Here is a 69,538-nt window from a genome sequence, read left to right on the forward strand (position 1 = left end):
AAAGGAAACTAATTTTGGACAGAGCATGCATGCACGGTCTGACAAAGAATTCGTTGTATCCTCAGGTACTAATCAACGGTCTAAATCGGCAAGCTCATATGCTGATTTATTCATGGGAGGTTGTGGCCCAGGAGCGTCCAGAAATTTCAAGTCTAGCACTGATTTGGATTTAAGCAATGTATGTGGCCAGAAATTTAAAGCTAGTAATGCACATGATCACCAGAGAGGTGTTTCGGGCGGAGATAAAATATTTGCCATAAAAGCAGAAGTACGCCAGTACATGCCGAGAGACTCAGGGGGCAACGGAATTAAGTCAGCTGCACCAGAGACTAAACCAAGACCTCGGTGGTGTCCAATGGGACTCACACACACACACTCAGAAATGGCGTGTCCAGCGACTACGAGCATTTGAAATGAAGGAAGAGATAGCCGGGAAGAAGCGATTATTCGATCCAGAAAAATCAATGATGCCGAAGGCGACATGCAGAGGAGAAGTTGCCAAAGGCTCGCAATGGAAAATATTTAAAAAAACTACTATTCTAGCATGACCAAGCAGGCTTGAGGTAATGTGGCCGGTATATTATTCCAAGTATCGTCCTAAGCAAATTTGGCTGACATATTATTTCAAATATCGCCCTAAAGAAAAACAATTTCCCAATGTGCTCTTTGGACATTGAGCAATTATATAGCCGGTAAAGTTAACGACATCATTCTCAGGTATTATCATAGTGTTTTTGGTCAATGCAATTGTACCAAAAACAGGGGGGCATGTGTTGATGATATAATTTGGCTGCTAGGTATTTTATGGGCCAAATTAATTTAAATGACTATGGTTAGATTAATGGCTGACACAAATATTTTGCACTTGCTATTTACTTTTAAATGCAGGCTTGGATCATAGTACAATACATATGCTGAAGAGGCAAATCAGGCTAGCAAAGCTATTTACTCCGGACAAATATATGAAGTTTTGCCTGGATTAGGGGCTAGCCAGGAGAAGTATTGGGCATGAGGAAAAGTCATGGACGTGAAGGTGCAACAACACAAGGGAGAATTATTAATCATAATTATCTGGTGTGATAGCGACATGGCCGGAATATTTTATTATTGATAAGGCAAGGAGCGCATATGGCCACGAGAGGTCGCCATGCAGGTTAGATGGCTGATTCAACACGTCAAGTACTATACATGGTAGCCCAAAGGATGACCTGATTAGATTCTAATCGGTTTAGATTTTGCAATCCTATTCATATACGCCAAGTACTGCCTTGTATACGTCGAAGTCCAGCGTGCCTTATATATAAGGTCACGGCCGATTGAAAAAGCCCCCAACAATCGATCTATCGATACAAACACTACTTTTTTATGTATGTTTTATCTATCGTTCTTTTCCTGCTGAGCCCTAGCGGCCCTAGGGTTTGGTTCAACTTTGTCGTTTTGCGCTGAAAAGCGGTCGTCTCTCCTCTACGAAAGCGAGGGGATCTTTGTTGCTTTGCTCGGAAAGCAATCGTTCGTCGTCATGAAAGTACGACGGTTATCTTGGTGTTGCGCGGCGATTTCGCGTGCCAACACCTAGTTCATATCTTGTATTCAATCTTGTTACCGGAACTATAGATTGGTGCTAGGGGGTGACTAGTAGTATTGATTACATCTTGTGTTGATTACTATATGGTTTATTTGGTGGAAGATTATATGTTCAGATCCATGATGCTATTTAATACTCCTCTGATCATGAGCATGTTTATTATTTGTGAGTAGTTAACTTTGTTCTTGAGGTCACGGGATAAATCAAGTTGCAAGTAATCATGTGAATTTGATATGTGTTCGATATTTTGATAGTATGTATGTTGTGATTCCCTTTGGTGTCATGTGAACGTCGACTACATGACACTTCACCATATTTGGGCCTAAGGGAATGCATTGTGGAGTAGCAATTAGATGATGGGTTGCGAGAGTGACAGAAGCTTAAACCCTAGTTTATGCGCTATTCCGTAAGGGACCGATTGGATCCTAGAGTTTAATGTTATGGTTAGAATTTATTCTTAATACTTATCTCGTAGTTGCGGATGCTTGCGGGAGGGTTAATCATAAGTAGGAGGTTTGTTCATGTAAGAACAGCACCTAAGCACCGGTCCACCCACATATCAAATTATCAAAGTAGCGAACACGAATCAAACCAACATGATGAAAGTGACTAGATGAAATTCCCGTGTACCCTCAAGAACGCTTTGCTTATCATAAGAGACCATTTTGGCCTGTCCTTTGCCTCAAAAGGATTGGGCTACCTTGCTGCATACTTGTTACTACTATCGTTACTTGCTCGTTACAAATTATCTTGCTATCAAACTACTCTGCTACTTACAATTTCAGCACTTGCGGACATTACCTTACTGAAAACTACTTGTCATTTCCTTCTGCTCCTCGTTGGGTTCTACACTCTTACTTATCGAAAAGAGCTACAATTTATCCCCTATACTTGTGGGTCATCATTGGCCGGAGATGTGTCTCGGTCATGTCTACATAGTTCTCGAGCCCGTAGGGTCCGCACGCTTAACGTTCGATGACGATTTGTATTATGAGTTATGTCTTTTGTTGACCGAAGTTTTTTCGGAGTCCCGGATGAGATCACGGACATGACGAGGAGTCTCAAAATGGTCGAGAGGTAAAGATTCATATATTGTAAGGTTATATTCGGAGATCGGAATGATTCCGAGTGATTCGGGTATTTTTCCGGAGTACCGAGGGGTTACCGGAACCCCCCGGGGAAGTGTTGGGCCAACATGGGCCTAAGGGAGAGAGAGGGACGCCCGCGGGGGGTGGCCGCGCACCCCCTCCTTGGGAGTCCGAATAGGACAAGGAGGAGGGGGTGGCGCCCCCCTTCCCTTTCCCTCTCCTTCCTATTCCCTCCGGTGGAGAAAGGAAAAAGGGGGGGCGAATCCTACATGGACTAGGAGTCCAAGTAGGACTCCCCCCATGGCGCGCCCCTCCTGGCCGCCGGCCTCTGTCCCCCCATCCTTTATATATGTGGGCAAGGGGCACCCCAAAGTACATCAATTGTTCTCTTAGTCGTGTGCGGTGCCCCCCTCCACAGTTTACTCCTCCGGTCATAGTGTCGTAGTGCTTAGGCGAAGCCCTGCGCGGATCACATCACCAACACCGTCGCCATGCCGTCGTGCTGACGGAACTCTCCCTCGACCCTCTACTGGATCAAGAGTTCGAGGGAGGTCATCGAGCTGAACGTGTGCTGAACACGGAGGTGCCGTACGTTCGGTACTTGGATCGGTTGGATCGTGAATACGTTCGACTACATCAACTGTGTTAATCTAACGCTTCCGCTTTCAGTCTACGAGGCTACGTGGACACACTCTCCCCCTCTCGTTGCTATGCATCTCCTAGATAGATCTTGTGTGAGCATAGGAATTTTTTTGAAATTGCATGCTACGTTCCCCAACAACATCGTCAGTAGCCCCCGAGCGTGTCGAAGGTCCAAGTAGCTAATCCTTCAAGATCTCTAACGGGCTCGTGTTCACAACGCTTGGCCTTCAAGAGTTACTTTGGGGAGTTCAGTTTTTTGAAGACTTAATTATGTCCTGGCCCTAGCGAGGGCTCATGAGGTCAAACCCACGCGGGTCGAGCCTTGTTATCGAGCCTTCTAGAGATTGAAACATCACAAGATCTCCTTACTCAATTAAATTAGGTTTTGGGAAACCCTTTGAGGGTGTCCGCCAGCTGCACTCTGTCATGATGATAATGACTCAATACACGCGTGCATGCCTCACAAAGTGGGAAACCACAGGAGACCTGGGGCATGTGTTGCATCGTGAGGACTGCTTCTTGCAGTTTTACGGCGGTTATAAAAAGGGGAGAACAAGGGGCATCCTCCTTTAACTGTTTCCCCATTTCTTCCTCTACGCATCTTGCTCTTCTACCTACTCTGCCATTTCTTAGCTACTCGCCGCTCGCCTTCACAGTCCTTGGCCTCATGCACTCCTGTCGACATGGCCAAGACTAGGGCGAGCGAGGAAGTTGAATTGTGTTGCGGGTCGCGAACAGCCCACTACCGCATTGGAGAAGAAATGAAAAATGGTTGCCATTGCCAATGGAAAAAAAGGAGTCGAGGGTGGCCAACGAGACCACGAGGAAGTGGTTCCCGTCAATGGTCTCCGCCAACGAGCCTGATCAGCTCATAGAGGAGAAGTCGATGACGATGGATCCGACACGCCAAACCCAGGAAGACGAGGTCTCGATGGCCCCTCATGGTGGTGAGCATGTGCTTCACCAGGAATACTCAGAGAGGGGGCCTGGCTTCGCGCTATACAGCTCTGCGTGTGGGCTATTTCATTTTTATGGTTGCTAGCTACATCATAACCCGCCCAATGGGGCCCTCCAGATTGTCAACTTCATCAACTTCTGTGAGCTTCCTCAGAATAGCTCCTTACTTGGGGATGTTCTGCTATTTCTTCCGGGCTCGGTTTCAAATGAACGGTGGTTCTGTTTACGAACTTGGCGGAGCCAGCGTGCAGCTCCGCCCATCCACCAAATTCTTCTACATGGATCTCCCGAAGTCCGTTCGCAAGTGGCATAAGTGTTAGTTTTATGCTTCCGGGCTCGGCGATAGTCTGCCCCTTTTGTCCATGAGGCCCTGAAGAAGTTGCACTCCTAGGCTCCGTTGGATTGCATGTCGCCTGATGCCCGAACTATTGCCAACTAATCCCCCAAGGGCTAACATCGACCCCTAATACGTCTCTATAGTATCTAGTTTTCGAAACACTTTTGCTCTTGTTTTCGCCTCTAATTTGCATAATATGAATGAAACTAACTCGGACTGGCGTTGTTTTCAGCAGAACTACCTTGGTGTTATTTTTGTGCAGAAACATAAGTTCTTGAAGTTGGATGAAACTTTATGAAGATTCTTTATGTAATAAATAAAAAATACTGGAGAAAAGTAGTACCACAAGGGGCCACAATGCGCAACATATTCACATGGTAGCATTCATGAACTCCTTGAAATGCTCGTTGCGAAGACAATTCAAACACACCCCTCCATCTCTGGTGCAAGCTCCTTGCGAATTGGTAGCTGGATCTCCTATTTCCGGGCATGCTGATGTTGTCGTTGTTGTTGGTCGTGACGATGATGCCACCTTGTGACATCCCAGCTTAATGGGAACGATAGAATAGTCATACCAACTAGGTGCACCTTCATTTCTAGGAGCCCATCCAAAAGGAACCTCAAAGTTAAGTGTGCTTGGCTTGGGGCAATTTGAGGATGGGTGACCAGGAAGTTGATCCCAGGTGTGCAGGAGTTAGGACAAAGTGATCAGGAAAGACTAGTGTTGGTCTGTGGACCAGTTTAGATCTTGGGCGCAATAGCCAGGAATCGGTAGGTTTGGTTTGGGCGTTGCAATTGGTATCACAGCCTACCCTCGTGGTTACAAGGGCGTGTGCGAGTTAGTGATGCATACATGGGGCACATGTGCATGCTGGCACTGACACGCACAGGAGTGTGCCAAAAGGGAATGTTCCTGCTGGGCGACGGGGCGTCCAAGTGTGTTTGGCTTGAAGCAATTTGAGGATGTGTGACCGGATGGAAAGTTGATCCCGGGTGCGCACAAGTAAGGAAAAGGTGTTCAGGAAAGACTAGTGTTGGTCTGTGGGGCCAGTCTATATCCCAGCCGCAAAAACCAATAACCAGAGGGTTTGGTTGGGGCATTACACACCTAGACTTGTCCAACAGTGGATGTTGCTCCCAGACCTCCAAGGCCTTGCTCGGCCCGCCTCCTAGCACAGGGAGGCAGGCGTCGAGGGTGCTGATTAAGCCTCGCTGACACCCGGCGACTCCAATGAGAGACCCACCTCAGAGACAATCGGTCGTCCCCTTCTATGCTCGGTGACCCCGACTAGAGCCCCAGACTAGAGACAACCGGTCGTTCCCCGCTTCGATTGAAAGCAATTGACACAGACTCAGGGCTCGTCACTTTTTATCAGCTCTACGACAGTGATGGACGAGATGCCCTTGCAATTGAAGGAAGGAGAGGGGGAAGTGTGAACGAGGAGGGGTGACTGCCGAGTCTGCGGTAACAGATAATGCAGGAAAGATGGACACAAGCACCGAGTGGTAGATGTCGGGAATGTGGGGAGAAGAGGGGAGCTTCTCACAAATGATCGATGAAGCAAAAATACAAAAAACAATTCAAGAAACAGTCATGGGAAAAAAGATATAACTTGGAGTCTGTGAGCATCTACAGCCGGATTCCTTAAATGCCCCCTACGTGTCCGGGCGGAAAGTCCAGCCAGTGACTGGTCACAAAATCGCGACCCATCCACACCCCTCATACCGGCTCTATATGTCCGGGCTGACCGACACCCCTCATATCCAGCACATATCTAGTGTGGATATGGGAGGCTCGCATGCCCCTGGGGTCTCCACCACGTCGAACACAGCCCACGTTAGCCCACCCTAACCCCACATATATTTGTCTCTATCCACATCCTAGACGAAACACTAGCCACTCCACTCCGCCCACAAGCTCTTGTTCTGCAATCTTCGGCCTTCTCCAACATGGCGGGCAGCCAATCTGATTCCGAGATCTGATCCGTCGACCTTGTACCATGCGGGGAAAAGGAGGAGATGCCCGTTCGCATGGCTCTCCACTGATCCCGGGAGAAGTGTGTCCTATCGCGGTCCGAGCCGATCCGGCTGGAATCCATTGTGTCATCCACCGACGTTGATGGCTCAAGGCACATGACCATGGCCTCGCTCGATGCTGCAACCATTGGCTGGTGGCACAACCTCTTCAGTGGCGCCTCATCCTGCTGCGCTGGGCTGCGAGTTGGAGGTCAACGCTGGCATGGTTTACGTCCCAAGCGGGCAGGAGGAACGGTGTACCCACCATGCGAGGAGCAAGGCATGGGAAGCAGCGACAACCCTCAAGGCCGAGGCCCCAGAGGCAGAGTCACACGCTGGCTTGGACAGCAATGAGGAAGCCATCTGTGCCAGCATCCTCGAAAAGTGGCAGATGAGGATGGAAGGTCTCCTCGCAAGGGAGCAAATTCGAGTGGTCCGTGCCATGGTCGGGTTGTCCCCCCCCCCAAAGAGGAGGAAGCCAGTGAGGGGTCGGACAGCTCCGACAGTGAGCAGATCCATTTTTTGTCTATTCTGGCTTAGATCTATTCTGCTTCTTCGATCGATACTTTCGTAACAAACACAACACAACAGGGCTGCCATGAGTGAACTTTCTCCATATTCTCTAGTATTTTGACTACTACTTCCATGACAAAGACAGCAAGGGCAAGGTCAGTCGTGTGTGAACTTTCTCCGTACCTCTAGTATTTAGAGCATGCCAATTTTTGGTAGTCTAATGGCATATAGGATGAAGTAGGAGCATGCCAATATTTGGTAGTCAGGTGACATGTATGATGAAGTATAACAATATGCTATGTATGTATGTGATCAAGATGCAGTACGTGAGTTTTAGGATGCGTTTGGTAGCCCGCATAGAGGCCAACCAGGCTCGCGGGGTGAAAATGGGGTGTTTGATAGCATGCTTTCGTTGCTTGGCCCGCATAGCACGAACCTAAAAGCACCTCTTAGCCAAGCCCACTAGGAACGGCCGAATCGGTCACTTCCAGCTAGCCAGGCTGAGAAGAGCCAGATCAAGCGCAAGTAGTGGGCCCTGTTGCACAAGAGGATACATGAGGGATGCGAACTACTGTACATCATGTACGTGTTATCTTCTCCTACCTCCATTAAACTCCAATCTAAACCCCTTCTTCCTCGTCCCTTTCGATCTACACAACGATGCTTTGATTCGACATAAGCTCTATATAAAAAATATGCACATCGATGTTACGGTTCCATTCAGACGACCAGTTCATAGTTTCGTTGAAAGCACAAGTGCTCCCTGGTGATTTTGGTAATTAATGTAAACATATTTCTTGTTGGACTAATAGTTTTATCTAGTGCATTTCAGATAAGTTCAACAATGGCGTGGTTAAAACAATAGGATGTGGAACCCCTTCAAAATGCTAAGGACAAAGATTGGCAAAAGCTCAAGACTATTCATTTCTATTTTAGTGATCCAAGTCACATTGAGTCCATAGGAAAGCCAATACTATTAAAAGGGGATGATGTGTTGCTTAATGGCTTACTTGCTCAAGTGCTTAGTGATATTGCTCCAAAACCCTCAGCCACTTTCTCCATCCAAATATGTCCAAACCCTAAACTCCAACTCGGCCCCACCGATTCTTTCTATCTGGAACCACCGAGTTCATATGGCATAGCCACTGCCAGAAACCCTAACAGTTCGGTCTAACCGATACGTATCTTGGTCTCACCGAGATGGTCTTGCCAGCGCTCTGTGATCTATTGCATTCGCTTCGGTCTCACCGAGTTTATGCAATCGGTCTCACCGAGTTGGCTTGACAGATTCTCTGTTTCTTATTGCTTCACTTTGGTCCCACCGAGTTGATGCAATCGGAGCCACCGAGATGATGTTTGCCCTAAGCCCTAGCACATCGGTCCCACCGAGGTGTTCCAGTCGGTCCCACCAAGATTCCTAACGTTCACATTTTTGAACTAATCGATGCCACCGAGTTGAACCATTCGGTCCCACCGAGATGAGTCAAATGTGTGTAATGGTTGGATTTTGTGTGGAGGCTATATGTACCCCTCCACCCTCTTCTCCATTTGTGAGAGAGACATCAGTACGTTCCTACACTTCCACCATTCAAGTTTTGAGAGAGAAGCACCTACTCATGTGTTGAGATCAAGAGATTCCATTCCTACCATTTGAATCTTGATTTCTAGCCTTCCCCAAGTTGCTTTCCACTCAAATCTTTCTTCCGCCATAGCCAAATCTGAGAGAGAGAGTTGAGTGTTGGGGAGACTATCATTTGAATCACAATAGCAAGGAGTTCATCATCAGCACACCGTCTATTACCTTTTGGAGAGTGGTGTCTCCTAGATTGGTTAGGTGTCGCTTGGGAGCCTCTGTCATGATGTGGATTTGAACCAAGAAGTTTGTAAGGGCAAGGAGATCGCCTACTCCGTGAAGATCTACCCGAGTGAGGCAAGTTCTTCGTGGGCAGTGGCCAAGGTGGGATAGACAAGGTTGCTTCTTCGTGGACCCTTCATGGGTGGAGCCCTCCATGGACTCGCGCAACTGTTACCCTTCGTGAGTTGAAGTCTCCATCAACATGGACGTACGATAGCACCACCTGTCGAAACCACGCCAAAAATCCGACGCATCCCCATTGCGTTTGCACACTCCAATCCCATCCCTTTACTTTCTTGCAATTTGCATGCTTTACTCTTTCCGCTGCATATACTCTAGTCATGCTTGCTTGAAATGTATTATGATTGCTTTAACATGTGCTAAACTCAACATTAACTTGAAGAAACTAAAAACTGCCACTTTTGCTTGTTAAGGGTCTAATCACCCCCCCCTAGACCCCTCTTCTCGTTCCTTTCAATTGGCATCAAAGCTTTGGTATCCATTGCTTTGGTTTAATCACCATTGGAGGAAAATGGATGTGTCTATGTTCGGGAGTATTAGACATAGAGTGCCTATTCTTGATGGGGAGTTTTATGGTTCATGGAAAAATGAGATGCTTGAGAGTTTCAATGAATATAATTTGAACAAGTAAATTCTTAGCCATTATGTGCCTCCTATTGATCCTTTGCATCCTACCCCCGATGAGTCTCTTGACATGGTTTGCAATCTTAGGCCTATTGATCTTATCATTAGGGGATTGCCTAGAAATTTGCTTGTGTGCTTGCCTACTTTCGAATGCGCATATATGATAACCCACAAGTATAGGGGATCGCAACAGTTTTCGAGGGTAGAGTATTCAACCCAAATTTATAGATTCGACACAAGGGGAGCCAAAGAATATTTGCAAGTATTAGCATCTGAGTTGTCAATTCAACCACACCTGGAGATTAAATATCTGCGGAAAAGTGATCAGTAGCAAAGTAGTATGATAGTTTTGATAATAGTGGTAACACTAATGGTAACGGTAACAGTGATAGCAATGATTATGTAGCAAGTGAAATAGTAACAGCAGCAGTAGTAACTTAGCAAGAGCAATATCTAGGAAATTCATAGGCATTGGATCGGTGAATTCGTTGGATGATATTCATCATATAACAGTCATAACCTAGGGCGACACAAAACTAGCTCCAGTTCATAAATATAATGTAGGCATGTATTCCATAAATAGTCATACGTGCTTATGGAAAGAACTTGCATGACATATTTTATCCTACCCTCCCGTGGCAGCAGGGTCCGTAAGGAAACTAAGGGATATTAAGGCCTCCTTTAATAGAGAACCGGAACAAAGCATTAACACATAGTGAATACATGAACTCCTCAAACTACGGTAGTCACCGGAAAGTATCCCGACTATTGTCACTCCGGGGTTTACGGATCATAACTCGTAATAGGTGAATATGACTTGCAAGATCGGATCTAGAACATAGATATAATGGTGATAACATAAACGGTTCAGATCTGAAATCATGGCACCCAGGCCCAAACTGACAAGCATTAAGCACGGCAAAGTCATAACAACATCAATCTCAGAACATAATGGATACTAGGGATCAAGCCCTAACAAAACTAACTCGATTACATGATGATCATCCAACTCCTCACCGACCAGCGAGCCTATGAAGGAATTACTCACTCCTGGTGGGAAGCATCATGGAATTGGCGATGAAGGAGGGTTGGTGATGACGAAGATCGAAGATACCCCTCTCCGGACCCCTGAACAGACTCTAGATCTGGCCTCCCGATGAAGAACAGGAGGTGGCAGCGGCTCCGTATCGTGAAACGAGATAATTTTTCCTCCCCGATTTTTTCTCCAAATATAGATATTTATGGAGTCGAAGATAGGGTCTGCGGGGCCACCACGTGGGCACAACCCACATGGGCGCGCCTGGAGGGGGGCATGCCCTGGAGGGTTGTGCTCACCCAGGGGGGCCCTCCAGTGGTTCTTGGCTCCAATATTTTTCTTTTATTCTGAAATAAATATCCAAAAAGTTTCGTTCCATTCCGAGAACTTTTTATTTCTGCACAAAAACAACACCATGGTAGTTCTGCTGAAAACAACGTCAGTCCGGGATAGTTTCATTCAAATCATGCAAATTAGAGTCCAAAACAAGAGGAAAAGCGTTAGGAAAAGTAGATACAACGGAGACGTATCAACTCCCTAAGCTTAAACCTTTGCTTGTCCTTAAGCAATTCAGTTGATAAACTGAAAGTGAAAAATAAAAACTTTTACGAACTCTTTCGCTCTTGTTTACATAAATAAGCTTAAGTAGCACCCAGGTTTTTAGCAAAGATTATGACTAACCATGTCAATAATAACTCACAAAAATTATATTAACTCATGTTAATGACATAATCAACTAGCGAACAATAATAAAATATCTCAAATGACAACACCTTGTCAAAACAATCATGATATAATATGATAACAGTGGTATCTCGCTAGCCCTTCCTGAGACCACAAAACATAAATGCAGAGCACCTCCAAACTTCAAACAGCGACTAAACATTGTAATTCATGGTAGAAAAGTTCCAGTCATGATGCATCCAACATTAACTACACACAATGCATGAGGATGACAATAGTGCTCTCAGAATCTGGCGCTTATTTGAGAAGGTGATGACTCAACATAAAATAAATAGATGGTCCCTTCGCAGAGGGAAGCAGGGATTTGCAGCGGTGCCAGAGCTCAGTTTTTAAAATAGAGGTAAATGAAATTTTGGGAAATGCACCCTTCCTGTTTACGCCACGACCGAAAGTTATCAATATCTGCTAAACACATTAGTGGCGGTTCCCAAGTGATAAAAGTAAAGGTTTACTCCCCCTCCACCAACAATCACACTCCACTACTAGCCGAATCCACAGGTACCGTCCATACCAACAACAATCCTGGGGGAGTTTTGTTTAATTATTTGCATTTTTTATTTCAAGATTGGGAATCCCTATTACCACCCCTCTCGTGCAAGGACGAGTGAATAAACACTCATCATGAGAATAACCCGCTTAGCATGGAAGATACCGACTACCCCCTGTCGCTCTATGAACAATCACGCACACAAAAACAGATATTTATTTGAAGTTTTTAGAGGTGGCACATGCCAATTTACTTGGAACGGCAGGGTAATACCGCATATAGGTAGATATGGTGGACTCATCTGGAATAACTTGGGTTTTAGGATTTTGATGCAGAAGTAGTAATCCCGCTTAGTACAGGCAAAAGCTAGCAAATAGGTTAGGAAGCAGCCAGCTAGAGAGCGAAAACGGTCATGAACATGCATTATGCATAATGAACATTGGATACTAGCATCAGTAGGATATGAACACCATGAACATAAATATCATAGAGGCTATGTTGGTTTTGATTCAACTACATGTATGAACATGTGCCAAATCAAGCCACTCGAAACATTCAGAGGAGCGTACCATATCATCATACTACATCACAATAATTTTAACGCAATGTTGACACCCAAGATGAATCATTATCCATTCCTAGCTACTTAAGCATGGCATGAGAAACTATAATCTCTAATTGTCATTGCAAACATGTTTGATCATAATATGCTGAATCATGGATACTAGATAAACATATTTACAAAAATAGAACAAGTTGAGTTCATACCCGTTTCTCTCCGCCACAGCTAGTTCATCAAATCGTCATTATTGCCTTTCCCTTGCACGACCGAATGATATGAAAGTAATAATAGTGCAAGAGTGTCGCGGGCTAAGCTGGAATCTACGAACATTTTATTCAAAAGGAGAAGACAAAGCAATTTGGGATCTTGTTAGATCAACAATAATACATATGAGAGCCACTCAACATTTTCATCGTGGTCTTCTCCTCGGTATGACTCAATAAAAAAGAAAGGAATTTCAGAGAAACACACTGAAATATTTTTGGAGTTTTTAGTTTTTCTCAGAGAAAGCAAACTAAAGAAAGAAAAACAAAAACAAGAAAAACTATTTACACAGGAAAGCTCCCAACAAGTAAAAGAAGAATTGAGAAATCTTTTTGGGTTTTCAATTAATACTACAACTAATTAAACTAGAAAGAAAACCGAAAAGAAGCAGGAAATAATTTTGGGTTTTCTCAAAGTTTTTCAAACACACAAGAAGAAAGCGAGAAAATAAATCTAGCATGGATAATACAATGAAAAAGTGTGAACACCGACAACTGGAATGAAATGTGTGAACATGAATGTAATGTCGGTGGGAATACATACTCCCCAAAGCTTAGGCTTTTGGCCTAGCTTGGTAATCACCATCCGCAGCCTGCATAGTAGTCAGAATGGTAGCTCATGGAGGCTCTTGGTGCAACCACCTCAGCCCGCCGAGCTGCCGCGACCTCCGCGTTGTGCGCACAAGCCTCACTCTCAGAAACATAATATCTTCCTTTGCTGTGAAAATCAAAGAAAGCAGATGCGGGCAAAAAGGTATACACAATGGATTCTTTATTGAACCGTAGGTTATAGGTATAATCATCAATGTTGCCCTTGAGGAACTTATGGCACTTCATGCCTCAAAGTCTAAGTACTGAGTAGGTAAGATAGGGCCATTAGGCCAAGGTGAATGATACGTCTCCAACGTATCTATAATATTTGATTGTGCCATGCTATTATATTATCTATCTTGGATGTTTTATATGCATTTATATGCTATTTTATACAATTTTTGGGACTAACCTATTAACCTAGAGCCTAGTGTCAGTTTCTGTTTTTCCTTGTTTTTGAGTTTCGCAGAAAAGGAATATCAAACGGAGTCCAAATGAACTGAAAATTTACGGTGATTTTTTATGGACCAGAAGAAGCCCCCAAAGCAAAAGAGTTGGGCTAGAAGAGCCACGAGGCCTCCACATGGGTGGAGGGCGCGCCCCTCTATCTTGTCATCGCCTCATGGACCCCCTGACTTGTTCCTGAAGCCAAAAATTCCTATAAATATAGAAACCCCCAGAAATAAACCTAGATCAGGAGTTCCGCTGCCGCAAGCCTCTGTAGCCACGAAAAACCAATCGGGAGCCCGTTCCGGCACCCTGCCGGAGGGGGAAACCATCACTAGTGGCCATCTTCATCATCCCGGCGCCCTCCATGATGAGGAGGGAGTAGTTCACCCTCGGAGTTGAGGGTATGTATCAGTAGCTATGTGTTTGATCTCTCTCTCTCTCTCTCTCTCTCTCGTGTTCTTGATTTGGCACGATCTTGATGTACCGTGAGCTTTGTTACTATGGTTGGATCATATGGTGTTTCTCCCCCTCTATCTTCTTGTGATGAATTGAGTTTCACCTTTGAGGTTTCACTATTATCGGATTGAATACTTTATGGATTTGAGAACACTTGATGTATGTCTTGCGTGGGATGCCCGTGGTGACAATGGGGTGTTCTATTGATTCACTTGATGTATGTTTTGGCACTCAACTCGCTGATTCCTAAGGTGACATTAGGGTAATCTATGCATAGGGGTTGATGCACATTTTTGTCCTTGTTTCTCCGGTAGGAATCTTGGGGCACTCTCTGAGGTTCTTTGTGTTGGATTGAATATTATGAATCTGAAGTTGTTTGATGCATCTCATATAATTGACCCATGGATACTTGTGGTGACATTGGAGTTTCTAGGTGACATTAGAGCATCTCCAGCCGTTGCCCCCCCCAGGAGGCATAAAAATCGCCCCCTGGGGGCGAGCCGGCGATACAATCGGCGCTGGGGGCGGTTGGGCATCCAGCCGTCGCCCCCAAGTCGCCCCCAGGCGCCGATATTGGCCCAGTTTTCGGCCCACTTTCGGCGAATAAAGGCCCCATATGGGCGAGAATAGGCCCATATTCGGCGTGGTTCGTCGTGGCTCGGCGTTCAGTTATCAACATAAATATTTTTTATCACATAGTTCATCACAGAAAATCAAAATAGTTCAATCAAATAGTGCAACAACAAATAGTTCAATACAAAGTATATAGTTCAACAAATAAAAACTCATATTTCATCACACGTCGCACCCAGCGTCGCCCTTGAGCCTCCATAGGTGCTCCACCAGATCCTGCTGCAGTTGATGATGCACCTGTGGGTCTCGGATCTCCTGACGCATACTGAGGTAGGAAGTCTAGGTTGCCGGTAGCTAGTGATCAACTTTGGCTAGAGGACCCTGCCTGTAGTATGGTTCAGTGTCAAACACTGCCTCTTCCTGCTCGCTCTCGATGATCATGTTGTGCAAGATGACACAGCAAGTCATGATCTCCCACATTTGATCTTTCGACCAGGTCTGAGCAGGGTACCGGACAACAGCAAATCGAGATTGGAGCACACCAAATGCCCGCTCGACATCCTTCGGGCAAGCCTCCTGCACCTTGGCAAAGTGGGACTTCTTGCCTCCTGGCACAGCGTTTGAGATAGTCTTCACAAATGTAGACCATCTCGGATAGATGCCATCAGCTAGGTAGTACCCCTTGTTGTAGTGCCGCCCATTGACATCGAAGTTCACCGGAGGAGAATGACCTTCAACAAGCTTGGCAAAGACAGGGGAGCACTGCAGCACGTTGATGTCATTGTGAGTTCCTGGCATACCAAAGAAGGAGTGCCAAATCCAGAGGTCCTGTGTGGCCACCGCCTCAAGTACCACACTGCAACCGCCTTTGCCGCCTTTGTACATCCCCTGCCAAGCAAATGGGCAGTTCTTCCATTTCCAATGCATGCAGTCGATGCTTCCAAGCATCCCAGGAAATCCTCTTGCTACATTCTGTGCTAGGATCCGAGCAGTGTCTTCCGCATTGGGTGTTCGCAAGTATTGCGGTCCAAACACTGCCACCACTGCCCGACAGAACTTGTAGAAACACTCAATGGTGGTGGACTCGGCCATGCGCCCATAGTCGTCGAGTGAATCACCGGGAGCTCCGTATGCAAGCATCCTCATCGCTGTCGTGCACTTCTGGATCGAGGTGAATCCAAGTTTGCCGATGCAATCCATCTTGCACTTGAAGTAGCTGTCGAACTCCCGGATGGAATTCACAATCCTGAGGAAGAGCTTTCGGCTCTTCCGATAATGGCACCGAAATGTTTTGTCACCGTGAAGTGGAGCATCAGCGAAGTAGTCGGAGTAGAGCATGCAGTAGCCTTCGAGACGATGCCGGTTCTTCGCTTTCATCCGGCCCGGCGCCGAGCCACCTCGCCGTGGCTTTTCATTGCTCGCCAGCAGCTGGGCGAGGGCGGCGAGCACCATGAGATGTTCATCTTCCTAGACATCAGCCTCGGCTTCCTCCTCTAGCAGCGCGGCGAGCGCTTCCTCGTCGTTCGAGTCCATCGCCAAGGCAGGCAAATCGCCGAACACCTTGCGCCCGATGGGCGCGTACCCGCCGCTAAACTGCCCCTCCACGGCCGGAAACGGCGGGAAAAACGCCCAGCTGCTGGTGGAGGAGCTGCCTCGGTAAACCTCTACTCTTTTTCCGGCGGGGATTGGCTATCTAGCGGTGAAGGGCGGTGGGCGGCGTCGGGATACAGCTGGTGGCGGCCGAGCGCGCGGGGGGTGGGAGGCGAGTCGGGGAAGAAAAACTTGACTTTTCGCTTGACGGTGTGGGCCAGCCGTGCTTTTCCCTTGTGCCGGAGCCCCCGAGCGCCCCCCCAGTGCGCCGGGTTCGTCCCGCGATCGCCGGGCCCAAAAATGGGCCGAACCAGCAGATTTCGACGTCCTGGGGGCGCGACTGGGGCGTTTTTTTGGCGCCGGCGCCAAAAAGTGGCCTGGGGGGGCCTGTTGGGGGCGCGGCTGGAGATGCTCTTAGGGTTGATTGATGTGTGTCATATGGTGTTATTTTACTACGAACTCGAGGGCTGTTTGTGACACTTATAGGAATAGCTCAATGGATTGATCGAAAAGAATAACTTTGAGGTCGTTTCGTACCCTACAACAAATTTTATCTTATATTCTCCGTGATAGGAACTTTGGAGTGACTTTTGTCGCACGTTGAGGGATTGCCATATGATCTAATTATGTTATCATTGTTGAGAGAATTTACACTAATGAAAGTATGAACCCTAGGCCTTGTTTCCAACCATTGCAATACCGTTTTTGCTCACTTTTGTTACTAGTTACCTTGCTATTTTTATATTTTCAGATTACAAAAACCTATAAGTACCATCCATATTAGACTTGTATCACCATCTCTTCGCTGAACTAGTGCACCTATACAATATACCGTGTGTTGGGGACACAAGAGACTCTTTGTTATTTGGTTGCAGGGTTGTTCGAGAGAGACCATCTTCCTTCTACGCCTCCCATGGATTAATAAACCTTAGGTCATCCACTTGAGGGAAATTTGCTACTATCCCACAAAACTCTGCGCTTGGAGGCCCAATACGAGTCTACAAGAAGAAGGTTGCGTAGTAGACATCAGTGAAACACCCAGCTCCTTTTCCACACGTGAAGCATAAATCCCACCATAAAAATATCCACTACCAGTGTTGTGTTGCAATCTGCGTGCAACAATTGCTCCGAGGTTATAACATTGGATACCGGTGAGGGAAGTGTGCATGAGGCTCAAGTCAGGAGCACATAGTGTACTACAGTCTTGTTTGCCTACGATGCATTTACCATTAAACAATGCAAAGTATTGTATTGATGGAAAGTGAATACTTTTTATTCTACCTTGTGTCACTCCTCTATCCTCTCCATAACAAAGGCTAGCGAGGAATGTCTCATACTCAGACCTTGGTGGTTCACATAGCGAACCCAAAAATAGAATTTTGCATAAATTAGAAAACGTCTCTAGAGGCAAGGTAAATGGACGGTCATACAGTTTAGACGACACTCTAGACTCACGAGGATGAAATTAAAATTCTTTAGTAAACGATTCTGTGAGGCTGAGATGCTGGTTGCACTTATCTTCAATGTAGGGACCGAGCTCGGCGTTGTGAACATATTGCTCAAATTCTTCTTTGATACCTGCACTCACCATAAAATCGTTGCACGGCCATAGGCATGATTTGATAGCAGCCTCCCGTATTGAACTTGCACTTGGTTCAACATAAGACCGACGCACTGAGCCACTACTAGATGATGCCTCCGAAGACCTCCTCCTCGAAGAACTCCTAAAGAAACTCATCTTATTCCTATCAATAAAATTCTGAAAACACAAAATGTTTGTCAACATAACTTCACAAGATTGATAGCAACTACTCATAAGCATGCATAAAGGCTATATGAAGCATTCAAACTACTTAGAACTCTAAGAATTCAACATGCAAGCTCATCTACAGCAACACCAAGAGTAGCTAATTATTCCAAATATAATCCACTAAAGCAAAAAATAATTGGAGCAATGGAGGAGTCACATACCAAGTAGCAATCCCCCAAAACAGCTTTGGAAACAAAGCTTCGAGCAAAGAGATCGAAATCCGTGGGTTTAAGAGCAAGAACACGAGAGAGAGAGAGAGAGAGAGAGAGAGAGAGCAATGGTGATTTTTTCTGGAGGTAGGAGATGACATGGGCTAAAGAGATAAGTGAGGGGGCCCACGTGGGGACCACAACCCACCAGGGCGCGCCCAGGTGGGTGTGCCCACCTGGTGCACCCCCCTCTGATGTTATTTGTACTAAAAATTCAGAAATATTCAAAAAAATCGTATTAAATTTTCAGGGCATTCTGAGAACTTTTATTTTGGGTTCATTTTTTAATTGCACGAAAAATCCAGAAAACAGGATAAACATGACATTTTATTTTATTTAACTAAGAAAATCAGAGAACAAAAGGTAAGGACAAAAGGTAGTGCCTACTAAATTCATCAACTTCATACCTCTCAAAAATGATCCATTAATAAGGTTGATCAAGTCATATTAACAACCACCTTCGATTAGCATGAAACCGAAGAACTTCCGTGAAACACTAAGTTACCTCAATGGGGATGTGCATGTCCCCAACAATAAGTATATCATATTTCTTTTGGACAGTAGGTAAAGGTAGTTGAAAACTTCCAATAGTGAGTGTCGGAGATTTTTGAATAACATTAATACCATTCACTTGGAACTGTTTCTTTGGAAAGTGCACCGTATGCTCATTACCATTGATATGAAAAGTGACCTTGCTTTTATTGCAATCAATAACAGCCCCTGCATTATTCAAAAAGGGTCTGCCAAGGATAATCGACATGTTGTCGTCCTCGGGCATCTCAAGAATAACAAAGTCAGTTAAGATAGTAACATTAGAAACAACAAGGGGCACATCCTCACAAATACTGATAGGTATTTAGTTGATTTGTCAGCCATTTGCAAATATATTTCAGTAGGTGTGAGTTTATTCAAATCAAGTCTTTTATATAAAGAGAAAGGCATAACACTAAGACCATCTCCTAAATCACATAAAGCAGTTTTCACATAGTTTCTTTTGATGGAGCAAGGTATAGTTGGTATTCCCGGATCTCCAAGTTTTTTAGGTACTCCTCCTTTAAAATTATAATTAGCAAGCATGGTGGAGATTTCAGCTTCCGGTATTTTTCTCTTATTGGTGGTGATGTCTTTCATGTATTTTGCATAAGGGGCCATCTTTAAAATATCAGTCAAGCGAGTGCGCAAAAAGACTGGCCTAATCATTTCAACAATGCATTCAAATTCTTCATCATCTTTCTTCTTAGTTGATTTAGGTGGAAAGGGCATAGGTTTTTGAACCCATGGTTCTCTTTCCCTTCCATGTTTTCGAGCAACAAAGTATCTTTTATCATATCTTTTATTTTTAGGTTGTGGGTTATCAAGATCAACAGCTGGTTCTATTTCAACATCATTATATGGTTCTTTATCTTCGTCTAGTTGAGTGTCTTCATGAACATCATCATTATCTTTTTCATTATCGCTAGGTGAATGTTCATTACCAGATTGAGTTTCAGCATCAGAAATAGAAACATCATTATTATCAGGAGGCTTTTCTACTTCAGGTTCACTAGAAGCATGCAAAGTCCTATCATTTTTCTTTTTCTTTTTAAAAGTACTAGGTGCATCAATGTTAATTCTTTGAGAGTCTTGTTCAATTCTTTTAGGGTGTCCCTCAGGATAAAGTGGTTCTTGAGTCATTTTACCTCCTCTAGTTACTACTCTAACAGCAAAGTCGTTTATATTATTGTTCATTTCATCAAGCATAGCAACTTGTTCTAACTGGGTATGAACCATAGAGGCATGTTTTACTACACCTCTAACATCATTGGTGATTCTAAATAACAAGTCGCTCAAGCGAGAAATCATATCATAGTTGTATTTCAATTGTTTCATAACATTTGCATTGAAGTGATCTTGTTTTCTAATGTGGTTATCAAACTCATAAAGGCATTGACTAGGATGCATATTATAAGGATTGTCATTTTCATCAAATTCCATTAAAGAATTTACTTCTACCACCTTTGGTGGTGGTGTGTCAAGTCCATGTATTTCTTCAATAGGAGGTAAGTTTTTAACATCCTCTGCTTTAATACCTTTTTCCTTCATAGATTTCTTTTCCTCTTGCATATCTTCAGGGCTGAGATATAAGATACCCCTCTTCTTCGGAGTGGGTTTAGGCGGTGGTTCAGGAAGAGTCCAATCATCATAATTTTTCAATATATTATTCAATAATTCCTTAGCTTGTTCAACAGTTCGTTCCCTGAAAACACAACCAACACAACTATCTAGGAAGTCCCTAGAAGCATCGGTTAGTCCATTATAGAAGATATCAAGTATTTCATTTTTCTTAAGAGGATGATCAGGAAAATCATTAAGCAATTGGAGAAGCCTCCCCCAAGCTTGTGGGACAGTCTCTTCTTCAATTTGCACAAAATTAAATATCTGTAAGGCAGCTTGTTTCTTATGAGCAGGAAAATATTTTTCAGGGAAGTAATAAATCATATCCTGGGGACTACGCACACAACCGGGAGCAAGAGTATTATACCAAGTCTTAGCATCACCCTTTAATGAGAACGTAAATAACTTGAGAATATAATAGTAGCGAATTTTCTCATCGTGAGGAAATAGGGTGGCTATATCATTCAACTTAGTAAGGTGTGCCACAACAGTTTCAGTTTCATAACCATGGAAAGGATCATATTCAACCAAAGTAATTAACTCTGGGTCAACAGAGAATTCATAATCCTTATCATCAACAAAGATAGGTGAAGTAGCAAACTTAGGATCACATTTCATTCTAGCATTCAAAGATTTTTCTTTCAGTTTGCATAGTAATTTCTTAAGATCATCTCTATCATTGCAAGCAAGAAAGTCTCTAGTTGTCTCCTCATCCATAACATAACCTTCAGGTATCTTAGGCAATTCATATCTAGGAGAGCTAGGTATAATAGGTGTTTCAAGATTTTTAGTTTCAAGTACTTCATCAGTTTCAATAATTTCATCAGTTTCAGCATTTTCAATATCTTTAGCTCTAGCAAGTTGTTCATCAAGAAATTCACCTAGTGGCACATTATCATCAAGCAAGGTACTAGCATCATAATAAGAATTATCCATAGCAGAAGTAGCATCATCAATAACTTGCGACATATCAAGATTAATAGCATGTGGTGGTGTTGCAAGTTTACTCAAAATAGAAGGTGAATCAAGTGCAGAGCTAGATGGCAGTTCCTTACCTCCCCTCGTCTTAGAGGGAAATATCTTAGTCTTGGTATCCTTCAGATTCTTCATAGTGATAAATAGATAATAATCCCAAGTGACTCAATAAATATAGCTATGCTCCCCGGTAACGGCGCCAGAAAAAGGTCTTGATAACCCACAAGTATAGGGGATCGCAACAGTTTTCGAGGGTAGAGTATTCAACCCAAATTTATAGATTCGGCACAAGGGGAGCCGAAGAATATTTGCAAGTATTAGCAGCTGAGTTGTCAATTCAACCACACCTGGAGATTAAATATCTGCAGCAAAGTGATCAGTAGCAAATTAGTATGATAGTTTTGATAATAGTGGTAACAATAATGGTAACGGTAACAGTGATAGCAATGATTATGTAGCAAGTGAAATAGTAACAGTTGTAGTAGTAACTTAGCTAGAGCAATATGTAGGAAATTTATAGGCATTGGATCGGTGAATTCGTTGGACGATATTCATCATATAACAGTCATAACCTAGGGCGATACAAAACTACCTCCAGTTCATAAATATAATGTAGGCATGTATTCTGTAAATAGTCATACGTGCTTATGGAAAGAACTTGCATTACATCTTTTGTCCTACCCTCCCGTGGCAGCGAGGTCCGTAAGGAAACTAAGGGATATTAAGGCTTCCTTTTAATAGAGAACCGGAACAAAGCATTAACACATAGTGAATACATGAACTCCTCAAACTACGGTCATCACCGGAAAGTATCCCAACTCTTGTCACTCCGGGGTTTACGGATCATAACTCGTAATAGGTGAATATGACTTCCAAGATCGGATCTAGAACATAGATATAATGGTGATAACATAAACGGTTCAGATCTGAAATCATGGCATCCGGACCCAAAGTGACAACCATTAAGCATGGCAAAGTCATAACAACATCAACCTCAGAACATAATGGATACTAGGGATCAAGCCCTAACAAAACTAACTCGATTACATGATGAATATCATCCAACTCCTCACCGACCAGCAAACCTACGAAGGAATTACTCACTCCCGGTGGGGAGCATCATGAAATTGGCGAAGAAGGAGGGTTGGTGATGACGAAGATCGAAGATCCCCCTCTCCGGAGCCCTGGACGGACTCCTGATCTGGCCTCCCTATGAAGAACAGGAGGTGGCGACGGCTCCGTATCGTGAAACGTGATAATTCTTCTCCCCAATTTTTCTCTCCAAATATAGGTATTTATGGAGTCGGAGATAGGGTCTGCGGGGCCACCAGGTGGGCACAACCCACATGGGCGCATCTGGAGGGGGGGCGCCCTGGTGGGTTGTGCTCACACAGGGAGCCCGTCCGGTGGTTCCTGGCTCTAGTATTTTTCTTTTATTCTAAAATAAATCTCCAAAAAGTTTCGTTTATTTCTGCACAAAAACAACACCATGGTAGTTCTGATGAAAACAGCGTCAGTCCGGGTTAGTTTCATTCAAATCATGCAAATTAGAGTCCAAAACAAGAGGAAAAGCATTAGGAAAAGTAGATACGACGGAGACATATCAATATACTTTATGGAATTACCTTGAGGAACGCTTTCCGAATTATTCCTTGAAAAATATAGATGAGATTCTTCAAAAGTCTATTGCTTTCCATAAAATGAAGCCTAGTGATCCCAAGTTTGATGAATATCTAGTTGAGCTCTATGATCTTATGTGTGCTAAAGGAAATGTTGGAGTCATTAGTATCATCCTTTCATAGACAATTAGAATTCATAAACTTGAACATTGTCATGGTCATAAATCTAATGAATCACTTCTCTAGGTGATGACCACATACATGATGATGACATTGAGCATGGCTATTATGATGAAGACGAAGAAAGTGATATTGAATTTGAGGAGACTATGAGAAATCCTAGTCTGATGGCCAACTTTCGTGACTACATGGCCAGAGGAAAAGAGTGGATTCTCGATAGTGTATGTACTGATCATATGACCGGAGATAAAGATATGTTCCGTGAGCTTGCTAAAAACGACGGCCCATGCAAGTATGTAACTTTTGGAGATTACTCCAAGGGTAAGGTACTTGGCCTTGGTAAGGTGGCCATATCCAACGATAGCTCCATTCAAAATGTTATGCTCGTTCAATCTCTTGGTTACAATCTCTTTTTCATATCTAGACTAGCCGACTTTGGTTTCAATGTTCTATTTACCGAAGTAGATTGCCAAGTGTTTCGTAGAGATAATCACAATATGGTCTTTACTGGTATTCATAGAGGTGATCTATACATTGTTGATTTCACTAAGAGAGCCCAATGTCGTACTTGCTTAATTGCTAAATCTTCTAAAGGATGGTTATGGCATAGAAGGTTAGGTCATGTGGGCATGCAAAATCTTGATAAGCTTATTAAAGGTGATCATATCCTTGGTGTTAAAGATGTTATATTTGACAAGCATAGACTTTGTTGTGCTTGTCAAGCAGGGAAATAAGTTGGAGTAAGTCATCCTGTGAAGAACATCATGACCATGAGAAGACCACTTGAGCTACTTCACATGGATTTCTTTGGTCCCAATGCTTATAAGAGCCTTGGTGGTAACTCTTTTGGTTTGGTCATTGTTGATGACTTTTCAAGATTTACGTGGGTCTTCTTTCTTGATGACAAATCGCAGGTCCAAAAGATCTTCAAGAACTTCGCCAAGAAGGCCCAAAACCAATTTGAAGTGAAGATCAAGAAGGTTCGAAGTAATAACGGAACGGAGTTCAAGAACGCCAATGTGGATACCTTTCTTGACGAAGAAAGCATTTCACATGAGTTCTTGGCTACGTACATGCCTCAACAAAATGGAGTTGTTGAGAGGAAGAACCGGACACTTATCGAGATGGCGAGAATGATGTTTGATGAATACAAGACGCCAAGACACTTTTGCTACGAAACGATTGTATCTTCACAAGCTTCTCGGCAAAACGACATACGAGCCACTCACCGGTAACAAACCCCAAGTTGGATACTTTCGAGTATTTGGCTCAAAGTGCTATATTCTTGATAAGCATCGTCACTCAAAATTTTCTCCTAAATCTCATGAAGATTTCCTACTCGGTTACGGCTCAAACTCTCATACCTACCATGTCTACAAAAATTTCACCCGAAAGGTTGAAGAAACGGTAGATGTGAAGTTTGATGAATCTAACGGCTCGCAAGTAGAGCAATTGCCAATTGATGTAGGAGACAAAGATCCATCGGAAGCAATCCAAGATTTGTCCATTGGCAAAATTCGCCCAACGGAGGTGAAGAGAGTACTTCGTCCATTCAAGTGGAAGCCTCAAATTCACATCAAGGTGAACCACAAGTTGACTTGGAGGCATCAACAAGTGGAACACGTCAAGACGAAGGAAATGAGGAAGTACAACAAGATGAACCACCTCGAACTCCTTGTCCACGTCCACAAGCGAACGACAATGCCACCAACAATGAAGAAGATGATGATGATGAGGATGTTCCACCCCAATCCAAGAAAAAGCTCTCATGAGTTAGAGCAAGAGTCTCAAGAGACCATCCCATCGAACAAATCTTCAATGACATTCAAACCGGGAGAATCACTCGCTCTAAAACTCGTTTGGCTAACTTTTGTGAACACTACTCATTCATTTCTAGTGATGAACCTATGAAGGTAGAAGAAGCCCTTGAGGATCCGGATTGGATAAATGTATGCACGAAGAGCTACACAACTCCGAGAGGAATAAAGTGTGGACATTGGTAGAAAATCCCAATGATGATCACAATGTCATCGGGACCAAATGGGTGTTTCGGAATAAGAAAGATGAAGATGGACAAGTTGTACGCAACCAGGCCCGTCTTTTTGCTCAAGGCTACACTCAAGACGAAGGTATGGACTATGGTGAGACATATTTCCCCATTGCTAGACTTGAGTCCGTTCACATTTTACTTGCTTATGCCAATCATCATGATATCACTTTATACCAAATGGACATTTAAAGTGCTTTTCTAAATGGTGAAATTGAGGAGGAAGTTTATGTTAAACAACCTCTCGGCTTTGTTAATCCCAAGAAACCTAATCATGTCTACAAACTTCACAAAGCTCTTTATGGTCTTAAACAAGCTCCTAGAGCTTGGTATAAATGCTTGACTAAGTTTCTCATTGAAAAAGGCTTTGAAATTGGGGAAATTGATTCTACACTTTTACTAAAAGGGTTAATGGTGAATTATTTGTGTGCCAAATTTATGTGGATGATATCATATTTGGTTCTATTAACCCCCATTTTAGTGAAAAGTTTGGAAGGCTAATGTCGGAGAAGTTTGAGATGTCTATGATGAGCGAACTCAATTTTTTCCTTGGTTTGCAAATCAAGAAAACTAAGGAAGGTACCTTTGTCTCACAAACAAAGTATACCGAGGATCTTTTCAAGAAGTTCAACATGCAAGAAAGCAAAGGTATGAAAACACCCATGCCTACTAGTGGACATCTTGACTTGACTAAGGATGGCAATCTAGTTGACCAAAAGGTTTACCGTTCTATGATTGGTTCATTGTTATATCTATGTGCATCCCGTCACGATGTTATTCTAAGTGTGTGCATGTGTGCACGGTATCAAGCGGCTCCTAAAGAATGTCATCTTAAGGCCATGAAAAGGATAGTGAGATATTTAATTCATACACCAAACTTTGGCATTTGGTGTCCCAAGAGGTCATCTTTTGATCTTGTTGGCTATCCCGATTCGGACTATACCGGTGACAAGGTTGATAGCAAGTCCACTCCGGGCACTTGCCAATTTCTTGGTAGGTCCCTTGTCTATTGGTCCTCCATGAAACAAAACTCAGTATCCTTATCCACCGCCGAAGCGGAATACATTGCCGCCGGATCATGTTGTGCTCAATTACTTTGGATGACCCAAACTCTTAAAGATTATGGGATACGTGTGAAACATGTTCCATTGCTTTGTGACAATGAGAGTGCTATTAAGATTGCTCACAATCCTATGCAACATTCTCGAACTAATCATATTGAAGTTCGTCATCATTTCATTCGTGATCATGTTGCTAAAGGAGACATCAATCTTAAGCATGTTCGTGCCGATAAGCAATTGGCGGATATATTCACTAAACGGCTTGATGAAAAGGTATTTTGCCGTTTGAGAGGTGGATTGAATATCATTGACACCTCAAACTTGGAATAGAGATTCCATTTGGATACATGCAAGGCATGAGCCTTTGTGACTAATCCTTCATATTTCTCTTATGATGATGATCATTTATCTTGGATACATATATTTGCACCCTTGCATTTTATCTAACCCATGTAGGTACTTGGATGAGCCTCAGTCTAGGAGATTGCGAGTCACTCACATCTTGAGCAATCTCTACATCACCAAGTATCTATGAATTGGTTGTTGAATTCAAGGAAGCATGGACTCACTCAACATATCCTTTGACTATTTCAGTATGTCAAATTTCATGATTGTCAATTTGGATACACAAGTGTTATTCCTTGCAAGACTAACCCATGTAGGAAGATGAAATTCAACTTCAAAGGGTGCTCCCAACTCTTGATGGTCTACATCAACCTTGAGCATCCAATAAATGTTCAACTACATGATCAAGATCAACACCACAACCTAAGGTATGTCATTCCATCTTAGAGAAGCTTTACTCCAAGTCATGAGTTAAAGCAACTCAACAAGATGTGAATACATCAAAATGCTTAAATGAAAAATGGCAACCCCATTTTGAGTTTAAACGATGAGTATGACCTACGATCAAGTGATCTCACTTGACTCCTAAGTCAATATACTCTAACATAGGTGACCTTGTCGTTGACCATCTCTAGATGAAGTTCTCTGTGCTCTTTTGTATACTGTATTTTCATTTGCATGTTTTCTTGCTATTGTGTTTCCCTTCTACTCTCAAAAAAACTTCATCTAGATCTCTTTTTCTATTTTATTGGTCTCTTTATCTAAACTTAATTTATTGCAAATCCTTATTAAAATTCCTTGAAAATCTTTGTGAGATTCCATTTGCAAAGTGAGCTGAGTTGACAAAATTTTCCTCTGCGTTGAACTCAGTCTCACCGATCCAAACCCATCGGCTAGACCGAAACACAATTCCTTGTACATAGTTCATCGGTACAACCGACACGGACTGACTCGGCCTCACTGATGAGCATCTTTTGTGGCTCTGTTATCTCGGAGTCACCGATTCAAACAGATGGCGTCACCGATTTCACTGCTGAGAAAACATTATGCCATTTTATATTGCCTATTTCTTCAGCTGCACTCAATGATTCTTTCCCTCTACCAGCATCTTATGCTACACTCTGCTTTATCGTGACTCTCAAGGACCACACCTACTTGACTCATGCTCCTGAAGTTGCCCTTCTTAGAAATTGATGTCAAAGGGGGAGATAGAGTACATCAAAGCTTATCAAATCAAAGCTTATCAGGGGAGAGAGAGCACATATAAGCTCTTCTAAATATGCATGTTAAAAAGATGAAAGAAGTCACATGTCTTTAAGAGGGGAAAGACATGTTAATATAATTGATTCTTTTTTGCTCTGTTTAGTTTGATTTATCTTTGATCTGGTTTTATCTCACCCTACCTTCTCCCATTATCCAATATTAGATTCAGGTGAAGAAAGAGTATATGCTTAAGGGAAGAAAAATTCTTAGTGCTTATTGCAAATCTTTAAATCTTTGAGGACATGTCTATATCTGAAGAAGGTACTCACTCTGTAGTACTCATCTATTACATGTCATCCCGGTCTTGGTATTCTTGTGGATCTTGGAATCCTTCTTGTTTGGAGTGTTCTTGTATTATCTAATCCTGTTTTTCTCAAGTTTACTCCTTCAAAAGTCAGCTCAAGACCACAAGGTAAGTATATGCATCACTCATGTGCATGATGATCTCTTGCTTTTGCACATATTATTTGCAAGAGGGATTCATAGACATGAAGGTACATCTTTCAACCATATTGTTTGCTCTGATGCATATAGCCACGATACATGTAACTCATTACCTACTCTGTCATGCTATGCATTCACATGTTCTTCTATGCTATCTTCACATGATTGCATACATATAGGGGGAGCTTATGCATGTTACATGTTCCTCCAAAGCTTTGCTTACCACTCTTCATATCATTTACTTAAAGCTTTGATGTATGTTCTCATCAATTACCAAAGAGGGGGACACTGAAAGCACAAGTGCTCCCTGGGTGATTTTGGTAATTAATGTCAACATATTTCTTGTTGGACTAATAGTTTTATCTAGTGCATCTCAGACAAGTTCAACAATGGCGTGGCAAAGACAAGAGGATGTGGAACGTCTTCAAAATGCTAAGGACAAAGATTGGCAAAAGTTCAAGACTCTTCATTTCTATTTTAGTGATCCAAGATCAATTGAGTCCATAGGAAAGCCAATACTATTAAAAAGGATGAGGTGTTGCTTAATGGCTTACTTGCTCAAGTGCTTAGTGATATTGCCCCAAAACCCTCAACCACTTTCTCCATCCAAATATGTCCAAACCCTAAACTCCAACTCAGCCCCACCGATTCTTTCTATCTAGATCCACCGAGTTCATATGACATAGCCACTGCCAGAAACCCTAAAAGTTCGGTCTCACCGATACGGATCTTGGTCTCACCGAGATGGCCTTGCCAGCGCTCTGTGATCTATTGCATTCACTTCGGTCTCACCGAGTTTATACAATCGGTCTCACCGAGTTGGCTTGACAGATTCTCTGTTGCTTATTGCTTCACTTCGGTCCCACCGAGTCTGAGATTCTTAACGTTCACATTTTTGAACTGTTCGGTGCCACCAAGTTCAACCATTCGGTCCCACCGAGATGAGTCAAATGTGTGTAATGGTTGGATTTTGTGTGGAGGCTATATATACCCCTCCACCCCCCACCCCCCTTCCATTTGTGAGAGAGCTATCAGAACGTGCCTACACTTTCATCATTCATTTTCTGAGAGAGAGCCACCTACTCATATGTTGAGATCGAGATATTCCATTCCTACCATTTGAGTCTTAATTTCTAACCTTCCCCAAGTTGCTTTCCACTCAAATATTTCTTCCATCATAGCCAAATCTGAGAGAGAGAGTTGAGTGTTGGTGAGACTATCATTTGAAGCACAAGAGCAAGGAGTTCATCATCAAGACATCGTCTATTACCTTTTGGAGAGTGGTGTCTCCTAGATTGGTTAGGTGTCGCTTGGGAGTCTCCGTCATGATGTGGATTTGAACCAAGAAGTTTGTAAGGGCAAGGAGATCGCCTACTTCGTGAAGATCTACCCGACTGAGGCAAGTCTTTCGTGAGTGATGGTCATGGTGGGATAGACAAGGTTGCTTCTTCGTGTACCCTTCGTGGGTGGAGCCCTCCGTGGACTCGCGCTACCGTTACTGTTCATGGGTTGAGTCTCCATTAATGTGGACGTACGATAGCACCACCTATCGAAACCACGCCAAAAAAATTTCTCGCCTCCATTGCGTTTGCACACTCTAATCTCATCCCTTTACTTTCTTGCAATTTGCAAACTTTACTCTTTCCTTGCATGTACTCTTGGCATGCTTGCTTGAAATGTACTATGAGTGCTTTAACAGGTGCTAAATTCAACCTTAACTTGAAGAAACTAAAAACTACCCCCTTTGCTTCACACAACCCCTCTTCTCATTCCTTTCATTTGTCGACCTTAAATTCTCGATTTCGTGTTCATGCAAAGTGTCTGGCCGGAGTAACCAGCGCCAGCAGGCTCCCTAGCCGCCTTCTTTCTTCCGGAACCCACCAACTCCCTCGCTGCGTCCGTCGCCGGCACAATTCACTAGTTGAGGAGCTCTGTAGAGGCGCCATGGCATGCATTGATTGCTTTGTTTGATTAGCTGCTGGTGCTTCCTTGACTTTCGGTTGATTAGGAAGATTAGGTGCTCGTTGTTGCCGTGGTTGTTTGGCTCTGTCGTTCTGTCAGCTCACGGACTGGCCGGATTAGGTGCAAGATAAGTTTCTGAGCTGACCAAGTTGTCCCCGCTCTCGCCTGTGCGGGCGGACGATAAGCGGTGGCCGCCGGCGGCGTTGGTGGTGCTGAAGGTGCAGGACAACTCAGCGGCCGAGGCGTACAAGCAGCGCCTGCGGGCTGTGGCTGTTGGAACGTACGAGCAGTACCTACGGCTGCAGGCGTTGAAGATCACCTTCTGCTTCATTTCCATCGCGCTCTCCGACCAGCGGGGCTACGCCAGCCGTCACGAGCTCGCGTGGCCGCTCGAGTCCCTCGCCGCATGGGAGGTGGAGGTGGTGGCCGTGCTCTGCGAGGGGGGACCTCGGTGCGCCGCTGACCGAGTAAGAGTGCAAGACGGCGGCGCGGCGCCGAGTCCGACGGTGGCCGCGACGTCGAGTCCGACGGCAACGAGCGAATTAGTTGTTGGCATCGTCACCACCGTCCACCGCAGTCGCCCGTGGCGCTGGAGGCCGCACCGCCCACGGCCTGGTAGAAGGTGTCGGAGGCGGAGCGCGTTCGACGATGGCCGCGGCAAACTAGTCTCAAGGCAGCGTGGCGAATTAGTCCCGGGGTAGACGTTAACTCTTAATCATATCCCGTGTATACAACCAAATATCGTGTTGCAGGCAGCCTTGATGTGGGCAACTAAACTAAGTGCATATTTTGGTTTTTTGCATGTTTTTGCTCAACTAGGCTGAAGTGGGACAAGTATGCAATGCAGACACTTTCAGAGATTTCAACCAAACACATCCTTAGCTTACGTCGCATGACATGGTATGTATTTAAGAATTTGTTAATGAGGTATCCAGTTGTGGACGCTGACATTTGAGAGATATGCGAGAATTTGCTAATGAGGTACCCATTTATTTTTTTGAAAGGAAAGCGGTAGGGGAAGCCCCCCACAGCGAGTTTTTTTTTTAAATAATAAGAACACAAATTCGCGTCCCTGAGGACTTGAATCTGGGTGACTGGGTTGTACATCCACTCCACTAGCCAAGTGAGCTAGGCTCACTTCCTATGAGGTACCCATTTATGAACCGGACATTTGGGAGATGACTGGTTTGTCCACGGACATTCAAGGGCAGATTTGTTAGCCCAACTCCAATGCGTGACCTCAAATAGTCTAGCTGCATCGGTTTGGGGGTAAACAGGCAGAATATGCTGCCAACGCACGGGAGCAAACGGATCGTTGTCCGTTTTTGGTCCGCTTTCGACCCATTCCGGGCCCAAAGTTGGGCCATGTTTGATGCCGAACGGACACGCGCGGACAGGCGGGATGCGCGCCCTAGTCCCCCCTGGCCTACCCGTCGGGGACACAGTCACTTTTCTCTTCCCCTTCTCTTCTCTCCGGCCACCGACCTCCGACCCCGCCATCGCCGCCGCCACCCCCATTCCCGGCCACGTCGCCTTCCATCAAGGCCGTCTGCCCCACAACCACGCCATGTCATTGCCGCCCCACGCCCGCGTTTTAGTAGAGCTTTTGCCGGTGTTCGTGGTTCCTTGTTGCTGGTGGGAGAGAAGCTACGGCCGCCAACCGACCGTCGACCCCAACAACTTTCGGCAGGCGCTGCATTGCCGCAGGGCACCCACCCCACCAACACCGACCTTGCTTCACTTCATCGACTTGCTCTATCCGGCCGCGTCTCCACCACGACCGCAAGGTGTTCGACGCGTTGCTCACAAGGTATCATGGATAGCGGGGATGAGTTGTTCTCTCACAACTTCATTTGTTCATCGGATGATGAAGAGCTTGTAGCGGCTGCATTGGTCGTCCACAACCACATTAATAGGAAGTGGCCTCGGTTCAGGGGATCAATCCCCGGCAATGTTACGCCTTGAACCGCAATAGGGAGAGAGGCCACACCCTTATCTATGCCGACTACTTTGAGAATAACGCACTGTTCAAACCACACAAATTTCGCCGCCGCTTCCGTATGGCGAGACATGTGTTCAATCGTATTCGGGAGGGGGTGGTAGCATATGACCCATACTTTGAGTGCAAAGAGGATGCCCTTGGCAAGCTTGGCTTGTGTTCTTATCAGAAATGCACTGCGGCTATCCGCATGCTTGCATATGAAATTCGTGGTGATCTTGTGGATGAGTATGTTCGTATGAGTGAGTCCACATGTCTCCTCTCAATGTATAGTTTCTGCAAGGCCGTGGTGGCAATGTTCGGCCCTGAGTACCTGAGAGAGCCAACTGCCGCTGATATAGAGAGGTTGTTGGCGATCAATGTCGAGAGGGGCTTTCCGGGTATGCTTGGTAGTATTGATTGTATGCACTGGAAGTGGGAGAACTGTCCATTTACTTGACAGGGACGGTACAAGGGGCATGTGAAAGGTGCTACTGTCATACTTGAAGCAGTGGCTTCACAAGATCTCTGTATATGACATTCTTTCTTCGGCATGGTTGGTTCTCACAATGATATCAGTGTTCTTCAACGTTCTCCGGTGATTGGATTGTAAAGACTATTTGATATTGTTTTTATTTGATTGGGTTGTAAGACTATTTCAGATGTGAAACTATTTGCTATGTTTGATTTGAACTATTTAAAACCATGCTTCATGTATGTTGGTTGATCTCGAAGGGACAAGATGCGGTCAAATGCGGTCGCGCGTTGGACACACGGCCGTCGCATTCACAAATTCGGACGGATACGGCCCCATTGCCACCCCAAACGGACGATGGGTTGGAGTTGGGGCTGTGGGTTGGAGTTGGCCTTAGGTCCGGATGTAAATGCACTGAGGACGCAACAGTGACAAGAGGCGAGTAGCACACGATGGGCGCAGTGCTAACAAAGTGGTGGTCCTGACTGTAGGAAGGGCAGGTCCAACGGATTTGTTGTCCAAGTCTGAATTTAGGCTTGCATCTGACGGACTGATAACTCGCGGGCGCTTGAATGAGCTTTAGCCGGATTTGCAGGCCTAACGTTAGTGGTAGGACACCTACCAACCATTCCTTTGGTTCGTCGTCTACTGGACCAGCTAACCATGAGTGGGCGGCGGCAGTTTAGCGCAATCGCAATGTTTAATGCACAGGTTAAACCTATCCGTAAGAGAGCGAAATCTACTCGTAACAGGTCCACATTCTGATGCACACGCCAGAGAAAGCCTTGTCAGATAATTAAGTTAAAGATACGGGAAGCTGCCTCCAATCCAACTCTTATTTTTATTGTTGTCACGGATCAGCGATCCACATGCATTTCTGTATCCCTTGTGTTCAAAAGATGGGGCAGTTCAAGTCTATATCACAGAAGTCGTTTCTCTAGAATTCCAGCATTCGGCCCCTCAGGATGGCCTCCGCCTTTCTGACTTCCTTCACTGGTCCAATGATGAACACCTACATTAAAGCAGGCATGAACAAGAGGATTAGTAAAGTTACGAAAATCAAGGATATCATGTTTTGACTTTAGCCTTATTGACAAGGAGAATCAAAGACTATTTTATGTTTCTGCGGGTACTTAAACCACTTTCTCACTAGGTGTTGGCGTTGGATTGCATATCCATACAACAGAAAATGACTTGCATATACTCCCTCTGTTCCGAAATGTATGTCGCTGGGGAATATGTTCCGACCAGGTGAAAATGGGCAAATGGACCTTTATGCCCCCAGTTCAAACTTTGAATCTGTCCGTCATCTTCCTCAGCGTCTTCCACCTCCGCCTCCGCCCCGGCACTCCACCTCCGCCTCCGCGGCTCTGCCACCCGCCCTCCACCTCCGCCCCGGCACTCCACCTCCGCCTCCGCGGCTCCGCCACCTGCCCTCCACCCCCGCGCTCCTCTCCCACGCCAGGGGCTCCTCCCGGCCCCCGCGCGCCCAGGTGGTGCTCTGCTGCCGCCCGCTGGTGGAGACGAGGTGCTGATCTACTGCCGGCCGCTGGTGGAGGCGAGCTGGTGCTCTGCTGCCGCCCGCTAGTGGAGGCGAGCTGCTGCCTACGCGCGCCCAAGGGCTGTTCCTCCCCATGCACAGGTGCTGCTGCCGCTGAAGTCCTCGCCGCTGGGCAGGAGCTGCTTTAGCTGGAGTTCTCAATTTTGCTCTCCTAGGTTCATCTCCTCGCCCATTACTCCCTCTGCATCATCCGAGTAAACAATTTGATGATCATAAACTTGATGTAATCATCTGTCTTAAATAATTTGAATAATTGCATGTAGTACAATCTTGGAGTAATACTGAAATTTAACACTGAAACTGAACAGTGATATTGAACACTGAAAGATGAACACTGAGTAGAACATGTACTGTCAATACAAGTTTGGACTTGTACTGTCAATACAAAAAATGAGCATGTACTGTCAATTTAACACAGGTTTGGACTTCTTAGTTTCATCAGTACTCCAAATCAGTAGGAGTATGAATTAATGGGCAAAAATAATTGCTACTCTCATTTCAGGTAAAATTGAGTAGGAATAGGAGTATGAATATCAGGAGCATGAATACCAAGAAGGGTAGTGGTAAAACATAGAGCATGGCCTCCGAAAATTTTACCTCAGCCTTACTTTGAACTCACTATCATTTCTGTACTCCATTATTCCCATAAGAGGGTCTCTTTCACCTGTAACTTGACATGATCAAGTAAACTGTGCACATGGCTATTTTTATTTGAATCTTCAGAATGTCCAAACTTTTAAACACTATGGTATGACTGAACAATCTAAAGTGTTTGACATAATTTGATGTAAATAAAATACTCCGGTCATTATTAGTATGCAAATTTGCAGTTAGTGCTTCGAAAAAAACACTATGGGAAATGACTTGAATGGAGAAATGTTGAGATACCAACCTGCTAGCTGAAAGTGCGGCATGCCGGCATGAGAGTGACTGATGCCCTCACACATCTTTTTTCAATAGCCCTTCTTTAAAACAATCTGATGGAAAAAAATTCAAGGTCACAAGTCATATTACTGTAGGGCTCATATTACTGTAGAAGAGGGAAGAGAGAGAAGAGAGCAAGAATATGGAGGTCACAAGAGGAGTATACTACAGTAGCTCTCCTCTTGTTGCAAGTCCTACACTAAACTACTAAAACTACTGCTTGCAAGTCCTAACATAACAGCAGCAATCATCATCAGTACTCCAAGTATCCAAGATCGAATAATTAACAGAAAAACAAGATAACCTAACAGAGCAAGATGGAGTAATCCAAGAAAATTAATTGAAAATTGCTGAGTAGTGTTGTGTGCAAGTGCAAGTACTCCAAATTTGTTTGAGTAGCAAATCTTGGAGTACCGGAGGACTCCAAGTTAAATGTACTCAAAGCAAAATTAACTTGGTGATGCATGCTAAACTTGAGAACCATCATCAGTTGGTACACACATCATTCAGATTACACATGATAATTAATTAGGTGCGATAACTAAATAACCCCAGCAGCTACGTTAGTTAGGTGTAGTAAAAACTCCTACTGCTACTGCATCTTTACCAACCAAATTCAGTGACAGAGCTACTCCATTTTACTCAAAATTCAGTATGCAAAATTAACAGTAATCCATACAGCTGCTTCATACTCCAAATTCAGTATACAAATTCAGTATTCATGTACTACTCCAAGTCCTACACTAAACTACTCAAAGATCATTTTCATTTCCATCTGATCATTTAACGTTAAACAAGCAGTGCAAGCAAGAGAATAGTGCAAACAAAGTATGCAATAATGTTGTACTGCTCCAATTGATCATTTTCATTTCCAAAATGTACTGGTGTGCATCTTGAAAGTTCAACCTCTTACCTTGAAAGTTCTTTTTAGTTGCCTGGAGAACATGGATCTCCCAGACCTCAACTACACCCCACCTGCAGAAGATGAAGATGAAATGGACGAAGATGTAAGAGATGAGATGGACGAAGATGTAGGAGATGCAATTGTTCAAGGTAAATGACTCAAATGATCATGAGTAGAGAGTAAACGACTCAAATGACTTGTGTAAATGCATTGTTGTACTCCATTTGATCATATATAATATATTTTCTTTGTGCAGGTGTTGAGCAAGCAGTTCAGAAAAGGGATATCCTAGATGACAAGAAAAGATATGCTGCTTATGTTGCAATGCATACATTGTGCATGAGTAGAGGGGGAAAGTTTAAGAGAGATGACAAGAAAAATATTGCTGATTTCTTTGGAGTGGGTGTCTGGAATATACAAAGGATTTGGAAGAAAGCGATGGAGCAAATTGCTGAAGGTCTAGACGTAGATGTTTCAGGTCAGAGGAAAGGAAATTGTGGAAGAAAGCCGAAAGACATCAATCTAGAGCAAATCCCTACCATCCCACTAAACAGGAGGTCTACTATCAGGTCACTTGCCTGGCAACTCGGGTGCAGCCCTACGACACTCCACCGGAAGTTCATGCTCAAGTTGATAAAGAGGCATACAAATTGTTTGAAGCCAGCTCTAAATGAAAAGAACAAGAAGGATAGAATGAAATTTTGCTTGTCAATGCTCGATGAGACAACAACACAAACTGAAAGGCCAAAATTCAAGACCATGCACAACATTATTCATATCGATGAGAAATGGTTCTATATGACCAAGAGAAAAAGGAACTATTATCTGTTGTATGGGGAGGAAGAGCCTACAAGAACTCTGCAAAACGGCAGTTGTATTGGAAAGGTTATGTTCTTGACAGCGATTGCTAGGCCGAGGTGGGATAATGAAGGAAATGTGACCTTCTCTGGAAAACTTGGAATTTGGCCGTTTGTGAAAGAAGTTCCGGCTCAAAGGAGAAGCGACAACAGGCCCAGAGGAACATTGGAGACAAAGTCAATAAAAGTCAACAGGCAAGTAATGAGAGAGTTCATGATAGAGAACCTGCTGCCAGCAATACAAGCATCTTGGCCTGAGAATGATGCTGGGCAAACCATCTATATACAGCAAGACAACGCTAAGCCTCATATCTTGCCTAATGACCCAGAATTTTTAGCAGCCGTGGAAAGAACTGGACTCGATATCAGACTAATCCAACAACCTGCCAATAGCCCTGATCTGAATGGCCTTGACCTTGGGTTCTTCAGCTCGTTGCAATCTCTAACAGATTGTTTAAGCCCTAGAACGCTTCAGGATCTTATCAAGGGTGTGCTAGATGAATTTGAAAACTATGATGTTTACAAGCTGAACAGAGTTTTCCTATCTCTACAAGCTTGCATGATTGAAATCTTGAACCATGCAGGGGGCAATGGGTATAAAATACCCCATGCAAACAAGGAAAGGCTAGAGAACTTTGGGATGCTACCTCCAAGACTTACATGCCCTCAAGAGGTATATGCAAATGCCCTGCACAATCTTGGGATAATGGAGAGAGTTGCTTGTTGAGTTGCTTGTCGAGATGCTAGTTCAGATGCTTGAGGAGATGCTTGTTGAGTTGCTTGTCGAGATGCTTGTTGAGATGCTCGTCGAGATGCTTGTTGAGATGCTTGAGGAGTTGCTTGTCGAGATGCTTGTCGAGTTGCTTGTTGAGATGCTTGAGGAGTTGCTTGTCGAGATACTTGTTGAGATGCTTGAGGAGATGCTTGTCGAGATGCTTGAGGAGTTGCTCGTCGAGATGCTTGTTGAGATGCTTGAGGAGTTGCTTGTCGAGATGCTAGTTTAGATGCTTGAGGAGTTGCTTGTCGAGATGCTTGAGGAGATGCTTGAGAAGTTTCTTGTTGAGATGCTTGAGGAGATGCTTGTTGAGATGCTTGAGGAGTTGCTTGTCGAGATGCTTGTTGAGATGCTTGAGGAGTTGCTTGTCGAGATGCTAGTTTAGATGCTTGAGGAGTTGCTTGTCGAGATGCTTGAGGAGATGCTTGAGAAGTTTCTTGTTGAGATGCTTGAGGAGATGCTTGTTGAGATGCTTGAGGAGTTGCTTGTCGAGATGCTAGTTCAGATGCTTGAGGAGATGCTTGTTGAGTTGCTTGTCGAGATGCTTGTTGAGATGCTGGAGGAGTTGCTTGTTAAGATGCTTGTGATTATTTGTGTGGAGTATGTGTGTAACTCCTTGTTTGTGTGCAGTATATGTAAACCCCTTGTGAAATTACTCCATATGTTTGCAAAAGGCTTCTATGGACTGGATTTTACTCCATATATATGATCATTTTTGTTTGAAAAGTTTAATTTAATTTTGTGAGGAGTGCATCATTTGTGTGATCATTTTTGTTTAATTAAGAGAGAAGAAGAGAGGGCACTGGAAGAGAGAGAAAGTAAGAAGAGAGGGCAACACACACACACACACACACAGAGAGAGAGAGAGAGAGAGAACTGGAAGATAATCAAGCACTCCAAGAAGAAAGAAAGAAGAGAAAAGAAGAGAGAAATAGGAGTACTCCATTAGTGAAAGTTTCATTTGGTTTCATTTGATTTAGGTCTCATATTGTTGCACTATTGTAAGAGGGCAAAAGAGAAAGAGAAGACAAATGAAAGAGACGAGAGGAGAGGAGAAGAGTAGTTCAGTTTAGTTTTAATTAAATGAAAAGGTTTAATTAACCAAGAACTACTCCTACTCCTACTCATACTCCAAGAACTACTCCTACTCCTACTCCAAGAGCTACTCCTACTCCTAATTTTAAATAAAACTAAACAGCAAGTCCATAGAATAGATTTTACTGAAACTACTCCTGAGTTTGAGTAGCTTGTATGGCATGTCATGATTTTACAGAAACTACTCATATCATGATTTTACTGTCATTAATATGCAAGCAACAATTAAGTTCACAATATTATGCAAGTTAACAAGCTTCAGTAGCCCAAGTTTCAGTAGACAAATTAACACAAGCTACATACGACAACTTTCAAAAGAAGCTACAGCTGCTTCATGAGAATAAGCAAAGTTTCAGTACATTTGATCCATCTGGCCAAATCGAGAAGAAAACAAATCAGGGAAGTTTAACTAATAACTGCAGTTTACCCAGCCCCATGGTGAGAGGAAAACAAGCTGCAGTTACCACACACCCAAATTCAACCAATCTACTCCGGCCGGCCGGTTATCAAGTTCAAAGGTCTTGTTCAAAGAGAAGAAGAAGAAGAATATGTTCCATCAAAGAGGAGACGGGGTCAACCTTGATGCAAAAAGATTTTAAGTTAGTTAAAGGAAAAGGTTTCATTTTATTTTACTCCTACACTTTACTGAAAAAGAAGAGAGTAAGAGAGGACAAATGGTTCAGATAATTTTACGTTAATTGAAAGAAATGGTTTTAGTTTATCTTAATTTTACTGGAAGTTTTAAGTTAATTAAAAGAAAAGGTTTCAGATTATCTTAATTAATGGCTGCAGTTCTTTCAGTTAGTAGGGTCTGCTGCAGTTCTTTCGGTTAGCAGGGTCATTGATGGCTGCAACCACCCAATATACAGGTGAAAACGTTGTTGTGAGGATATGAGTGAAAGGATAAACAAGTTGTTGCAAGAGAGATAATTCTAAGAAGTCAGAAAACTACTCCTTCTAGATCAAACAAGTTGTTACAGGAGTACTCCAACTGTAGATCAAACAAGCAGTAGCAGCAGCTACTGCACCAAAATTAACACAAGATACTGACAGCAGCAGCCCAAGATTAACACAAACTACTGACAGTACCTCTATTAATCTCCTTCCCAACTGTAGATCAAACAAGCTACTCCAAAATTTGTGTTGGTCACTGCATTTCTCATCAGTGCAAATCTGCACACTACTGCATACTCATATCCTCACAACAATTCGTAACAGAGGGCCTAAAACACAGATGTTACTAAAAACTGAAAAGCCTACTGCATCAAAGCTACTCCAAATCAGTGCAAATCCACACTGGAGTAATAAAGTTTACTGCAAATCTGCACACTGGAGTAATTCAGATTTACTGCAACTTCTCTAAATCGCTACAAATCAGTGACTTGTGAGCATGAAGATTATTCCTCGCCCAGCTCAACTTGAAGAATCAAGATTATTCCTCCCCCAGCTAAAAAAAATGCAAGACTATTGCAATTTCCGACGACTCAGCTCACCCTTGTCTACGGGTCAACGATCCTATTCCGCAAAGAACTTGCAGACATGTCTATGGATCGAGGAAATTTCAGCAGCGCCAGGCCAGGGGAGATGGACAGACAGACAAAGGAGCAAAGCTGTAGTGGAGAAGGGACCTTTTCTTGCATGGTTAGGAGGGGCATCCCAGCGCCGTCGTGGATGGTGCGGCAGCTCCGGATGCTGAAGATGGCGCCCTTGACCTTGAGCACGACGGCGCCGTTGGCATCGGTGATGGCGAAGTCGCCGTCGGAGAGGCTGAGCGCCTTCTTGGTCACCGTCAGCGGCACCACGTAGGGCGCGCAGAACTGGTGCCCCACCACCGGCAGCGGCGCCGGTGGGGCTCCACATCAAGCGCCGTTGTGTCGCCGGAGTACTTGAGATGCGGCTCCAGATCCTCCCGCTCGGGCTCCAGATCCTCCCGTCGTCGTCTTCACGCCCGCGCCGGTGCCGCTTGGGCTCCGCTTCAGCGACTCCTCACGCCTATCCACAAGCAGATCGAGGACCAGCGCATGTGGATCCAGCTCCTCCTCGCCCAGCAGCCGTCGCCGACAAATAAAAATGGCAGCTTTGTGTGGTGGGGAGCGGTGAGCGGCGATGCGGAGCAAGACGCCGGCGAGAGGGAGAGAGAGGGAGCATCAACGGGGAGAGAGCGGCGTCGCGCGCGAGAGAGAGAGGCGCCTGGTGGCCGGCGTCGCGCGCGAGAGAGAGGCAAGCGGGGGCGTCGCACGCGAGGGAGAGAGAGCGGGGGTGAGTGGGGAGAGAGTGGTCGGTGGCGTCGGGCGAGAAAGAGGGAAACGTGTCGGTCGGAGGGGTAGAATGGGAAACTCAGGGAAAATCGTAGCCTACGAAAATTTGTTCGTCGAATCGTTTAACGACATACAATTCGGAACAGAGGGAGTATATAGTATGATAACACGACAGCTAAGTTGTATGCATACACATCAAGCCCTGGCACCCTACTGCAATCACCTCAGCCAGAAGCTAGATATATCTGTTCGTGATCAGCTAAAAATAAGTACGACTAGATTATTGTAGGCAGTGGAGAATATAAATGATGAAACAATAAGGACAAACCAGAACAGCCATATTTTGCACGATAACTATAAATCATTTACAACTAAATTTGTGGAGGACCATGCATGTGTGTGAAGCCCAAATGTCTTCTGATATTACAAACAGCCGAAATGGATTAGCAACATGATGTGCCAAGCTTAATGCTTGACAACAATAATTTCCCAGTAAATAGACCTTGTTGCTAACTCAACAAACCCCATGACTACAAACTGCACTAGTGGCTATCAATCAATCTAATCAAGGCAGGAAGATGCATCGACACAGCAGAGCAGTTTTGGTACTACAAGCCATGTTGCTACAAAACTATAGCTATTGCTGTTAACCAATTCAAACATGGACTGGATAAATTCAGTGGACCACGACTGCACAGTAATAAATATGTCAGCTATGGCAAACCTACCCTATCTGGAGGTCCCTTTGCACCACCGATATGGATTTCAACACTGCAAATAGGAGTGAAAGCAAACCAAGGAAGACCAAATTAAATTTTGCAGCATAAATATCATGCGATATCTGAAGAATCAAGCTTAAGATGATTACTTGCAAGATTCTTTCACAGCCATTATTGATGATCCTTTTCTGCCAATAACACGACCCATTTTTCCAGGAGGCACATCTAAGAGCGAAAGGATATCCACTTCAGGAACACGAGCTTCAGCTTCAATGTCATCTGTCAACAATGTTTAATCAATTTGTTCTATAAGTTGAATATATCAAAACTTCATAAATAAAATGAATTAAGGAATGCAAAGCAAATACATCCATTGTCATTCCATATTAGTAATTATTATATGACGATCTGCACCTACAAGGCTACAATGCTGAAACATAAAGCAAACCCCAATCTTTAGGTTATAAATTTATGATTTATATCTGGAGAACCAAAAGTAAAACTGATTTGGCCATACAGTAACTTTCCTTGATTTGAACGGGAAGGGAGTAAACACACTGACCAGGGACAGTTGGAAGAGGCGGCCAATCTGCCTGCTGGTTGTCATTTATGCAAAAGCACCTACAGTATAGCTCACTTCGTACTGCCAGACGCCATGAAGATACTTTGCTTAACTTCTCCATCATTTTCTCATGTATATTGAGAAGGAAGCGCACATCATCTGTCGCTGCTCGAATCATCATTTCAGACAAGGGCCTATTTTTCCAGAAATTTGGGTCCTAAAAATCCATCAAATTACAATAAATTGTTAATTTCAAGAAAATATAGTGGCACAATGGAAAATCGTGTGCCGGGCCATTATCTAGGAAGTCCACAAGACTTCAGGCCTGGAGAAAATAATATTCCAAATAGGAGTTCTATAATTTTCTTCACAATGCTAACCTGCCTTAGAAGGGTACGGACTTCTTCCTTTTCAGGATATGGCATTCCTACATAAAGAAGTACAACAGTATCACACCACACAATCAATCAAATGCAAAGCACAAAAGAAATTGAGGTTCAATCCTTCATAGATTTAGTAAGCATCGGCATGATGTTTAGAGCAGAAAAACTATTTGGCATGATGTTTTACAGAAGCAACACACTGTTAGCAAGAGTAACGGAACCACAATACATTACTTCCATATTTACTGGATTTGATACAGAGCACCACGAATCTTGTATACCACGCAATGTACGCAAACCCATTATGTGAGCTGGGTTCCAGGTTCCCGGCAATTTGGAGGAAAATGCAGCCTACTGAGAACCCAAACACCTTATGTTACAGTCAAATCAGATGAACACCTTAAGTTAAGGCAAGTCAGATGATCCACGAACCCAAACACCTCAGTTTGAGACAATAAGACAGCCGGGTGTCTGTAAGCATCAAGTGTGGATTATGAAGAGCTCAAGCAAGATGCAAAACCACTACTAAATTGAAACAAGGGTATAAAAATCAATTTTACACCCAATTTAGAGCACCTCTGTAAGGACCGGAGTCCGGAAGGAGGGAATCGATCGCTACAGAGAGGGGACCGGGGGATGAGAGGTAGCAGGAGTAGGTGAGGAGAGACGAAAGGGGAGTAGTAGTTCAGATACTTCTTCATTCATGCCTATCTCACCAGTACACAGGGGATTAAGTACCCAACACACACGCACGCTGCTGGCCACAGATGGCCCAGTCAGCCATGGGCTCAGCCCAACCCATACTACTCGTCTCTCCCTAATCAGTCCACTGATGCAGTAGCATCAGGTGTGACAACCTCAAGCACTAGTCCTACTAATAACATACATTCTTAACCACGGTACTCAAGGCAGATAATCATGGGATCACAAGCACAATCTATTCGAGTTATTCCAGGTTCTCAACATGTGTATAAACCATTTTGTACAACACAGAAGTGGCCAACTGAAGAAGACATGCATTAGACAAATTGTGTGAAAGCATTAGTTTTAATCACAGACAAATGAACATATGCAACTTCATCATATTGTTAGACTGCGACATACGATGAGACATGATGTCCACCCAGCAATAAAGATTATAGACTACCTAACAACCATAACATGTTGAGCTTACAGTAAAATGAACACAAAAAAGAACTTGGATTGCATAACATATACGTCAAGGTTAAAGCACTAGCTGCAGCGCAAGTAAGGTCTGTTCAATTGTATTAAAAAGCGACCCCATCTTTCTTAAGGACAAGATATACGATATGAATTGGACTCCACCAAGATAAATATAGCGTGGCAATACATTAGAATATATGCTAAATGTTTGATGTTAACATGTGCAGATTAAATTAAAGCACTTGGAAGACAGCACAAGCGAATTACCAATAAGGGACTAGCCGAACCTATATAAGTTATGCCCAATTAGAAGAAAAAGAACAATAAAATATGAACAAGTATCATATATTATGAGAAAACAAAGCAAGGCTAAAACCATGTACACATAGGTTCTCTCCCAATCATGTAAAACTCAACAATTCAATCCAGTGAAGTGTAGAAAGTACCACAATAACGAGGATCGGCAAGAAGGCTCACGAAGGATATGTAAACATCATATGCTCTCTTTTTACCTTCCTGCTCCTCAATCAGGGAATAGGCTATCTGCAAATGAAAGTGATGATCGGAAGCTCCCTTTACAAATAAAATCATCTTACATGTAGCTGCTATAATAATTAACATATAGTATATCTCTGGGAAGGTAGAGGATCATGCAATGCTTTCAACCCTGTACAGGGTTACTGGTCCAAAGCTCATGATAATTGTTAAATTTGAAAGAAATTAACTTAGAAAGCAGCAGACACATATTCATTCATATATTACAAGGAAATTATTAGTGTTTTGCTTACAAAGTTATGCCACTATATCATAGTACATATGTACGGTGATTACCTGTGTATCCATCACATTATGTAATTTAATGCCAAACTGGAAATACAATGCCTGCAGCAGAATAAATTGTAAGTTTACCACTGGTCAGATACACATTTTTTGCAACGCTTATTTTAATACACCAAAAGAATATCACATCTCACAGTTAGGCACCTCACTGTCCCTTTTACAGTCATGAATAACTTTGGTGACATGATTGGACTCAAGTGCTGGTTTGCAAGCTTCAACTAGTTCTTTTCCACCCTCAATAGCATCAACCAAGTAAACAGCATCAGGAAATGCAATCTGAAAAAGCAAACGAACCAACAAAAAACAGTCATGCCTTAACATCATTACAACAATGGTGACCGATCAGACCAATCTTTTTTATCTATATCAGCAGAAATACATGCATGTGCAACCAGTTCCAATAAAATAAGAGGGGTTAGGTACACTAAGTCTAGGTTCATCAAAAGGACTTGAGTGGGTAGATCATGGCACTATAAGGTAATGAAGCAGCATTTCAAGTAAGACCATTGTAATGTGGGGTCAGGTGAGGGCATAATAATTGTCCGATGTAGGAGAAGGTTGTCTCATGACAGTTTATGATAGCCACAATTCATCCATGATGAAACAAAAGATTGCAGGAGTATAAAAATATTCCATGCCACGTGAGATTCAGTTCAGCTCACCTGCATGATACAGAGAGCACCATGGCGGCAAAGGTCAACACCTTCACAGTCAAATCCAATCACCAATTTCTTGGCAGCAGAGGGCTCAAGAAACTCAACTGGGAGTTGACTAGGTTTAGTAACAACATGAAAGGGCAGGGATGGCAATTCCGCGTTATTCCCTGCAAAAGAACACATCGAATTACAAGTACAAACAAAATAGTTCCAGTTCGTAGGTGCTTGCACACAAGCAAACACAATAAGTTCTGAATTTCTAACCAAGGTAACATAGTGTTGGTTTAGCTAGATGCAGCCTAGTTTCCTCACCAATCAGGAAAAATAACATTTTAAAACCACTGTGGTCAGCACAATCGCCTTAGTTCAGTATCTCATATACAGGAATATTGTTGGAATAAAAGCAAGGTCTAGCCTGATAGATCAATACAGCAATTGAACTCTAAAGGACGACTAGCACACGAACCAAAACAGAATCAAACAGAAAAGAAAAAACCACCGACCATGAATCCTTCCACATGCTACTATTGCCCTACTCTTGATTGAAACCATTGATCAATAGAGGCAAAATCCAGGCCTGCAAATCAACCTACAGGGAACGGAAGTTGCACGAGTAGCAGCTACAAGTCCCAACATTACCTGCCCTAAAACCCTAGCTAGGACTAAATCATGACGCGAAAACACGAACTAAAAGGGCGGAGTAAAGCAGGGATATAGCAAAGCGCAGCGATTAAACGTGAACTCCAAGAAACCCTAAGTTCGGGCGACGCGCACGCTCACGCACCGAGCGGAAGCAGCGCTACGCTCTGAGCGAGCGAGAGATATAGAGACAGGGGGAGAGGGAGAGGGAGAGGGGGAGAGAGACAACCTGCGGGGTCCTCGCCGTCGGCGGAGTTGGGGGGATGGGAGGCCATCCCTCGCCCCTCCCGATCGCTGACCGGGAGAGACAGGACGCGGACGCACCGGCAACGGAAGAGGGAATGAAGAAAGGGGACGGGGAATCGTCTGGCCCGGCGGCGTCAAGACTCTACTAGTAGTACTGGTAACTGCCCGTTGATCCGTCCGACTGTTTCAGTACTGTGCAGGTTGGACTCTTTTTCTGGGCCTGAAGCCCTCAACCAAATCTGGCCGAATGGGCTGGCCCGGCCTGTGTTATACGGGCCAGGCACGGCATGGCCCACCCAGGCATGCTAATTTTTTTTAGGTTAGGCATGCTAATACACATGTTGTGCCGGATCGGCACGCGTCTTGAACACCAAGAAACAGAGCTAATGCAAATAACCAAATATGAACATGACATGCTACTTCTCTTCTCTTGAACACCAAGCATCTGGAGTTTCTACACTCTCCCCCTGAGCATTTTCTCCCTTTTATAAAAATGATTGAGCTTTGATGTGATCTCTCTCTCCCCCTTTGACATCAATTTTCAAGAAGGGTTTTTCTGGATTTTTGTTTCAAATAGGTTTGGTCCTTGAGTCACAAAGCAAAGCAGCAAGTCGAATGTGATGCTGGTAGAGGACAGGAATCATTGAGTGAAGCTGGAGTAAAAAGAATGCAGGAACAAGTGGCAAGTTGTCTTTTCTGCAGTGAAATCGGTAGCACCGAGTTGTGTGCTTCGGTGGCACCGAAAGAATTCGGTTGGACCGAAGAAAACAAACCGGTGTGACCGAGTTCATCACAGTGAAAACACTAGTCACCTCAGCTCACTAGGCAAATAAGATCTCACAAGGATTTGCAAGGAATTAACTAAAAGATTTGCAATGAATCGGATGCAGGGAATGCAGAACAGAAATGAAAAGATCTAGATGAAGGTTTTTTTTTAAAGGGGAAACAAATATGCATGAGACAAATGCAAGAGCACGGAGAAACACAAGAGAACTTCATCTAGAATTGGTCGGTGACAAAGTCACCTATGTTAGAGTATATTGACTTAGGAGTCAAGTGAGGTCACTTGATCATAGGTCATACTCATCGTTTAAGCTCAAAATGGGGTTACCATTTTTCGTTTAAGCATCTTGATGTATTCACATTTTGTTGAGTTGCTTTGACCCATGACTTGGAGTAAAGCTTCTCTAAGATGGAATAACATACCTTGGGTGATGGTGTTGATCTTGATCATGTAGTTGAACTTGTGTAGATTGTTCAAGGTTGATGTAGCTTATCAAGAATTGGGCGCACCACTTGGAATTTGAGTTCATCCACCTACATGGGTTAGTCTTGCAAGGAGAGCATTTGTGTATCCAAAAATGACAATCATAAAAATTTAATATAGAATTATCCGTAGGGGTATTCAGGTGACAAAAAACAGCAAGGCAGTAAGCTCAAAGGATTCTCGGAACAACAGAGAGAATTTCGGGGTATCTTGTAATAACAAGATCAACTGGGAAACATTGTATGAATGGCGAGTATACGTGGTTATCCATAGGAGTTTATCGATGAAAGGGAATTGCAAAAGTGATGAACACAAGTTCTCGGGTTATCAGCGGAGAGTATCTTCAGGGTCTTCACGTGCGGCAGACGATCATCAGAAATAAGGGGCTCTCCGGGTGAAAGTGATAACAAGATCCTAATGTTAGATTTAGCAAAATTCACTTAACCCGAATAGAAGAGAGATCAGAGTCCCAGAGTATAGGTCGAGAAATAAAAGATCCTAATACCACCCAATGGCGACGTGGGCCCGTAAGCCACACAACCATGTTAGTAAAAGTTTGGCAATTGACTAGACTCAACTTCGGCCAAGGAGTGTGGAAGGGGGATTCCTACAGGCAGTTGGCTCTGATACCAACTTGTGACGCCCCTGATTTGACCGTACACTAATCATGCACGCAAACGTGTACGATCAAGATCAGGGACTCACGGGAAGATATCACAACACAACTCTAAAACATAAATAAGTCATACAAGCATCATAATACAAGCCAGGGGCCTCGAGGGCTCGAATACAAGTGCTCGATCATAGATGAGTCAGCAGAAGCAACAATATCTGAGTACAGACATAAGTTAAACAAGTTTGCCTTAAGAAGGCTAGCACAAAAGTAGCAACGATCGAAAAGGCAAGGCCTCCTGCCTGGGACCTCCTAACTACTCCTCGAAGCCGAACTCCATGTAGAATCATCCTCTGGATCTCTAGCTCCTGGACTCCAGCATCTGGTTGCGACAACCAGGTATAGAAAGGGGAAAAGACGGAGAAAAGCAACCGTGAGTACTCATCCAAAGTACTCGCAAGCAAGGAGCTACACTACATATGCATGGGTATATGTGTAAAGGGCCATATCGGTGGACTGAACTGCAGAATGCCAGAATAAGCGGGGATAGCTAATCCCGTCGGAGACTACGCTTCTGGCCACCTCCATCTTGCAGCATGTAGAAGAGAGTAGATGGTAAGTTCACCAAGTAGCATCGCATAGCATAATCCTACCCGGCGATCCCCTCCTCGTTGCCCTGTTAGAGAGCGATCACCGGGTTGTATCTGGCACTTGGAAGGGTGTGTTTTATTAAGTATCCAGTTCTAGTTGTCATAAGGTCAAGGTACAACTCCGGGTCGTCCTTTTACCGAGGGACACGGCTATTCGAATAGATAAACTTCCCTGCAGGGGTGCACCACATAACCCAACACGCTCGATCCCATTTGGCCGGACACACTTTTCCGGGTCATGCCCGGCCTCGTAAGATCAACACGTCGCAGCCCCACCTAGGCACAACAGAGAGGTCAGCACGCCGGTCTAAATCCTATGGCGCAGGGGTCTGGGCCCATCGCCCATTGCACACCTGCACGTTGCGAGGGCGGCCGGAAGCAGACCTAGCCTAGCAGGCGTTCCAGTCCAATCCGGCGCGCGCCGCTCCGTCGCTGACGTCATGAAGGCTTCGGCTGATACCACGACGTCGAGTGCCCATAACTGTTCCCGCGTAGCTGGTTAGTGCGTATAGACCAAATGGCCAGACTCAGATCAAATACCAAGAACTCGTTAAGCGTGTTATTTTAAGTATCCGCGGACGCCGACCAGGGCCAGGCCCACCTCTCTCCTAGGTGGACTCAACCTGCCGTGTCGCTCCGCCACAAAGTAGCAGTCGGGGGCCGTCAGGAACCCAGGCCCACCTCTACCGGGATGGAGCCACCTGTCCTTTCTGCCCCCTCATCAGAACCACTTGCGGGTACTCAACGAGCCGACCCGACTTTAGTCACCACATGTGTCATGTATATAAAGTATATAGTATATACTCGTGATCACCTCCCGAAGTGATCACGGCCCAGTAGTATAGCATGGCAGATGGACAAGAGTGTAGGGCCACTGATGGAACACTAGCATCCTATACTAAGCAGTAGGATAGCAGGTAAGGGTAACAACTGTAGCAACAATGACAGGCTATGCATCAGTATAGGATTAACCGAAAGCAGTAAGATGCTACACTACTCTAATGCAAGCAGTATAGAGAAGGAATTGGCGATATCTGGTGATCAAGGGGGGGGCTTGCCTGGTTGCTCTGGCAAGAATGGGTCATCGGTGACGTAGTCGTACTCAGTCGCATCAACGCCGGTCTCGGGGTCTACCGGAGAGGAAGAGGGGGGAAGAAACAGTAAATACGGATCAAACAAGCATCACAAAATATAATGAGGCAATACGTCGTGCTAGGGGTGACCTAACGCGGTAGTAAATGATACTGGTGAAAGGGGGAAACATCCGGGAAAGTATTCACGGTGTTTCGCGTTTTCGGACAGTCGAACCGGAGGGGGATTGTTGCATGTTCGCTATGCTAGGGACGTGTGGCGGGCGAACAAACTGCGTATTCGGATTCGTCTCGTCGTTCTAAGCAACTTTCATGTATAAATTCTTTTAATCCGGGTTACGGTTTATTTTATATTAATTCTTAAAGTTTAAATTAATTTCTGAAATTAATTTAATTCGAAAATGAAATAAAAATGCCCACCCAGCAATAGAGACTAACACATGGGTCCAGTCAACTGCCCAGTCAACAGTTGACTGGGTCAACATTGACTGGTCAAGGGGCGCTGGGGTCCCACCTATCACTGACTGGGACTGACCAGTCAGCAAGTTTGACTGGTCAAAAGACCAGTGGGACCCATGTGTTAGTGAGACATTTGATTAACAGATTGTTTTGTTTTTCATTTTAAGTAAACTAACTGGTTGTGGGCCCTGCTCTCAGTGACTAATTAATGGGGTTGTTGGTTAGTACTAATTGGGGTTAGCCCTAATAGATTTTGGGCCGGCGTGGTGGCACATCCAGCCGTGAGGCTCTGCACACACACATACACGCACACATAGCAGAAGCCATACTCGGCCATGGCCTTGGCCATGGCCAACCCCAAGCAGCAGCGCAGCGGCAAGATGCAGGAGAGCAGAGAGCAGCGGCAACGCATAGCAGCAGCAGCACTAGCAGACCGAGCAGCTGTACGAGCAAAGCGGCAGCACGCAGAGCAGCAGAAGGACGCGAGTAGCAGTAGCAGTGCAAGCAGCAAGCAGCTGCGGTTGCGGGCGTGCGCGAGGCCCAAGGGCCTGGGCGCGGGCTGGCGAGCGGCCGGACGGGCGCGCGCAAGCGGCAGCAGGCGCACGTGGGCGCGGGCTGGCACGCACGGCGGGGCACAGTGTAAGGGTGCGGCCACGGCGACCTCAAGAGAACGTCATACGGCAACGGATCGAGACCGGGGCAAAGGGGATTTGGAAGAGGAGCTCACAACGAGCTCGGGTGCACGGTCGAGGAAGCTGAGGGTGGACCGAAGCGGTGGGAATCGACGATGGCGGTCCGTGATGTACGCGACGAAGACGACGGCGATGGCGAGCGCGCGAGCCGCCCCGGCTCAATTTGATGCTCGGGATGGATGAAGTTGACCGCAACGGACCTCCTAGACGTCTCCTCCCGCAATGAAGACAACGGTGGCCGCGGCAACGGTGACGACGAGCACGGTCACCGTGGAGCTCCCAAACTCGAAAACAAGCAGAAGAGGAAGGGGGCGACGGGGAAGAAAAGGGGAAAGGAAGAGGGCGAACTAGGGTTTCCGTTGGGCGTGTTTACAGGCCAAGGGGGGCACGTGGAGGCCATCCTTGGCTATGGTGGCTAGATGCACGCCACAGCCTCCCCTGCCCCCCTGTAGCGTGAGCTAAGGGATAGCCTAGGTGATTCGGGCTGGTTTCTGTAGTTAGCTGGGCCAAACTACCCAGTACCACTTCTCTCTTTTCTGTTTTCCTTTAGCTAGTCTTTTTTGTTTTTCTTTATTTCTTTACTACTCTTCATTTTAATTGAGTGACCAAATGAATTTAGTAGAATGTGAAACATTGCCAAAAATCCAGGGCAATATTGTTGAGCCACACATAAGTTTGCAGAATATTTGGTTAATGATAATTATTTTTAGAATTCAAAGTGGCCAAGTTATGTGCTGTCGGACCACTTATTAATTTGTTAAGGGCATTTTAATAATTCAACTTAGGTTGGTTAATCCATCACAATTTCTTATTGAATATTTTCCACACAACAAACATTTTTGTTTTACTGTTGAAGAAATAAAATTTTGTCTTGCAATTTCAATTTCAACTTGGCTTTCATTTGGGACAAAGCGATGATTAACAAAATAATTGTGATGACTTGGAAGTCATTAGCAGGAAGTTACCGCAGCATGATTATCGGGGTGTTACAAATCTCCTCCACTACAAGAAATCTTGTCCCGAGATTTAAGAGGCGCAAGGTGGGGAGGTTCTGGTTATGAAATTCTAGCGGATTTTCTCGGTCTTAGTTGCTCTTCTCGAAGAGGTCAATCCATAGCGTTGATGTCTTCATTTCTCTGTTTCGGGTCATCATGATGAAGTCGTCACCCTTTATTCAGGATCTCCATTGTGCTTAGGGAAAGTTAAGTGGAAGAACTCGAGAAGGACAAAGCTCAACACATGTTAGGTACCTACGGGCTATCTTAGTGAACGAGGTATAGAGGCATCTCTTGAGTTGACATTCAAGAAAGTCATCGAGAGTAGAGTAAGAAGGTGTAATAAGAAGTTTCAAGCAGATAGGTAATCGTTCGTTGTCTGAAACGGAATGTGAGAGTGGTTAAGACCTATTGGAATAAGTGTTGTGTCTGATAACAGAATTGATGATCTCTCGGAAGGTGGCTCGTGAATTACTTACGAGGCCACATGCGAGGAACAACCTTGGGAACAGGGGGTTTACAGGAGAGTCAGGTTTCGATCCCGTGGAACTGTGGGTTATGGGCCCACCATGTGGGTTAAAAGTAGGAAGGTGGTGACGATTTGCACAATCATGTAAGCAAGGAATGCCGGAGGATAGCATGTCAGTTATGTCGGCAACAACATCGGTACCAAGGGCGAGGGACGAAGAGAACCTTTTTCCTGTTCGTTGAACGAGGCGGACCAATAGGCAAAGTTCTCGTCCACCGGTGGTTACCGCAATGCTATCGACAAATGCAACAGGGTCTTACTAACACGGTTGTACACCAAGGTGTTTGCATAAGCAGAAGAATATTACTGCTTAGATCATATGGATCACAAGGAAGATTAAACAAATCAACGGAAAGGAAAATGTGATCATCAGATCAAATAGAACAAAGGAAAGGAAAATGTGTTTAAACACATATTCCAGGGGTATATCTTTCCCAAGGACAAGCAGAGCATGATATCCATGACAGGATAGAAAGCAGAAAACCCTTTAGGTAAGGGGAGAGAAATTTCATGACATTAGCCATACAAGGGTGTTTGGATAATTGAGCAAGAAACATTTAGCATTAGGCTTCAAATGTTCTTGTTAAAAATCGGAGTACCACAGACATGCTTCGAGGTAGCATTGACATGGTCTTCAAGCAAGGGTCGAATTTGGATACACAAAGGATTCATCAGGAACAACTTATAGAATAACTCTTACAATTTCCTCATGGAAGAATGGTTAATCCTGCTAAAAAGAAACTATAACAATAAGTCCTCCGGCCAGGTGTGCTAGGCATGACATCACCTTATCGGATTAAAGACCAATGTTATAACTCTTGGGAATATGTTCCAACCATCATATCTGACCGAGATTCAGATCTGATTGGTGTCAGGATACCTCAGACTCAGGATGCCCGAGAAGAAAGGTGCAACACAAATTGTCGAGATGACATTGTAAGATTCTCGGGAATTGAAATATGGAAGGAAGTTCCGAATCATGAGTTCATCATTAAACAAGGAGAGGATAAGAAGGTGGCTGATGAACTTAGTGACAATTCATTGAGATTTCCAAAAGATGGATCTCCACAATTAGGCGAACAAGGAGATAACATTTGTCAGATCAAATGATATAATGAGGTATGCTCAAGGAAAACAACTCAATTAAATATTGGTTGAAAGGTGCACCCAAAATATGGGCTTAGGTAGCGTGAACAATGTTAAAATGGTGATTCGACAACCAATGGTCTAAGAATGAAATGTCGACCATTAACTTCAAAGCAATAGGGTTGCTAGAAGTTTTTGATTCGCACATCATAGTTCAATTGTCGGTTTTATGATTAGAAACAACACGAGGACCAAGGAATGAACAGAGATGGCAAGAGGTGGTGAAATTCTCACGACATTCTTAGCATAAAGATGGTAATACTCCAAGGTAAAGAAGAACAAATGCTGGGTAGCAAGGATCTCAAGGTATACACAAAACACGAACAAGTTTGTGTTGAATGGAAGACAATAAAGTGGTCGATGATAACACAAATCATCGAGGGAAGGATGGTATTTCTCATCATGAATTCGACTGTATCCTGGAAGGAGTTAAAATGTTGATGATGATCACGACAAATTTTGTCGAGAGGCTCCATGAAGATGCAATCGCTCGGCGATGACATCAAGCCAAGGGAATGGTGAAGCAAAAGGCTATTATAACCATAGATAAGATGTCATCTCAGAATTAGAGTTGTCTCTCAAGACAAACAATATGATGGTGAAAGTTCGATGTAAGCTTAGAGCACTGTCGGGATTGTGTCCCGAGGATGAAGGACATAGCTAGAATGGTCAAGCAGTCAACCTGACGATGATGATGTAGTCAATCAGCTGGGAATGACACGATCAAGTACAAACTCGTAAGCAATGAAGATTACTAAGAGTTGTTGAATCGCAGTGCGGACTCGATTCAGTTATCGGTGTCCTCGAGTGTTTAATGACTTAGAGCCCGTGAAAAAATTGGAATCAGTGAGAATGTGGTACTTGATGGAGAACTCATAAGAAGTTATGCAGTTCCGTGATAATCTCGAGTTACCAAGGTGTAATACTCGGCGAAAGATCAAAGTAAAGGTTGGACTGGTGTATTGATCCACAGAAGACAAGTGCTTAAACTTGCCCGAGAAATGGGATCAAAGAAGAACATATGGTCGGAACCATGATTGCAAAGGATCAATTCACCGATACCAAAGGATATTACATCAAGGAAATAGTTATTATTACAAGAAGCTTCCAGGATAGGATCTACATCGTGTCCATGGGCATGAACACAAAGGTTCAAGGTCGACTCCCACTTCCTCAATGTATAACCTTCCATTCACCTCTCGTTTTTTCGAAAATTGACATTAGTTGTTGAAAGTTTTACCTGGTGCAATACCAGATAAGTATGACCCGTGAAATCTTTCGGGTTCACACAGAATAGTGAAGGTGTTGGTTCAACCCATCGAGGCATCTTAGGAACATATGACACAAGCTTCAAGAATAAATATCACCAGCTCAAAAGTAGAGTATGGTTATCAAGCAGAGGATACAAATTACCAAAGGCATTATATATCCATGGAAATGATCACAAGGTTATTGAATATGAAGGACACTGTCGGATAATAACCCAACAAGGGGTCTTGTGGTCTACAACGGAGCTAATGCGAGTATCGGTGCTCTATGAGAGGAAGAAGGAACGAAAGGGCATCGGACTATAAAAACAACTGAGTAATTCAAAGCTCAAATGCAAAGGAATTATCATTTCCAATTCAAGGGATCAGAAGCCAATGGTCTGATTAAGAATGGATAAGTTGAATAGACTTAGGGGTACAATCGACGGCAATTTGGTTGGTCGATAACCAGTTCACGTTTCAAATGACGTCTGAGCCGGAAGGATCAATTCTAGGCTCTGATTGAGGATTGCGAGCATTCGCAACAAATTGAATCAACGGACTCAAAATGATAATGACAAGAGATGCCAATAAGATTACGAGACTTAAGATTAATCATAATGCAAGTAAGCAAGAAGTTCAAGAGCAAAAGGCTCCTGAGGATTTTCGGAAGATCGAATGGTATTTTGAACACTTTTGTGAAATACCTGAATCAACTGGGGATGAGCGGATACTTGGTAAGTGCGAGAATTATCCGTAGGGCTATTTAGGTGACAAAGAACAGCAAGGCAGTAAGCTCAAAGGATTCTCGGAACAACAGAGAGAATTTCGGGGTATCTTGTAATAACAAGATCAACTGGGAAACATTGTATGAATGGCGAGTATACGTGGTTATCCATAGGAGTTTATCGATGAAAGGGAATTGCAAAAGTGATGAACACAAGTTCTCGGGTTATCAGCGGAGAGTATCTTCAAGGTCTTCACGTGCGGCAGACGATCATCAGAAATAAGGAGCTCTCCGGGTGAAAGTGATAACGAGATCCTAATGTTAGATTTAGCAAAATTCACTTAACCCGAATAGAAGAGAGATCAGAGTCCCAGAGTATAGGTCGAGAAATAAAAGATCCTAATACCACCCAATGGCGACGTGGGCCCGTAAGCCACACAACCATGTTAGTAAAAGTTTGGCAATTGACTAGACTCAACTTCGGCCAAGGAGTGTGGAAGGGGGATTCCTACAAGCAGTTGGCTCTGATACCAACTTGTGACGCCCCTGATTTGACCGTACACTAATCATGCACGCAAACGTGTACGATCAAGATCAGGGACTCACGGAAAGATATCACAACACAACTCTAAAACATAAATAAGTCATACAAGCATCATAATACAAGCCAGGGGCCTCGAGGGCTCGAATACAAGTGCTCGATCATAGACGAGTCAGCGGAAGCAACAATATCTGAGTACAGACATAAGTTAAACAAGTTTGCCTTAAGAAGGCTAGCACAAAAGTAGCAACGATCGAAAAGGCAAGGCCTCCTGCCTGGGACCTCCTAACTACTCCTCGAAGCCGAACTCCATGTAGAATCATCCTCGGGATCTCTAGCTCCTGGACTCCAGCATCTGGTTGCGACAACCAGGTATAGAAAGGGGAAAAGACGGAGAAAAGCAACCGTGAGTACTCATCCAAAGTACTCGCAAGCAAGGAGCTACACTACATATGCATGGGTATATGTGTAAAGGGCCATATCGGTGGACTGAACTGCAGAATGCCAGAATAAGCGGGGATAGCTAATCCCGTCGGAGACTACGCTTCTGGCCACCTCCATCTTGCAGCATGTAGAAGAGAGTAGATGGTAAGTTCACCAAGTAGCATCGCATAGCATAATCCTACCCGGCGATCCCCTCCTCGTTGCCCTGTTAGAGAGCGATCACCGGGTTGTATCTGGCACTTGGAAGGGTGTGTTTTATTAAGTATCCAGTTCTAGTTGTCATAAGGTCAAGGTACAACTCCGGGTCGTCCTTTTACCGAGGGACACGGCTATTCGAATAGATAAACTTCCCTGCAGGGGTGCACCACATAACCCAACACGCTCGATCCCATTTGGCCGGACACACTTTTCCGGGTCATGCCCGGCCTCGTAAGATCAACACGTCGCAGCCCCACCTAGGCACAACAGAGAGGTCAGCACGCCGGTCTAAATCCTATGGCGCAGGGGTCTGGGCCCATCGCCCATTGCACACCTGCACGTTGCGAGGGCGGCCGGAAGCAGACCTAGCCTAGCAGGCGTTCCAGTCCAATCCGGCGCGCGCCGCTCCGTCGCTGACGTCATGAAGGCTTCGGCTGATACCACGACGTCGAGTGCCCATAACTGTTCCCGCGTAGCTGGTTAGTGCGTATAGACCAAATGGCCAGACTCAGATCAAATACCAAGAACTCGTTAAGCGTGTTATTTTAAGTATCCGCGGACGCCGACCAGGGCCAGGCCCACCTCTCTCCTAGGTGGACTCAACCTGCCGTGTCGCTCCGCCACAAAGTAGCAGTCGGGGGCCGTCAGGAACCCAGGCCCACCTCTACCGGGATGGAGCCACCTGTCCTTTCTGCCCCCTCATCAGAACCACTTGCGGGTACTCAACGAGCCGACCCGACTTTAGTCACCACATGTGTCATGTATATAAAGTATATAGTATATACTCGTGATCACCTCCCGAAGTGATCACGGCCCAGTAGTATAGCATGGCAGATGGACAAGAGTGTAGGGCCACTGATGGAACACTAGCATCCTATACTAAGCAGTAGGATAGCAGGTAAGGGTAACAACTGTAGCAACAATGACAGGCTATGCATCAGTATAGGATTAACCGAAAGCAGTAAGATGCTACACTACTCTAATGCAAGCAGTATAGAGAAGGAATTGGCGATATCTGGTGATCAAGGGGGGGGCTTGCCTGGTTGCTCTGGCAAGAATGGGTCATCGGTGACGTAGTCGTACTCAGTCGCATCAACGCCGGTCTCGGGGTCTACCGGAGAGGAAGAGGGGGGAAGAAACAGTAAATACGGATCAAACAAGCATCACAAAATATAACGAGGCAATACGCCGTGCTAGGGGTGACCTAACGCGGTAGTAAATGATACTGGTGAAAGGGGGAAACATCCGGGAAAGTATTCACGGTGTTTCGCGTTTTCGGACAGTCGAACCGGAGGGGGATTGTTGCATGTTCGCTATGCTAGGGACGTGTGGCGGGCGAACAAACTGCGTATTCGGATTCGTCTCGTCGTTCTGAGCAACTTTCATGTATAAATTCTTTTAATCCGGGTTACGGTTTATTTTATATTAATTCTTCAAGTTTAAATTAATTTCTGAAATTAATTTAATTCGAAAATGAAATAAAAATGCCCACCCAGCAATAGAGACTAACACATGGGTCCAGTCAACTGCCCAGTCAACAGTTGACTGGGTCAACATTGACTGGTCAAGGGGCGCTGGGGTCCCACCTATCACTGACTGGGACTGACCAGTCAGCAAGTTTGACTGGTCAAAAGACCAGTGGGACCCATGTGTTAGTGAGACATTTGATTAACAGATTGTTTTGTTTTTCATTTTAAGTAAACTAACTGGTTGTGGGCCCTGCTGTCAGTGACTAATTAATGGGGTTGTTGGTTAGTACTAATTGGGGTTAGCCCTAATAGATTTTGGGCCGGCGTGGTGGCACATCCAGCCGTGAGGCTCTGCACACACACATACACGCACACATAGCAGAAGCCATACTCGGCCATGGCCTTGGCCATGGCCAACCCCAAGCAGCAGCGCAGCGGCAAGATGCAGGAGAGCAGAGAGCAGCGGCAACGCATAGCAGCAGCAGCACTAGCAGACCGAGCAGCTGTACGAGCAAAGCGGCAGCACGCAGAGCAGCAGAAGCACGCGAGTAGCAGTAGCAGTGCAAGCAGCAAGCAGCTGCGGCTGCGGGCGTGCGCGAGGCCCAAGGGCGTGGGCGCGGGCTGGCGAGCGGCCGGACGGGCGCGCGCAAGCGGCAGCAGGCGCACGTGGGCGCGGGCTGGCACGCACGGCGGGGCACAGTGTAAGGGTGCGGCCACGGCGACCTCAAGGCAACGTCATACGGCAACGGATCGAGACCGGGGCAAAGGGGATTTGGAAGAGGAGCTCACAACGAGCTCGGGTGCGCGGTCGAGGAAGCCGGGGGTGGACCGAAGCGGTGGGAATCGACGATGGCGGTCCGTGATGTACGCAACGAAGACGACGGCGATGGCAAGCGCGCGAGCCGCCCCGGCTCGATTCGATGCTCGGGATGGATGAAGTTGACCGCAACGGACCTCTTGGACATCTCCTCCCGCAATGAAGACAACGGTGGCCGCGGCAACGGTGACGACGAGCACGGTCACCGTGGAGCTCCCGAACTCGAAAACAAGCAGAAGAGGAAGGGGGGCGACGGGGAAGAAAATGGGGAAAGGAAGAGGGCGAACTAGGGTTTCCGTTGGGCGTGTTTACAGGCCAAGGGGGGCACGTGGAGGCCATCCATGGCTATGGTGGCTGGATGCACGCCACAGCCTCCCCTGCCCCCTGTAGCCTGAGCAAAGGGATAGCCTAGGTGATTCGGGCTGGTTTCTGTAGTTAGCTGGGCCAAACTACCCAGTACCACTTCTCTCTTTTCTGTTTTCCTTTAGCTAGTCTTTTTTGTTTTTCTTTATTTCTTTACTACTCTTCATTTTAATTGAGTGACCAAATGAATTTAGTAGAATGTGAAACATTGCACAAAAATCCAGGGCAATATTGTTGAGCCACACACAAGTTTGCAGAATATTTGGTAAATGATAATTATTTTTAGAGTTCAAAGTGGCCAAGTTATGTGCTGTCGGACCACTTATTAATTTGTTAAGGGCATTTTTATAATTCAACTTAGGTTGGTTAATCCATCACAATTTCTTATTGAATATTTTCCACACAACGAACATTTTTGTTTTACTGTTGAAGAAATAAAATTTTGTCTTGCAATTTAAATTTCAACTTGGCTTTGATTTGGGACAAAGCGATGATTAACAAAATAATTGTGATGACTTGGAAGTCATTAGCAGGAAGTTACCGCAGCATGATTATCGGGGTGTTACATCATCATAGACATCTCAAACTTCTCCGACATTAGCTTTCCAAACTTCGCACTAAAGTGAGGGTTAGTCGAACCAAATATAATATCATCAACATAGATTTGGCACACAAATAGTTCTCCGTTAACCCTTTTAGTAAATAGAGTAGAATCTATTTTTCCAATTTCAAAGCCTTTTTCAATAAGGAACTTGGTCAAGCATTTATACCACGCTCTAGGAGCTTTAAGACCATAAAGAGCTTTGTGAAGTTTGTAAACATGATTAGGTTTCTTAGGATTGACAAAGCCGGGAGGTTGCTTAACATAAACTTCCTCCTCAATTTCACCATTTAGAAAAGCACTTTTAATGTCCATTTGATACAAGGTGATATCATGGTGATTAGCATAAGCAAGTAAGATGCGAATGGACTCAAGTCTAGCAACGGGGGCATATGTCTCACCATAGTCCATACCTTCGACTTGAGTGTAGCCTTGGGCGACGAGACATGCTTTGTTGCGAACTACCTGTCCATCTTCATCTTGCTTGTTGCGAAACACCCATTTGGTACCGATGATATTGTGGTTGTTGTCGGGCTTCTCAACCAATGTCCACACTTGATTTCTCTCAAAGTTGTGTAGCTCTTCATGCATAGTGTTATCCAATCCGGATCTTCCAATGCTTCTTCAACCTTCATAGGTTCAATACTAGAGATGAATGAATAATGTTCACAAAAGTTAGCCAAACGAGTTTTAGAGCGAGTGATTCTCCCGGTTTGTATATCATTGTAGATTTGCTCGACGGGATGGTCTTTGGCGACTCTTGCTCGAACTCGTGGGAGCTTTTGCTTGGCTCGGGGTGGAACATCTTCTTCATCTTGTTCTTCTTCTTGGGCTTCTTCATTGTTGACATTGTCATTCTCTTGTCGTGGTGGAGAAGGAGGTTGTTGATGTTCATCTTGGTGTACTTCCTCGTTTTCTTCGTCTTGGTGTGTCCCACTTGTGGATGCTTCCGTATCAACTCTTGGTTCACCTTGTCGTGAGGTGGAAGCTTCCACTTGGACGGACGAGGTACTCTCCTTCACCTTCGTTGGACGAATCTTGCCAATAGACAAGTCTTGGATTGCTTCCGAAGGGTCTTTATCTCCTACATCAATTGGCAATTGCTCTACTTGCGAGCCGCTAGATTCATCAAACTTCACATCTACCGTCTCTTCAACCTTTCGGGTGAAATTGTTGTAGACACGGTAAGTGTGAGAGTTTGAGCCATAACTAAGTAGGAAACCTTCATGAGATTTAGGAGCAAATTTAGAACGACGATGCTTATCAAGAATGTAACACTTTGAGCCGAATACTCGAAAGTATCCAACTTGGGGTTTGTTACCGGTGAGGAGCTCGTATGCCGTCTTGCCGAGTAGCTTGTGAAGATACAAACGATTTGTTGCATGACAAGCTGTCTCAACCGCTTCCGCCCAAAAGTGCTTTGGAGTCTTGTACTCATCAAGCATCGTTCTTGCCATCTCAATAAGAGTCCGGTTCTTCCTCTCAACAACTCCATTTTGTTGAGGTGTGTACGTAGCCGAGAACTCGTGTGAAATCCCCTCTTCATCAAGAAAGGTATCCACATTTGCGTTCTTGAACTCCGTTTCGTTGTCGCTCCGAACCTTCTTGATCTTCACTTCAAATTGATTTTGGACCTTCCTAGCGAAGTGTTTGAAGATATTTTGGACCTGCGATTTGTCATCAAGAAAGAACACCCACATAAATCTTGAAAAATCATCAACTATGACTAGACCAAATGAGTTACCACCGAGACTCTTGTAGGCATTGGGACCAAAGAGATCCATATGAAGTAGCTCGAGTGGTCTTCTCGTGGTCATGATGTTCTTCATGGGGTGACTCCCTCCAACTTGTTTTCCTGCTTGACAAGCACTACAAAGTCTATCCTTGTCAAATATAACATCTTTTACTCCAAGGATATGATCACCTTTAATAAGCTTATCAAGATTTCGCATGCCCACATGACCTAACCTTCTATGCCACAACCAGCCTTTAGAAGATTTAGCAATTAGGCAAGTTCTAGGTTGAGCCTTTTTAGTGAAATCAACAATGTAAAGATCACCTCTACGTATACCGGTAAAGACCATTTTATGATTGTCTCTTCAAAACACTTGGCAATCTACTTCAGTAAATAGGACATTGAAATCGAAATCAGCAAGTCTAGATACTGAAAGTAAATTGTACCCAAGAGATTCAACGAGCATGACGTTTTGTATGGAGCTATCATGTGAGATGGCCACCTTACCGAGGCCAACCACCTTACCCTTTGAGTTATCACCAGAAGTGACATACTTTCGAGGGCCGTCGTTTTTAGCAAGCTCACGAAACATATGTTTGTCTTCGGTCATATGATCAGTACATCCACTATCAAGGACCCATTCCTTTCCTCCAGCCATGTAGCCGCGAAGATTAGCCATAAGACCAAAGTGTCTTATCGCATAGTCAAGATCATAGTCACTATCATCATCCTCATCATAGTATCCATGTTCAACATTGTCTTGTATTTGATCAATTCCTAGAGAGGGTAATTCATTAGATAAATGATCATCACAATGGTCACCTTTATGAATTCTAATGGCTTCGGATATGATATTGCTAATGATTCCAACATTTCCTTTGGCACGCATGAGATTGGTAAGCTCAAATAGACAATCACCAAAGCTAGGATCACTAGAATTCATCTTACTCAAGGCAATAGACTTATGAAGAATTTCATCTAGGTTTTGCAAGGAATAGTTTGGAAATCTTTCCTCATGAAATCTCCATATAGTGTAGGCACAATCAAGAGTAGGCAAACATCCAATCAAGTTTCTAGGCAAGCCTCTAGTGATAAGATTAACAGTTTTAAGGTTGCGGATCATGTCAATAGACTCATCAAGGTAGGATGCAAAGGATCAACATGAGGTGCACAAGGGCTAGTAATGTAATTGTTCAAATGATATTCATTTAAAATCTCAAGCATTTCATTTTTCCACTCATGAAATAACTCTCCATCAAGAGTAGGCACTCTACGTCTAAGACTCCCCAACGCAGACTCATCCATCTTCCTCCAATGGTGATTAAACCAAAGCAATGGAGACCAAAGCTCTGATACCAATTGAAAGGATCGAGAAGAGGTGTCTAGAGGGAGGGTGAATAGACTCTAAGAAGAAAAGTTGCAGTTTTTAATTTCCTTAAGTTGATGTGGAGTTTTGGGACAAGTTTAACCATTCACAATACATATCAAGCAAGCATGACAAGAGTATATGAGGAGCGGAAAGTAAAGCATGCAAGTTGCAAGAATGTAAAAGGATGGGATTGGAGTGTGCAAACACAATTTGGAGACACGGAGATTTTTTATCCGTGATTCCGATAGGTGGTGCTATCGTACATCCACGTTGATGGAGACTTCAACCCACGAAGGGTAACGGTTGCGCGAGTCCACGGAGGGCTCCACCCACGAAGGGTCCACGAAGAAGCAACCTTGTCTATCCCACCATGGCCGTCGCCCACGAAGGACTTGCCTCACTCGGATAGATCTTCACGAAGTAGGCGATCTCCTTGCCCTTACAAACTCCTTGGTTCAACTCCACAATCTTGACGGAGGCTCCCAAGTGACGCCTAGCCAATCTAGGAGACACCACTCTCCAAGAGATAACAAATGGTCTGTTGATGATGAACTCCTTGCTCTTGTGCTTCAAATGATAGTCTCCCCAACACTCAACTCTCTCTCATAGGATTGGATTTGGTGGAAAGCAACTTGTGGAAGGCTAGAGATCAAGATTTATGTGGTTGGAATGGAATATCTTGACCTCAACACAAGTGTAGGTGGTTCTCTCTCAGAAAATATATGTTGAAAGTGTAGGCATGTTCTGATGGCTCTCTCCACGAATGAAGAGTGGGTGGAGGGGTATATATAGCCTCCACACAAAATCTAACCGTTACACACAATTTACCAAACTCAGTGGGACCGAATCGTGAAACTCGGTCAGACCGATTTAGTTCATAATGTGACCGTTAGGCATTTCGGTGGGACCGATATGATCAACTCGGTAGGACCGATGTGCTAGGGTTAGGGTAAAGCCTGAACTCGGTTTGACCGATTACACAAACTCGGTGGGACCGATTTGGGTAATAAGCGAAACAGAGAGTTGGCCAAGCAAACTCGGCGGGACCGATTGCATATCTCGGTGTGACCGAAATTATTGCAATAGGCAACAAAGAGTTTGCAAGCCCATCTCGGTGAGACCGAGATCCCATCGGTGAGACCGAACCGATTAGGGTTTCGCAGTGGCTATGTCAACTGAGCTCGGTGGCGCCGGATAGAAAGTTTCGGTGGGGCCGAGTTTGACTTTTGGTTTGGGACATATGTGGATGTGAGGAAGTAGTTGAGGGTTTTGGAGCATATCACTAAGCACTTTGAGCAATCAAGCCATTAAGCAACACCTCATCCCCTCTTAATAGTATTGGCTTTCCTATGGACTCAATGTGATCTTGGATCACTAAAATAGAAAATGTAGAGTCCTGAGCTTTGAGCTTGAGCCAAGCCTTTGTCCTCAGCATCTTGAAGGGATTCCACATCCTCTAGTCCATGCCACTCCATTTTTGAACTTATCTGAAATATACTAGGTAGAAGCATTAGTCCAACAAGGGATATGTTGGCATTAATTACCAAAATCACCCAGGGAGCACTTGTGCTTTCACCCACACTGGCCACGCATGGCCCCCTTCCGTTGGAATATTAGCGTCCAGAAAATCTCTAAGGGCCCATGTAGGTTATATGTCACTAGATGTGGTGGGAAGTTTAGTCTCATACCGCTAGTTCATACCGCTAGTTGGAGAGGAGTTGGACCCTCTTATAAAAGATTTCTTTTCACATGGTATTGGAGATTGAGAAGAGAAGTGGTTTCCGCGCGCTCCTCCTCCGTCGTCACGCCTCATCCCGCCGCGCCACGAGTTGCGGGAATGAGCCGAGCTCACACCTATGCGCTTATTTCTGCTGCGGGTGTCAAGTCGTTTTTATCTTAGAACTTTGAGATGAAGGACCTTGGGGTGGTTAATGTTATCTTGAATATCAAGCTACTGAGAGATGAAGACGGTGGGATTACGCTTCTGCAATCTCATTACGTTGAGAAGGTCTTGAGTCGTTTTGGATATTCGATCTGCAAACCATCTCAAACACCATATGATCCTGGTGTGTTGATTCAAATGTTCGAAGGCACAACTAAAGATCGATTGAGGCACTCTTAAATTATTGGTTCACTCATGTATGTAGCAAGCGCAACGAGGCCTGACATCGCGTTTGCTATGAGCAAACTGAGCCGGTTTGTTTCCAAGCTGGGTGATGTACCTTGCATGCTATTGAAAGAATTATGCGATATCTGAAAGGTACTATGAACTATGGACTTCACTATACCGGATACCCGTCGGTATTTGAAGGGTATAGTGATGCGAATTGGATCTCTCATGCTGATGATATGAAGGCCACAACTAGGTATATGTTTACTCTTGGAGGTGGTGTTGTTTCTTGAAAGTTTGTCTGAGATTCACAAGGCCTCGCGACTAAGTCCTTTCACGAGGACATCTGTCGTGACAAAACCACGACAACACACGAGGCTATATATAAAACTGCATGGGATGTACATATGAACGGAAACGTTTGTCTGGGATTCACTGTGAGGAATGTGCAATGAAAGGAAACGTTTCTCTGGGATTCACTGTGTAGGATGTGCAGACGAACGAAAGCGTTTGTCTAGGATTCACTATGTGGGATATACATATGAACGAAAACGTTTCTCTGTGATTCACCGTGTGGGATGTACTTACGAACGGAAACGATTGGGCCTGTATAATTGTATGCAATGGCTAACCCGATCGCACACAAGCTCATTTTGCCCATCGTGTGTGACCTGAGGGCCTATCCCCGACGGTTTCTGGGTCGTGTGGGAAGGACCCCCTATCACTCACACTCACTAGGCAACGGTTTAAAATGTCGCCGCGGAAAGGGGTTAAAAACAGTTTGTATAGCAGCTCGATGTACCAGTGAGATTTGGATAAACTACCTTGTAATTTCCCTTGTTGTCTTTGGATCTTGATGCACTTCTTGTATTGCTTGGATTTGAGGAGTACTTGGAGTGAATCTTGTCCAACAGAGTGTTTGCCCCTTTGATTTCTCCACATTTTCCCCTTGTATTCTTCGTGTTTCTCCTTGAATCTACCTCAATTCGTGAACAACGGGCCACCTAGGGTTTTTCCCTACATCAACTTTTGATGTGTAAAGATGATTGGTGTAGATATGATTGCTACTATAGCTTGTTGATCATTCTTCTTATCGCTTCGAAGTTTTTCCTTTTGCTCCACCTAGGTATAGGTTTATGGCGTGTTTGGTAGTCTGCATGAAGACCGACCAGCCCTAGGGATGTTTTTTCTGGGTTGTTTGGATGTCTGGCCTACATCAAAAACCTGACCCGCACAAAACTTAAAGCATCTCTGGCACTGGCTCCGGAGGAATGGTCGAATAGCGAGCCAGGCCTGAGGGGAGCAACCTATAGGGCATGTTGATGGGTCTTTGGGTGCGAGCTCGCACATACTATACGTGGGATTTGCACATGCTCTATTCTCCTCACCTTCCTTAATCCCCTTCACATGATCCCTTCTAACCTACAAAACTTGTTTCAATTTGAAATAAGCTATACACAAGAAAGATGTACATCGATGTTGAGGTGCCATTCAGGCAATCGCCTACTGATTTCATGGATTATAAATCTTCAATTTCGTGCTCATGTTTGGAGGTTCTTTAGACGAATTTCGGCAAATTCTTTGCACATGATCGACCATTTGAAATTTCCTTTTACCACTAGCTTCATCTCGACGTTTCACCCGACTTTCGTACGATACATTTTCAGTTTTCACGATCATAGACGAGTAGATCTACATCTTCTACTGGACTGACGAATGTGTTCATGTATGCATGTTATAAACTAATGAATTTGGTAAAATGTTCGCACAGGTTGACCGTTTGAAAATTTTCATTTGACCACTAGCTTCATCTCGCCGTTCCACACAACTTTTGTGTTGTATGTTTTCTATTACGACGGTTGTCGACGAGTAGATCTATATCTTGTATATGACTGCACAAACGTGTTCATATGTGAATGTTATGAATCGATGAATTTTGGCAAAATCTTTGCACCCCGTCGACAGTCTGAAATTTTATTTGGCCACTAGTTTCATCTTGTTGTTTCACATAACTTTCGTGTTGTATGCTTTCTGATTCGAAGGGTGTAGATGAGTACCACATCTTCTTACTGACTGTACAAACATGTCACACTCGGGCGTCAGTCGCCTGAAAAATTATTCACGCCTAGTCGATTTTGTGACCGTTCGATGAGCATCGGAGGGCTGTCACACCTTCTACATCGGGCTGATCTTTCTCTTTTTCCTACAACACTCCTCTCTCACGTGAGGTAGGTTCACCACATGAATAAGAGGTGACACTAATTCTTCGTGATAGAAAGTGATTATGTTTCCTCTCAGCTAGATTAGGAGGATGAAATCAACCAAACCGTGTGCAATACATGTTTTATTGTGTGCATATATGACCCCAGCCAGACTCTGCCCAGCCAACAAAAAATGTGCAAGTTGCCGGTGTGATATTTTGTCTTTGTGCGTTGGTGTTATTTATGTGCATTCTAATATGCAAAGATTGGTGTATGCTCATTGCGTTTATATCCTTTTGATGATTCTTTAGAGTTAATGAAATCCATAAAAAAAACACTTGAGTTTCCTGTCATTTGGTCTTCGTAAGCTCGATTAGGTTGAGGCTGAGACCTCGTCAAAAGTAGGCTATGTCACAGCCATCGACCTGGCATAAGAATACAGGTTTCCGTTCACCCTTCCACGCAATCGCAGCTTAAATCAATCCGCGCACGCAAGCTAATCTGACCAGTTCGTAAGAACACAATAATTAACTAAATAAATCATAAAACCAAACAACAACAACTCCTAGAACCAGCTAATGTAAATCTTAAACTTGGTCCAATTTGAAGTTGTTGATGTTTATACTGGTCAATCATAAAATAGACATAAGGAAAAACCAAGCATCAACAGCATCCGCGTATGCAAACCACCCACTTTGTCGATTGATTCGTTGAAGAATTGAAGTGCAAAACTTCTTTCAGATACATACAACTTACACGACAGTCATTGACATCATGAAGAAGAAGAAGAAGAAAAAAGCAGAGGAATATGTTTACCTATCTTTACTGACCATGGTCAAGCATCACAAACAAATAGAGTATAAACAACAAAGGAGAAATTTGATTTCTGAAGCTCGATCGATCTGCTCTGTGCTGTTTCTTGCCTGCGCTACTGCTAGTAGCTAGGATACGCCGTAGACGAGGTGCAGGTAGCGGTCCTTGATCCATCTGAAGCTCTTGCGGAAGGATCCCTTCACCTTGCCCTCCATGGCGTAGGCCTTGTACGCCGCCACCCGCCGCTTCCGCTCCATGTCCGGGTCGCCCAGCGCCAGCCACCGCCGCTTAGACTTGCTCCTCTTCACCTCCTCCTCCTCCACCACCGTCGTCACCTGCCCTGCTCCAGCGCCGTACTCGTACTGGTACTGGTACGACGCCCCGCCGCCGCCGTAGGACAAGGACCGGAAGTCCGGCCGCGCGCCGCCTGTATAGGGCTCGATCTGCATGCGGCCGCTGGCGTACGACTTGGAGCGGTAGCCGCCGTCCATGGCAACAAAAAGCAGCGGCAGGAGGAGATGGGATTCTGTTCCTCCCTTGCGATGGTTTGTTGGCGCCGAGGCAGGTAGGAGGAATGGACTGGAGGATCAATTAAACAGCAGAGGGAGAGGAGAAAGTGAAGCGATTTCGGTTGTTGGGAAATTGTGGCCGGATGCAATGAAACGGGAGGTGTCGCATGGTTTTGTCAACCGTCTTGGAATAAAACCCAATTGCAGTTCCATGACATCAGGAATTGCCGACTTGCGAGAAAGCAACTTGCCTTGTTTACGAGCACCGGAGCCAGCGGCTCGCCGGTGTCTTAACCGTCTACAAACGGACTCCTCAAACCTCTAATCAGACTGCCCACATTGTCTGAACGGAAAAGTAAAAAAAAACACTCAATCAAACCTCTCACTTTGTCCCTATGTGACCGAGCTGGAAATTCTGATATTTACATCAAATATGGGGAAGTCCCGGTTCGGATAA

The 69,538-nt window shown here is 44.5% G+C and overlaps 3 protein-coding genes across 8 annotated transcripts; 1 reads left to right on the forward strand and 2 right to left on the reverse strand.

The window, feature by feature from the left end:
- Window positions 1-33,730: 33,730 nt before the first annotated feature.
- Window positions 33,731-46,668, reverse strand: LOC123078409 (piRNA biogenesis protein EXD1). Of its 6 annotated transcripts, XR_006437440.1 has the most exons (13): window positions 46,479-46,668; window positions 45,617-45,777; window positions 45,099-45,230; window positions 44,946-44,996; window positions 44,561-44,657; window positions 42,948-42,994; window positions 42,568-42,784; window positions 42,155-42,284; window positions 42,015-42,057; window positions 36,311-36,372; window positions 35,366-35,450; window positions 35,071-35,137; window positions 33,983-34,654 (listed from the first exon to the last, which is right to left on the reverse strand). XR_006437440.1 is itself a non-coding variant. In XM_044500910.1 (11 exons), exons 1-10 carry the CDS (start codon window positions 46,522-46,524, stop codon window positions 36,358-36,360), a joined length of 939 nt encoding a protein of 312 aa, XP_044356845.1. In that variant the 5' UTR covers window positions 46,525-46,668; the 3' UTR covers window positions 33,983-35,450; window positions 36,311-36,357. The 6 variants fall into 6 exon arrangements, 2 of the variants coding, with proteins under 2 accessions (XP_044356844.1, XP_044356845.1); XR_006437437.1 differs by lacking the exon at window positions 35,071-35,137; XR_006437439.1 differs by having other exon boundaries at window positions 33,983-35,137.
- On the forward strand, window positions 36,319-37,928 carry LOC123078408 (uncharacterized). The gene is made up of 2 exons (XM_044500908.1): window positions 36,319-36,450; window positions 36,558-37,928. The coding sequence occupies exons 1-2, from the start codon at window positions 36,342-36,344 to the stop codon at window positions 37,883-37,885; spliced, it is 1,437 nt and encodes a 478-aa protein (XP_044356843.1). The 5' UTR covers window positions 36,319-36,341; the 3' UTR covers window positions 37,886-37,928.
- A 21,763-nt stretch (window positions 46,669-68,431) lies between the features above and the next one.
- Window positions 68,432-69,323, reverse strand: LOC123074509 (uncharacterized). The gene has a single exon (XM_044497331.1). The coding sequence runs from the start codon at window positions 69,061-69,063 to the stop codon at window positions 68,701-68,703; it is 363 nt and encodes a 120-aa protein (XP_044353266.1). The 5' UTR covers window positions 69,064-69,323; the 3' UTR covers window positions 68,432-68,700.
- Between the last annotated feature and the right edge of the window lie 215 nt (window positions 69,324-69,538).

The sequence above is a fragment of the Triticum aestivum genome, chromosome 3D, assembly GCF_018294505.1.
Source record: "Triticum aestivum cultivar Chinese Spring chromosome 3D, IWGSC CS RefSeq v2.1, whole genome shotgun sequence".
NCBI lineage: Eukaryota > Viridiplantae > Streptophyta > Magnoliopsida > Poales > Poaceae > Triticum > Triticum aestivum.

Excerpts from the sequence above, each read along its gene's own strand:
- LOC123078408 (XM_044500908.1), top strand. The coding sequence starts at position 36,342 with ATGGATCTCCCAGACCTCAACTACACCCCACCTGCAGAAGATGAAGAT. Across the intron at positions 36,451-36,557 it reads AGGAGATGCAATTGTTCAAG|GTGTTGAGCAAGCAGTTCAG; the intron begins GTAAATGACTCA and ends TTCTTTGTGCAG.
- LOC123078409 (XM_044500909.1), bottom strand. The coding sequence starts at position 46,524 with ATGGCCTCCCATCCCCCCAACTCCGCCGACGGCGAGGACCCCGCAG. Across the intron at positions 45,231-45,616 it reads GTGCTCTCTGTATCATGCAG|ATTGCATTTCCTGATGCTGT; the intron begins GTGAGCTGAACT and ends TTGCTTTTTCAG. Across the intron at positions 42,995-44,560 it reads TGCCGATCCTCGTTATTGTG|GAATGCCATATCCTGAAAAG; the intron begins GTACTTTCTACA and ends TTCTTTATGTAG.
- LOC123074509 (XM_044497331.1), bottom strand. The coding sequence starts at position 69,063 with ATGGACGGCGGCTACCGCTCCAAGTCGTACGCCAGCGGCCGCATGCAG.